This window comes from Cervus elaphus, chromosome 21, assembly GCF_910594005.1.
Source record: "Cervus elaphus chromosome 21, mCerEla1.1, whole genome shotgun sequence".
Taxonomy (NCBI): Eukaryota; Metazoa; Chordata; class Mammalia; order Artiodactyla; family Cervidae; genus Cervus; species Cervus elaphus.
This window is the reverse complement of record NC_057835.1, coordinates 47086490-47158578: the sequence shown is the minus strand read 5'-3', so window position 1 is coordinate 47158578 and position 72089 is coordinate 47086490. Positions and strand designations below refer to the sequence as shown.

General features: G+C 40.1%; 1 protein-coding gene and 1 long non-coding RNA gene across 2 annotated transcripts; one reads left to right on the top strand and one right to left on the bottom strand.

Moving 5' to 3' along the window:
* Positions 1-29609: 29609 nt before the first annotated feature.
* Positions 29610-35509, bottom strand: FABP5 (fatty acid binding protein 5). The gene is made up of 4 exons (XM_043879910.1): positions 35337-35509; positions 31531-31703; positions 31070-31171; positions 29610-30150 (listed from the first exon to the last, which is right to left on the bottom strand). Exons 1-4 carry the CDS (start codon positions 35413-35415, stop codon positions 30097-30099), a joined length of 408 nt encoding a protein of 135 aa, XP_043735845.1. The 5' UTR covers positions 35416-35509; the 3' UTR covers positions 29610-30096.
* LOC122679316 lies at positions 34690-51977 on the top strand. The gene is made up of 3 exons (XR_006336363.1): positions 34690-34901; positions 39539-39675; positions 48834-51977. It is a non-coding gene; the product is annotated as an uncharacterized LOC122679316 (long non-coding RNA).
* Positions 51978-72089: the final 20112 nt, after the last annotated feature.

Sequence of the window (72089 nt, the reverse complement as noted above, 5' to 3'; positions counted from 1 at the left end):
AACTGATATTTGCTTTAAAAAGCCTCCTTACATTGTCTACCCACACGAAACTTGTTCTTGAAACTTCCCCCATCCAACACACACTGAAGTTTTTTTATATACAGACTACTCTTTAGCCACTTCTCAAGTCTATTTTTGGAAATGTTTTTTAAATGTTGGTATTTACATTTCATTCCATTTTATTTCACAACTATATAGTTGTGAGATATAGATGTGAAATAAGATGATAGTTTTGGCTATCACTTCAGTCTTTCAGTTGTTTGTTTGCTTTTTTCTTTTTTTATTGAGGTATAGTTCATTTGGAGAAGGGCATGGCAACCCACTTTAGTATTCTTGCCCAGAAAATTCCATGGACAGAGGGCTGTAGTCCATGGGGTTTGCAAAGAGTGGGACACGACTGAGCTACTAACACTTTCACTTTCATAGTTGATTTACAATGTTTCAGGTGTATAGCAGAGTGATTCAGTTATATATCTATATCTACATATATATATATGTACTCTTTTCAGGTTCTTTTCCATTACAGGTTATTACAAGATATTGGCTATAGTTTTCTGTGCTATATAGTAGGTCCCTGTTGTTTACTTTGTATATATCGTAGTGTATATTTAGTAATCCCAAATTCTTAATTTATCCCTCCCCCAAGAGCTTTTAAATCTTAATTTCATTATTTACTATATAAGCAACTTCTCTGGATTAGCTAGGATTAGATTTGATGATGAATTACATGACACTAAGATACCATGACTTAAATGAAATAGAATTATATTACGTCTTAAGTGAACAAAGACTACAGACATACTGCTCAGGACTGGACTGGTGACTGTGAACATCAGGGATTCTGGCCCCCTGGACTGGGTTCTAGGATCCTAAACACCTCTTTCACCTCATAGTCAAAGGTGAACGCTAGAGCTTCAGCTGTCACATCCACTTTCCAGTTAATAGGAAGGAGGAAAGAACCAAGAAGTTTGTCTCCAGCCTGTTTAAGATGATCAACCCAAAGTGTCCTTCCATATAACACTTTGGTTTATAGACCTAGTTAGAATGTAGTCATGAGGCCACACCTACCTGCAAGAGAGGCTGAAAAATGAAATCTATTCTGAGCAGCTATGTTTCAGGCTAACAAGAATAATTCCATAAAGTAAGAGAGTGAGAACAGGTACTTGGGGACTACTAGTAGCTTCTCCCACACCTTCCCAGGTTTGTGCCCTTGGTAGATATGAAGGCTTTCTTTCTATGACTTTATTCACATCACTGATAAAAATCTTTAAGGGGACCCAGACATTGGCACATTCAGCAAGTGAAATCTTCTCCCTTGTCCTGCAGTGAAAAGTCCCTTAACATATCATTCATTCAATAAGAATCCCATAAATATAGCGAGACCAAGGGGGGGGCGGTATAGGACAGGATGTGGTTGGTTATGTCAAAGTTTGCACCACATCCTTCACAACGAAGGATGAAAGGACCCTAGAATATGCATGCCTTTGCTTTTATCATCTTTATTTTCTCTCTTGTACTTTGGCATATAGGTCTTACCCAATTTCTTTCTGCTAAATTAGATGATAAAAACAAAACTCTTTTTAGCTTGTTATCTTTACATTTTTAGTTCTGTATCTCAGATTTACAGACCAGGACCCCTTTAGGTACCAAATGGAATAAATATCATAGACTCCATCCACTTCAGTTTCAGTAGACCAGTGCTTTTCAAACAATAACGTACATGAATCATGTGGAAGAAATTGTTAAAATTCAGACTGATTCAGTGGATCTGGGAGGGAGCCTGAGAGTCTGCCCTTCTAACAATTTCCTTGGTGATGCCAGTGCTGCTGGTCCTTTGACAATAGTCTAGGTACTAAGGAGATTAGACCATACACTCCATGTGACCACAGACCCTGTCTGCTGTATACTGGTATACCCAAAACCTAACAGTATACATAGCACACAGAAGTAGCACCACAAATTTTTTGAATCAATGAATAAATCATATAAATATGGTCCCATAAGCTATCTATGGGAAGTAAAATTTAACTTAATTTACTTCTACTCACAATTACTCATAATTGTAATAAGCATCTACCTCATGCCCTCAACTATACTTGATACTTCAAGGACATTATTTAGTGTTTACAACAATCCTACAAGTTATGTAATATTTCCATATTGAAAATGAGAAAACTGAAGATCAGAGATATAAATTTTAGAGTCCTGAAACTAGAAAAGAAAATTTTAAAATGATAGAGCAACGTGGTTGATTTACAGTGTTGTGTTCATTTCTGCAGTACGGCAAAGTGACTCAGTTATACACACATATGCGTGCATACTCGGCCACTCAGTCATGTCCAATTCTTTTCACCCCCGTGGGCTACAGCCCACCAGGTTCCTCTGTCCATGGGATTTCCCAGGCAAGAATACTGGAGTGGGCGGCATTTCCTCCTCCAGGGACACACACACACACACATATATATATTCTTTCTTATATTCTTTTCCATGGTGGTTTATCCCAGGATATTGAATACAGCTCTCTGTGCTATACAATAGGACCTGTTGTTTATCCATTCTGTAGGTAATAGTTTGTATGTACTAACTCCAGACTTCCAGTTGGTCTCTCCCCACCCCACCTCCTTGGTAACTACAAGTCTGTTCTCTATGTCTATGAGATTGTTTCTGCTCTGGAGATAAGCTCATTTGTGCCATATTTTAGTTTCCTCATGTAAGTGATATCATATGGTATTTGTCTTTCTCTTTCTGACTTATTTCACTTAGTATGATAATCTGTGGTCGCAATGTATAGTAAATTTTTAAAAATAATTTAAAATGTAGTGGTTTTGTATGCCAGAAATAAAAGAAATTTCTTCCCAGATTGTAGATGATTTACCTTGGATCAAAAAGTTGGTTGCTTCATTTTATACCTGTCTTTTGTACTGAAAGTTTAGTATGTACATTGAATAGAGAGATAACTGAGTTGTATGTTTTATTTTGTTGAAATAATATTATACATCAACCATACTTCAATAAAAATAAGTTAAAAATAAATAAAGTTTTAACGACACACACAAATAAAATAAAATGATAGATCAGAGAGCATAACAGATCTGTGTAATCCTCAAGTGCACTGGCTCAGCTGCCTGCTTCTATCAAGGGAAAACAAACCCCTAACCCCCATAGCACGAAGCTCATTTGACAGACTAGTTCCACCTTACTGCTCAAGCTGAAGAGAAAGCCTCTCTTTACCAGCCCCAGGAGCAACGAGGAGGTGTAAGGATGCTGTGTGTGTGTATGTGTGTGTGTATTCAGCCACTAAGTTGTGTCCAACTCTTTTCGACCCCATGTACCATAGCCTGCCAGGCTCCTCTGTCCATGGGATTTTCAAGGTAAGCAAAGGGGGATGTACCAAAACTAAAGACCCTATGAAAGCCTCATCCCCGGCAGTTTCTAGCTTACTACTGGGCTCACCTACAGTCTTAACTTAGGGGCAAGGCTCCAGAGCACCAAGCATCGCCTAAACCTCTGGTTCCAGCCTACTCAGCACTTCATAAAATAATTCACTACACAAGCAGCATTTGGGAAAAGTGTCTATACTCCAAATATATTTATTTAGCTTATCTCTGAAATAATTCATTTCAATTTTAACAATGAGAATTTTACTTCAATTTGGGTCACTACTTGCAAAGAAGTCGAGCATGACTTCATGAGTGAACAACGACAATACATGAATTGTTACGTTTTAATTTCCTTACCCTACTTCTTTATTGTACTATGTTGAGATGGTGAATTACTAATTTTAAAAAGTTTATTAGGAAATTCCTCAAAATAAATAACAAATAATTCATCTATAAGAATGATTAGATAGATTAAATTTAAAATGGCCTTAAATACCTGGCAGTTCCTCTCAGCAAGAGGTGGAGCCTGTTTCCACATTCCTTGAACCTGGGCTGGCCTTGTAACTTGCTTTGACCAGTAGGACCAATGGAAGTAATGTTGTGTGGGTTGAGTATGGGTCTCAGGAAGCTATGCAGTTTCCATTCTTGCCCTCTTGGGATGTGTAGCAGTGAGATCCAGCCCAGGTCGAGCTATGGGAGAAAGATCACATGGAGCAAAAGCAAGGCATCCAAGCTGAGGCTCCCTAGACCAACTAGCTCTCAGACAAGTCACCCACAATCTGCAACCACATGAGTGACCCCAAGCAAGATTGACAGAACTACCACATTACCGCCACACAGACTTGGAAGTAAACAAAATAACTGTTGCTACAACAGACAACGGGACTTCCCAGGTGGCTCAGTGGTAAAAAAAATTGACCTGCCAGTGCAGGAGACACAGGTTCGATCCTTGGATGGGGAAGATCCCCTGGAGTAGGGAGAACCCACTCCGGTATTCTTGCCTGGGAAATTCCATAGACAGAGGAGCCTGGTGGGCTGCAGTCCATGAGGTTGCAAAGAGTCAGACATGTCTAGCAACTGAGCTCACAGACACAGCAGACAACTGTGTGTAATACTAACTCTACGTGTTGCTATAGGCATTGGAAACCATGGCTATAACACACCTAATCCAGGGCCTGACAACATTTGGTATTGTTCTCAAAGTTTCTAAAAGGAAAATATTCTGAGGTTTCTCTTAGTGACTTTTTCCTTCCACTACGCATGAGTTCTCCTTTATGTTTAGACAAGTCTCCACTAGAGTAGCTTATTATCTGAGTGTTTGCTCGGTTGACATGCAGAGCCGATTGCCACATTCCTGTTACTACTGTGCATACACCTGATGTTCTTTTTGTGTTAATTACATCAAGACTCTGGTTTTCTGAAGAAAGAACTGATAGTCTTGTAGTGAGTCCCATCTTGATAAGTCAACTGATTTCAGGAAAAAATTACTCTCACAGCAACCCTGTGATATAGGTAGATAAGATATTTTCCATCCTGTTTCTTTGGTTGCTTATTATTTTAACCTTACCCTGGTTAATCCACGAGGAGCAAGGAAACTGAATAGTTTTTCTAAATAAGAGAGGGCTATAGTACAAGTTAGAGTTGGTATTTTAACCTCCCAAAGACAACTGACTACAAATTTACTATTCAACTAATTATGATATTGAAAGCAGTGCTATTCACTTAACCTTTGGATTCAGTGGGGGCAGTATGCCCCACCAGCAAAAATTGACTCTTGGAGGAGTGAAAAATACTTTGATATTACAATGGTTTATGTCGCTCAAAGGGGCCAAGGAACATAAACAGATATATAGAATATTGGTATTATTAAAATTTCATAGGAAGTAATGGTTACTAGGAAAATAATGTGTAAAATGGCTCCATAGATAATAATAAAAAGAAGGCTAAGAAACACTGACTTATCTTTTTCTTTTTTTTTCAGTTTTATTAGATATAGTGAAAATAAAATAGGAATATATCTAAAATGGACAATGTGATGATTTGATATATATAGTACATTGTAAAGAATTCCCTTCACAGAGTGAATTCGCACATCCATCATTTCCCATATTAGCCCTCAGTTTTAGCCTGTAATATTTATGTTCTATTCTCTCCAGTTCAGTTCAGTTCAGTTCAGTCACTCGGTCGTGTCTGACTCTGCAACCCCATGAACTGCAGCACGCCAGGCCTCCCTGTCCATCACCAACTCCCAGAGCCTACAGAAACTCATGTCCATCCGAGTCAGTGATGCCATCCAACCGTCTCATCCTTTGTCGCCCCCTTATCCTCCTATCCTCAATCTTTCCCAGCATCAGGGTCTTTTCAAATGAGTCAGCTCTTCACATCAGGTGGCCAAAATATTGGAGTTTCATCTTCATCAGTCCTTCCAATGAACACTCAGGACTGATCTCCTTTAGGATGGACTGGTTGGATCTCCTTGCAGTCCAAGGAACTCTCAAGAGTCTTCTCCAACACCACAGTTCAAAAGCATCAATTCTTTGGTGCTCAGCTTTCTTTACAGTCCAACTTTCACATCCATACACGACTACTGGAAAAACCATAGCCTTGACTAGATGGACCTTTGTTGGCAAAGTAATGTCTCTGCTTTTTAATATGCTGTCTAGGTTGGTCATAACTTTCCTTCTATTCTCTTAGCAAATTTCAATTATGCAATACAATGTTACCAACTACAGTCACTATGTTAGACATTAGATCCTTAGACCTTATTCATCTTAAAGTTGTAATTTTGTACACTTTTACCTACCTTCCCCTATTTCCCCTGCCATCAGGTGCTCCATGTCAGCAATACAGCTGTTATGCTTTCTTACTTGTGTATTCACTAAAGGATCAATTTTAAGTTCCTTCAAGAACTTTTCCTTTGCATTCCCATCTCAGCTAACTGGTGTAAGAGTCTTAACCTTCATCCTATTTTGACTTTCAACATGTCTTCCTCACTCAGCTTAATACATGAGGAATAAGGAAATTGTTAATTTTTCTAAATAAGAGAACGATATAGTACAGGTTAGAGTTGCTTGTACTTTTGACTTCTACAAGTTTGACTTTTTAAATAATTCCACATATAAATGATACCATTCCTCTGTCTGACTTATTTCACTGAACACAATGTTCTCTTCAATTTCACTGAAACACAGTGTTTCATCCATATTGTCAAAAATCACAGGATTTCTCTCTTTTAAGGCCAACATATATTCGAGATAAGTTTTGTTTCCTTTATATATCAGAAATAGGGTTGCTGGATCATAGGATAGTTCTATTATTAATTTTTTTTTTTTTGAGGAACCTTCATACTGGTTTTCATAGTGGCTACAAAAATTTATATTCCCACCAATACCCAAGCATTCCCTCTTCTCCATACCCCCTGCATGTGCTACCTCTTTTTAAAAAGAGCTATTCTAGCAGGTGTCAGGTTATATCTTATTGTGATTTTCATTAGCATTCCCCTGATGATTAGCAATGTTGAGCACCTTTTCATGTATTTGTTGGTCATTTATATAGCTTCTTTGGAAAAATATTTATTCAAATTCTTGCTCCAGCCACCAGTCATTCTCTCCTCTCTGCATAACTTTTGACATCTTTATTCCCTAAGACATAATAATATTGACATTAGGCCAGTTAACAACCATACCATAGCCTCAAAGTGTTCAAGTGAAAGGAAAAGTCACATTTCTCTCACTTTAAATTAAAAGTTATAAATGATAAAGCTGAGTGAGGAAGACATGTTGGAAGTCAAGATAGGATGAAAGCTAGGACTCTTGCACCAGTTAACTGAGGTGGGACTACACAGGGAAAGTTATTGAAAGAGCTTAAAATTGATCCTCTAGTGAATACATAAATAAGAAAGTGTAACAGCCTTATTGCTGACATGGAGAAAGTTCTGGTGATCTGGATAGATCATACCAACCACAACATCCTTTTAAGCCAAAAGCCTAGTAGTAACCAAGGTCCTATTTCATGAAGGCTGAGAGAGATGTGGAAATTACAGAAGAAAAGTTTGAAGTTAGCAGAAGTTGGTTCATGAGATTTAAGGAAAGAAGCTATCTCCATAATATAAAACTGCAAGATGAAGCAGCAAGTGCTGAAGTAGAAGCTGCAGCAAGTTATCCAAGATCTAGCTAAGATGATTAATTAAGGTGGCTACAAAAAACAGCAGACTTTCAATGTATATGGTGCCACCCTATATTGGAAGACAATGCCACCTAGAACTTTCATAGCTGGAGAAGAAAAGTCAATGTCTGACTTCAAAACTTAAAACAAGTCCCTCTTGTTAGGGACTAATGCAGCTGGTGACTTTATGGTAAAAACCGATGCTCATTTACCATTCTGAAAATCCCAGGGCCCTTCAGAATTCTGCTCAGACTGCCCTGCCTGTGCTCTATAAATGGAACTACAAAGCCTAGATTTCAGGTAAAGCAGCAGAAGCTGACCTGATTCCATACTCCTTATTCACTGTATATACTGCTGCAAAGTGTTGAAGCCTTTCCTCTAATCTAGTTTCTATCCCAAGGTTGTATCCACCTTGACAATAATATTCTTTCACTTAGCCTAGGACATTTTGAAATAAAGTTGCAGTGTCCCAAGTCATGCAGGGACTGGGCCCACAAATGTCCTAAACTTTATATATATATATCTCACTTCTTAGCAGTAGTCATGGTGATTAGACCAGTGAGGGAACACATAGGCCAAACTGCCCTGAGTCTATCTGTGGAATTTTTATATAGCAAAATGGGATGGGGGAATGTGTTTTTATTTTGCTCTAGAATCATAAAACTTGGAGGCTCTAACCTGGAATTGGCTATGTTCCCATCCCCACCATGTAGATGAAATCATCTATCTGCAATAGGAGAGGACAAAATTAATAAGCACAAAAACAGAGACATAGATAGCAATGATGTCATTGTGTGTCCAAATTCATATCTGAAGTTCCCCAGTTTGCCTGATCCTTTCAGCTCTTCCTTGGCTTCTCAGAACTACCGCCTGAGTTATTCACTAAAGTAACCTTGTTGTTTAAGCTTTCTTAAGTTGAAGTATGGGCTTTCCTCATAGCTCAGTCAGTAAAGACTCTGCCTGCAATGCAGGAGACCCAGGTTCCATTCCTGGGTTGGAAAGATCCCCTGGAGAAGGAAATGGCAATCCACTCCAGTATTCTTGCCTGGAAAATCCCATGGACAGAGGAGCCTGGAAGGCTACAGTCAATGGGGTCACAAGAATCGGACATGACTTAGCGACTAAACCACTACCACAAGTTGAAGGTTGTCATTGCAAACATAAGAATATTAACTCAGGCCAAGATAGCTAACTCTTATCCCTCAGATGTACGCTTTTCCTTCATGGAGTTGTTACCAGGAACTGCTGCCCAGTCAGGGAACACACTTCTCAACTTCAGTACCTTTAGTTTGGGCCATGTGACCTGTTCTTACCAATGGCAACAAGAGGAAGTGATGTGTATTACTTCTAGATTAAGGCTGTTAAGAAGTGACTACATCTTCTTCACTCTTTTTCTTCCACTAGCTGAATACAGATAAGCATAGTGTCAGATGATGAACCTACAAGATAGTACAAGGCTAAAATCCTGAATCACTAGTTAGGGGAAAGTTTCACAGTAATATCTTTGGAAGTTTATGTGACTGAAAAGTAAATTTCTATCATACATACTTGATCATTTATATATTTTGAGTATTGTATGTGAGAGCAACTACTCTTATCCCAAGTAATGTACTATTAAAGTCTCTAACCTCAAGTTATTCATGGAAATTAAAATTTTCTTTGAGCTTAGGAATGAACATGAAAGATATCCTATAAGTGGTACCCATTCCAAATTTGGAAATATGAAAAGAATTTAATTGTGTGATAAAGCAAGGGAATAGAATAATACAGTGGAAGAGAAGCACATATGCAAAAAAAAAAAAAAACCAAACAGCAAAAAAATCATGGAATGTTTGGAGACTAGTAATCCATTTGTTATTAATATAGAAAGGAGAAGAGTAATGGGATACCAATTGAAGTAGACAGGGAGAACCAGATAATAATAGGTCTAGGACCAAAACAAATTCTATAAAATTCTGGGTTCCCATAACCACAATCATTATATCACTCCTGAGGACAGAAAGAGCAAGTATTGTTTATAGAAGTTTTTTTTTTATAGGATTCATGGTGTGTATATCAGGAGAAGAAAAAGTTGATACTCTGCACATAAATAATGGAGTTAGGGATTGGGCTGATTCTGGATTGAGCTTGAACTTGAGAGTAGTCAATGGTCTTTGTAGTACCTTGGAATAAAACTTCTTAATAAGAGTTCTTTATATGAAATGGTGACAAACTAATTTAAATGAATTCTCTCTCGAGATATAGAAATAAAAAACATTCAGAGGGAAAGCAAATCACTTAAGCTATGACTGTATCCAAAATAGTGCAAAAATATTGTTACAATTCTCTGAAGTTTATGGAATAAGCCAGTTATGGAAATATCGGGACCCAGGACCAACTTATAACAAGAAAGTGAGATAGTACCCAGGTTACTTTGTTTTATCTTGCTTTCTTGTGCTACTCCCCATTACCAGCAGTGATCTGCATATACCACTTCCATGCCACCTTAGAAACAACTGCACTAAACCTATTAAGTAACACTAATGAGTCTGTATTCTATCTTGAATGTGCAAGTTACTCCTACCATCAAGTAACAGCCATAATATCAGCTCCCAGGAAATACAACTGTATTTTTAGTCCAGGCTTATTTGTCTTCTAGTAAATAATCACTAACTCTGACATAGAACAATTTCACATTAAGTGAAAGAAAATAAATGGGCTAGAGGAAATCAACTGAAATAGCTGTTTTATAACACAGAAAAATAATAATATCTTAAAATAGTCCACCTGCTGACAGGATACTGATACTTGAAAAATTCTACAAATAAACTTAACAAGACTTTGGCCTTTGATGTTGCAGCTGTGAATCTTGTTGCCAGAAAGTAGCCATGAAGGCAAAGGGGATACTATTTAGATACTGCCAATAAATAATATAGAAATCAAATAAAAGAATTACACTTTGCAAGAAATAGTGTAGTTGATTTATCAAACGAGGATTTTGCGTCACTTTGGAAATCAAGGTTTCTCAACCTGTTTTTTACCAAATGTTATTTGGTATTTTACAATGAAAGTTTCTGACTAACAATACTTGGAAAATGTTAGCTTAGATTTGATCAAGTTTCTTAATTGCAGGATTTTTCAAAGTCTGTAATATGCTAAGCAACAATATTAATGTTTAAGAAAGGATTTTAAGCATAAACCTTATTTCCCTAACCTATTTGACCTTGCAACATTTTTTGGTAAAACATCTCAAACAGTGCTCAGAATTACCAGTTTAACTAGTTCCACGCACTTTCACTGTAACCAAAGAATTAATTTTTAATTCAGTCTTCCAAATTTTGTATAAATGAATTTAGTCAAAGCAAATGTTTAGTATCATAATTAATGGGGAAATTATTACTCAAAAGAAATTCTGCACCTGAACTTACCATGGAAATCTCAGTCAGAATAAAGAAGAGAACCACATTTACCAGAGAGTGTAGGGTCCTCTCCATGGGAACTGAGTGAACACCACAGATATGGACCCTTCGGACCTTCTGATCACACAAGGACAGTGCTGCTCGTCCCAAGAAATAAAAGTGAAAGTGTCAGTCACTCAGTCATGTCCAGCTCTTTGTGACCCCATGGACTATAGCCCACCAGGTTTCTCTGTCCAAGGAATTCTCCAGACATGAATATTGGAGTGGGTTGCCATTTCCTTCCTTATATAAATAAAATTAATTATTTTATAGTACAGCTACTCACCAGGGCTTCCCTGGTGTCTCAGATGGTAAAGAATGTGACCTTGACACTAGGAAATGTTGAAAGCAAAAGGAGAATGGTGTGGCAGAGGATGAGATGGTTAGATAGCATCACAAACACAATGGACATGAATTTGAGCAAATTCCAGGAGATAGTGGAGGACAGGGGAACCCGGCATGCTGCAGTCCATGAGGTGACTGAACAACAGCTTAAAATGCAATATTTCACTGCTTTTATAGCCAAATGTCTAAGCCTATTTTCTTTTCATCTTGGTGAGAATAACAATAGTATTCTGTTTGACTTGAAATACCAAAAGATTATCTGTTCATTAAATATGGTCATCTTTTTTAAAAAATTCATTGAAGGATATGTATGAATCTGATTGACTTGGCATACAAAGAAAAGCTAAATGGGACAGTTTTTCCATCTATCTGAAACAAATCTGCAAATTCTGTGAAATGAGAGCATTAAAATGTATTTCTTGTCATTGTTCCAATGACTAATAAACTACTTCTGTTTTTTAACAACAAATCTCCACAGAGGAAGTTTACTGAGCTAAGGTTTTTCTTACAATATTAACACAGTCTAAGGAATACTTTAGTTTACTTTTTTTTTTCAAAATTCCAAAACAAATGCATAAATCTATCTTGAGAACAGCAATAACTACACAGAAGACCTAGGATGCCTAGGAGTCAGAAGATGTATGTCCAAGGTCCAGTTCTGCTACTGTCTTTGGACAATGAGCAAACTCTTTCAGGTATCATTTCCCCAACATAAAATGAAAAGGTTTGAATTGATCATCCTAGCTTCAAAATGACTTGAAAATAATTTTTCAATGCGTCAGTCCCTTTAGTTGAAACTCAAATAAGCAGAATGAGAGTGGGTCCCAGTGTCTCATGTGTATTCCTATTGCAAAGTAATGCAGAGATTTCCCAAGGCTATCAATATGCTCTTGCGAAGCCCATTCCTAAAAGGAGGTGCCTATTAATATCATGCAATGAGTCTAAAGGCAACTCTGGAGGTCAAGTGGGGAAGGGGGTTAGGAAGCAACAAATTCTGCAGAGTTAAAAGCTATACAAATTTGCCCCTTTGACAAACCATTTGTATACCACAGGAGTTCCATTTCATTTTTCCTTAATTTTGTGACTTTCCCTGAACTTTTCATTTGGAGGTTGAATTGCATGTAAATTGGAGCTAATATGTGACCCCAGGTGACATAAGATCATATATGAGAAGTGATACATTCAGGGCCTCATTTTAATAGATAAAGTTTATGTTTACATCTTGGAGGCATTTGTGTGAATACTTATGACACCTAGTGGTCAAAAACTGGGAAATGGGATATTTAGGGAACAGAATGTCCTGAAGGAGGTAAAGTTATAAATAAAGGAAGAACTACTTTTTAGTAAAACATTTGTCTACAAAGGTTTCTGGTTCTGAGATCCCTCATATAAGAAGAATCAACTTGAAGAAAACAAAGGGTCACATAACCCTTAAAAAGTAAAAGGGTCTAAAGAAAGTGGAACTATGCCATCTTCAGTTCCAGATTCTGAACTGAGGAAGAAATTAATTCATTTGTATTCTTCCCATCTAGCAGTTTGAAAAACAACCATTCAAGAACTTCTGTAATCTACCATTGCTCAGTCCAGGTGTTCAAGGATACACACTGGTCTTTAGAAGAGTGAACTCACAGGTCAGCATCTTTTAATTTTGTATCAACATCTTTTTATTTTCGATGTGTTGATGCAGTCTTTAAAACATGTTTCCACTAAGGGAAAATTCTCAATTATTCATGGTGTCTACTTTGCAAAATCTTCAAAGAGAAGAAATGTAAAATCTGGAGTTCCTTTTCAATAAAAACAGTAGCTTACCTTCTTTCTTAAAAAAGCTAGAATCAGAAAGATAATAATAATCAGAAGGGAGGAGATTCATAGAGTTCAAATGCATTTGAAAAAAACAATTCACTGGAGGAAGGGGTAGGCAGGAATGAGCACCACTGTTTATACAAAAAGCCATGTTAATAACATTCCTGGAAATTGTTATAGCTGATCATTCCCTTTGGTTCCTCTCTAAACTTTTTGGCATTTTTAAATGAGATCCACCCTAGGACCTTTATCACAGAAGGCCCACTATCCACTTTCCTTCATATATTGAATATATTCTATTCTTTAAAGCAAACCATAACCAATTGCTTAGACTCCTCCTATCTGAAATGTATTCCCAAATATTGCTGCTGCTCTGCAGTCACTTAGTCATGTCTGACTCTTTGTAACCCCATGGACTGCGCATGCCAGGCTCCTCTGTCCTCCAGTCTCTCCCAGAGTTTGCTCAAATTCATGTCCATTGAGTAGGTGATGCCATCTAACCATCTCATCCTCTGCCAACCCCTTCTCCTTTTGCTTTCGTTCTTTCCCAGCATCAGAGTCTTTTCCAACGAGTCGGCTCTTCATATCAAGCAGCCAAAAATCGGAGCTTCAGCATCAGTCCTTCCAAAGAATATTCAGGGTTGATTTCCTTTAGAAATGACTGATTTAATCTTGCAGTTCAAGGGACTCTCAATAGTCTTCAACAGCACAATGCAAAAGCGACAGTTCTTCGCTGCTCAGCCTTTTTTATGGTTCAAATCTCACATTGGTACTTGACCACCAGAAAAACCAGTTTTGACTACACAGACCTTTGTCAGCAAAGTGATATATCTGCTTTTTAATACACTGTCTCCCAAATATTAGTTGCTCTTATAAAAGTTTGTTTTACAGGCTGTAGGGATAGTGTTGGATTTTGTCTTATAAGTCCCCTCCTTTTGAAAACAAATCCCTTAAACAGTCTGGTACTTCTTAGGCTTTGCCTAAGAAGGATGCTCCCATTAATACATCAATCTAGTTACTAATGTTCGTATTAAAGCTAGTTCGTAATTTCTCAAGAATGATTTATTAATTTGGATTACCTATCCTACTGCTCCTCTTCATTATTGTAAACAGCCAAGACCCAGAAGAGTCTGAAGTTCTTTCCAGACACTGAGAATTGTCTGAGAATTGAATCAGCTCAGTAGATACATATTTTCTATAACTTGGAAGCCAAAAGAGTATAAATTGGGGTTAACTTATCTGTGTAAAGAGAAAAAAAGTATGAAAGAGAGAGAGAAGAAGAAAGGCAGGGAGAAGAAAGGAAGGGAAAAAAAGGAAGGAAAAGAAAAAGAAAAAAGAAAGAAAGGAAGGGGAAAGAAAAAGAAAGAAAAGGAAGAAGTTCTTAGAATGCAAATGTCTAGTAAGCAAGTTTTCAGGAACAGAGGGAAACTAAAATACTCTTTATGCATTGAAGTTTCTCTTAAGATCTTTCTCACAGCCCTGTCTGGAAGTCAAGTGAATGGGACCAGCAGAGGTTCCATCATTAACCATCTGTGTATCCTTGGACAAGTCACACAAACATTCTGGATCTTCCTTTCTTCATCTTACAGTATGGAGATATTTTGCTAGGTGATATCTAACTGGGGTCCCCTCTGCTGCAGAATTATTTTTTTTAAATAGTTTATTGTATTGACTTTTTCTTATTTTATTTTCTCTGCTAATTAGGCCCCTCAACTTTCCAATTCAATGCCCTTTGAGATTTGAACCAAGAGAAGAGGAAAACAAAGATAATATCTATTTTCTCACTGCTATGAAAAACGAGAAAATAGAAAAATATATGAGAAGATTATCATGGAAAGAAAGAACTACTGTTTTAAAGAAACATAAAAAACCAGGAGTACAATTTAAGCAGTGACATATAATGATAGTTTTTTGTATTAAGTACAATAATTGCAACATTCTGAAATATTATTGGTTTGAAAGGTGGGAGTTGGTTATTAGTGTTTCAAGGTTGGGAAAGAAACACACTTAAGAAATTACAGTTTCAAAAAGTTAGAAGTTGTTTTAACAGTTCTGCACATTTCCAGAGAGATTCAAATATGTGATATGGAGTTGAATTCTCTTGTTTCCTTCCAGCCCTGAAAAGCTAAGAGTCTATATTTACTTCTCCTGGATTTTTCTACGAAATGGCCTTTCCAAGTCCCTCTGGGTTTAGAGTTATTTGATTCCATGACTCCTATTTGCTGAAGGAAAACCAGAATGTCATCCCAAAATATGCCTCTTTGACATAAAAATTATTTTGAGCTGAAGGCAATGAAGAAGCAGTAAACGCAGCTAAAGTTACCCCCCTTTCTGCCTAAACACAGGAAATAAATTCTCCTTTCACTGGAGACAGACTCTTAACCCAGTGAAGGCAGCAAAAGAGTCTGCAACACAAGCTTGTTAAACTAACCGTTATATTTTGTTACTTCTTCAGCATTTACCACCCTTAGCCCAAACCCCCTTTTCTTCTCAATTCTTCTCAAATTTATTGTTTCTCTGTCTAAAAGATACAAAAGCTTCCTGCTCCAATCACTTCTTTGGATCTTCATTCTCTTGTGCAGGCTCCATGTTCATATAAAAACTCAATATAATTTGTATGTTCTTCTCCTGTTCATCTGTGTCGTCAGTTTAATTTTCAGATCCAGCCAAGGACGCTAAGAAGGACAAGAAAAAAATTTTCCTCCCCTGTGTTGCCAACCCATGAGAACAGGAAAGTCCCTCGGTGGACTGATGAAGAAGTGAAAAGGCTTGGGAATAAATATCATTTTCACTGTTTTTACCATCTTCATCTACCTGGTGAGGAAGTGATGAAGTGTAGATAACCCAGAAAGAGTGAGAAATAAGAAACACGAGCGTAGGCAGACTAGTACTACCAGACAATGCCTGGAAAAATACCCATTTTATTTGTTTGTTTTTAGAAGAACCTGTATTTCTGACACTCTAGCCCCTCCCCAAACGAATGAGTTTGTTCCAGAAACTCATTCACATGGTGCCAAGTACTGTTTGCAAGTGGGTTGTGAGGCTTGTATATTTACAGTAGCACTTCTCAGGAAGTGCTAAAGTAAATCCTGTGGCTGAGAAGGGTCTTAGATTGTTTTGGTTCCTGCGATATTTATTTAACATAAACTAAAAGTGGAAGAGCACACATACCATGCACGCATCTCAGAGAATACCTGCTACCCTGTCCCAGCAGATGTTTGATTTAAGAGTGTTAAAAAGAAAAAGCCAAAGCTATGGGGCATAATCAGCTAATGTGCTTTTTCCAAATATTAAATTTCCCATAGGACTAGATTTTTTTTTTTTTTAATCTAGTTTTGAGGACTTCCCTGGTGGCGCCGTGGATAAGAACCTGCCTGTCATTGCAGTGGTCATGGGTTTGATCCCTGATCAGGGAAGATTCCACATGCCACGGAGCAGCTAAGCCCATGTGCCACAACTACAGAGCCCACATTCTAGAGCCTGCAGGCCACAACTAGAAAGCTCTGTGCTGCAACTCCTGAAGCCTGAGTGCCTAGAGCCTGTGCTCTGCAACAAGAGAAGCCACCACAATGAGAAGCCTGTGCGCCCCGACAAAGAGTAGCCCCCACTTGCTGAAACTAGAGAAAGCTCCTTCAAAGCAACAAAGACCCAGTGCCACCAAAAATAAATAAATACATAAAATAATTTTTAAATTGTTTTAAAATTTAGTTTTGAAAGGCAGTGAAAAGATTAATTGTGGAAAGGAAAGAACAGAGGATACAGAGCAATTAAAGAAACTGTATTTTCCTTTTTAAACTACATTCTTACTCTATTAGCTGGCTTTTGTTGAGGCTTATTTCAGGGCCTAGGTTCATGACACGACTAGCAGAGAATTGTGAAGTTCAAAGAAATCTACACCATGCATCTTATGTGTAGGTATATGTTTATGTATTTGTACTGTAATGTATGAATTCATGGAGAAGGAAATGGCAACCCACTCCAGTATCCTTGCCTGGAGAATCCCATGGACAGAGGAGCCTGGCAGGCGACAGTCCATAGGGTTGCAGAGAGCTGGACAGGACTGAGTGACTAAACTATACATACGGATTCTGTTCAAAACGATTCTGTGTTTGTTTAGGTAGCATCTTTGCTTCCATGTCAGTCTCTTATTTTGTAAACCTGCTGAGGGCAAGGGACATCTCTAATCCCACAAGTTGCTTCAAATGAATATCAGTCTATAAAAACTTCAAGCATGCCACGCCATCCTCCCATTCTCCCCACCATTCTAGCAGCCAGCAAGAACATCTCTGTTTGATGATACATTAGACTTTGTGCTCTTATCAATCTCCTGTAACCTCCAAACCCAGCATATGCCTCAACCCTGAGCAATTTGGACCCTATGTCTTCCTTCCCCGTAATGAATCTTCCTGTTACATTTTAGCATTAACAACCTTCCAGGAACCTACCAGCCTCTTTCTCTGAGGCTGCTTTTCTAGAAAGGAATGCTACTGATTTATGGGTCCTTCTACTTATCCTAGAAACAGTTTTTTTAAGGAAAAAAAAATAAAAACACTTTTATCTTTGTGGATTTGAGCAGTAGGCATTCCACTGTCATGTAATTCCTTTTAGAAAGTGCCCTGACTCCCAGGTGATATTAAGTACCAAATTCAATAAAGACTTTTTAAAATGGCCCACATTAAAAAAATTTTTTTAAATAAATGAGCAATTATTTAAAAGAACAAGGCAATTCTAGATGGAATAATAAGACCTATCCCCAAGGGAGGTTGTTAAACTAATAAAGAAAAGTACAGAGATCCATGTATAATTATGCCTGGATTTACAGAGAATACTTCTAGAAAGATAAAAGAAACAAGCTACCATGATTGCCTCTGAATGGTAGATTTGAGTGGGAGACCTGCGTGGCTGGGCACAAGGGTGTAGAAAGACTTATCATTTACTCTATTAAAACAAAGTCCCCCTAAACAGAGTTCCCCTGCTGAGTTTATCATTATGCCCTCTATCCAAAACTTTTTTCTCTTTCTTATCCCTTCTGACCTCAATCCTATGCTAACTGAACACTAATCAACCAGAGTCAGATGACTAAAATTACTGTTGTTGATAACATTTTGCTATAGTAAAACTGCTATTATAGATGTCATCACTACTATACAAACTCAGGTTGTTTCTCCAGAGCAAGATGAGCTAAGAGACCCCCAGCCATGGCCCACTTGGCCAGAGAATCAAACCAGAACATCCTGACTTCCAAAACTGTGATTAAGAGATGTCACAGAAATGTCATAAGACAATGACTAACCCCAGCTTCCTTGTTCTTCCCCTTTAAAAGGCTCCCAGCTCAAAGAGTGCATGGAAGTGGATCTGAGGCATGTCTTCCAGTCCTTTGCTTGCCACCCAATAATGAAGCCTTACTTTGCTACAAACCCACTGTCAAACTTTAGCTTTCTGCCCACAAGTCCTTGCTTAGTTACAACATTACCTTCTGAATTTTGTAGTATGTACATTGAGTTTATTTATAAAGTGATTTATTAATTTCAAAAGAGCTTCATGGGTGGCTTAGACAATAAAGAATCTGCCTACAACATGGGAAACCCAGGTTCAATCCCTGGGTCAGGAGGATGGCCTGGAGAAGAGAATGACAACACACTCCAGTATTTTGTCTGGAAAATTGCATGGACAGAGGAGTCTGATGGGCTACAGGCTATGGGGTCTCAAAGAGTTGGAACCCTTTGGTTCTTAGGTACTGAAATTAGACTTTGGCTAGTGTTCGGATACAATTGCCAAATAAAATACAGGACACCCAGTTACATTTGAAATTTAGATAAACCATGTTTAAAAATTAAATATAAGTATGCCCCAAGTATTGCATGGGACATACTTATGCTTAAAAAAAAAATGCTGTTTATGTCAAATTCAAATCTAACTGGGTACCTTGCATTTTTACCTGTTCAGTCTGACAGTCCTAGGTCCTGAACCCACCATTTATTTTGTTGGTGACCCTGGAAAACGAGTGAAGTAAGATTCCTCTGAAGCAGAAGAAAGGAGAGAATGAGACCTCAGCCTGGTTCTGCACGGTTAGTTGGAGTGCAAGTTGGGCTTCAGAGGGAGGAAACCGGATTTCTGTTCCCCACACCCGCACCTGAGCCTTGTGGGGAAGGGAGGACATCTCCAGGTCTCCTCACTTGCAAGGAAAATGCCCCCAGTAGTCCGCAGAGGACAGTCGGCCCATGAAGAGCCATGCTGTGACTGCTGAAAGTACACCAAAGCTGGGGGAGAAAAAGGAGACTGTAGAAATAGATACAAAGGAACAACAAGAAGTGGGTCACTGGGAACAATTGTGAGCAAAGTAGGCAGGTTTAGTCATTCAGTCAGTCACGTTAGACTCTCGTGACGCCATGGACTGTAGCCCACCAGGCCCCTCTGTCCATGGGATTCTCCAGGAAAGAATACTAGAGTGGGTAGCCATTCCTTGTACAGTAGATCTTCCCGATCCAGGGATCAAACCCAGATAGTCTGCACTGCGGGCAGACTCTTTACCAACTGAGCCACCAGGGAAACCACCCTTATTCCTGCTTGCAGAACCTGTATATTCCTCCTATTGGGTCACCAGTGGTATGTGATGGCCGTCACTCTGTGGTATGCAAAAAGAAAAAACCTGAAGGACGGCTTTGCTGTCCTGCAGAGGACTGTTTCATGCCCTGTCAGGCTTGAATTTTCCAAATGAGGTGGTTCATGGAAGGACCAGTGGATTCCATATCATGCACACCTTATCACACTTCATTTGCCATAAAGTGCGGCCCTTGATTCAGGTAATGCTGTTTCAGCAGATTAAACAGACGTTGCGGTCCCTGAGATAGTGGTATTAGCTGATAAACCTACAGCAAGAAGGGAAACCCTGTATCTGCGAGGTGTGTGTTTCTGCCTGATCTGGAGAGATTGACTCACAGATTCTGCTGAGGAAGAGCTAGTAAATCCTTGCTCTATACACTCACTGAAGCATTGCAGGCTGTTCTGACTCCCTATTATGCCCATCTAAGTGCCCCAAATCATGGTTCAAAGAAGAATCACTAACAACAATCATTATCTCTCTCGGGTTTCCATGGGTCAGGAATTCCCCAGGGCTCAGCAGGGCTGTTTTGAAGCAGAAGCAGCCTCTGAGGCAAGACTTTCTGAGGAATCAACTTGCTAAAGGAAGTCTGGAGAGATCTGGAAGGCGAGGGGGAGGGGAAGCAGGAGCAGGAAGAGGGGGGAACCAAGGCAGGGTGTGATGGCGGCAGTTCTGCAGAAAGCTCGCTGCACCTGATCCACTGGGCACCTCTGGAGTGTTGTCCTCCCCTGATGCAAGGGGCCTGAGCATTCTCACTCCACACCTGTCATCACTGGTCATTTCCCACCCTGAACAGCAGGGTGTAAACCCCGAGGCATGCCTGCCTATACAGATACAGATCCAGGGTCCCCTTCAGATTGCTCTTAACCTCTGTTTCTTGATCAGTAAAAAAGGAAATAATATTCATATCTACCTTATTTTTTAGGACTAAATGAAATTATGCCTACAAAGTTATTGCTTTAACAGTTGGTACATCTGTTGTTGTTTAATCACTAAATTGTGTCTGACTCTTTTGTGACTGCATGGACTGTAGCCCACCAGGCTCCTCTGTCCATGGGATTCTCCAGGCAAGAAGACTGGAGTGGGCAGCTATTCCCTCGTCCAGGGGATCTTCCCCACCCAGCGACTTTACCCAAGTCCCCTGCATTGCAGGCAGATTCTTTATCATCCTGAGCCATCAGGGACAGAAGATCATGTCATAAATTACATAGTCTTTATCCCATTTTATGTGATGATTTACATGTTCCACTGCAGATATTTTAATGTGGTTTATTACAACTGTACTGTCCCCAGGTGTCTCTGGGAGTGTTATTAATATATAATACATGGGTTAATTTATGGATATCACATATGGACTATGCTAACAAGTCAAGAAGCAACAGTTAGAACTGTTAAAAACATATTAAAAAGCAGAGACATTACTTTGCTGACAAAGGTCCATCTAATCAAAGTATGGCTTTTCCAGTAGTCATGTATGGTTGAGAGAGTTGGACCATAAAGAAGGCTGAGCCTCGAAGAATTGATGCTTTCAAGCTATGGTGTTGGAGAAGACTCTTTAAGAGTCCCTTGGACTGCAAGGTGATCAAACTAGTCAATCCTAAAGGAAATCAGTCCTGAATATTCATTGGAAGAACTGATGCTAAAGCTGAAGCTCCCATACTTTGGCCACCTGATATGAAGAATTGAATCACTGGAAAAGACCCTGATGCTGGGAAAGATTGAAGGCAGAAGGAGAAGGGGATGACAAAGGATGAGATGGTTGGATGGCATCACCAGCTCAATGGACATGAGTTTGAGCAAGCTCTAGGAACTGGTGGAGGACAGGGAAGCCTGGCGGCTGCAGTCCAAACAGTCACAAAGAGTTGGATGCAACTGAGCAACTGAACAACAACAACAACTTTTTAAAATGCAAAACAAGTTCTGAGTTCAGAAATATGCCTAACCCAAGGGACTGGGATATGAGGGTCTACTTTTTACTACGACTTTACCTCCTGCCGTTTGCACTTGCTATTCCTTCTGTAGGAAATGCTCTTCCCATTCCTTTCTTACCTGGCTCCTTTTCTTCCTTCAGGTTTTGACTTAAATTTCTCCTCCCCAGAGAGGCCTTCCCTGTTGCTATTTGTTCTTGCTGTCATTCCCCATTAGGCATGCTATTTTGTCCTTCAAAACAATTATGTCAATATATAATTATTACCTTAAAGCAAACATGCTCAGTTGTATCTGACTCTTTGCGACCCCATGGACTATAGCCTACAAGACTCCTCTGTCCATGCAATTATCCAGACAAGAATACTGGAGTTGGTTGCCATTTCCTCATCCAGGGAATCTTCCTGACCCAGGGACCGAACCCACATCTCTTGCATCTCCTGTGTTAACAGGTGGATTCTTTACCACTATGCCACCTGGGAAGCCCAATTTTCACATTAGCTTTTATTTATTGTCTATCTCTCCCTCTAGACTCTAGACTTCACTAAGTTGAGGACTCTTTACCGTTATTTGTTTTTGTATGTCCAGCTCTTAGCACAACACCTGGCACATTGTAGGGGCTCAATGTAGGGGCTCACATTTGCTGAAGTGAATGAATGAGTGAATGAATCAGACAATTAGTCTATTCAGAAATGCTGACATTGGAATGGGACTCAAAGACCTCATCTGCTAGTTAAGCAAAGCTGATGCAATAAGGAAGACCTAACATATATATGAATTTGTTCTTGTATAAAAGAAGTACTTTTCTTAGGTCCAAAAATAATGACTTCAGGTATACAAATCTGTATAGAGTAAAATAAGAGATATGATAGAAAAGATGTAATTCTCCACTCAGTGAATACTCTGATGACATTGTAGTAAAATTATCTCCTGGACATACTGCCTTCATTAACACTGTGCTGCCTCATTCTGATCTGGTGCCTTCTTATTTTGATATGTGTCTTTATGCCCTTGATATATGGACTTGAAACAACACCATTTTCGCATCAACTGCCCAAACAGAATTGAAACTGATTTAAGTCTTCTGGGATCCTAGAATTACCACCTATTTCCAGAGTAAAGAATTGAGGTTCTCATCAGAACCTTCTGACATGTTAATCATTTCAACATGAAATCAGAAGATTCTGAAATTATCTCATCTGTGTCATGATGGTTTCTCCAAGGTTTCTGGGTGTGGTTCGCATCTCGTAAGATGATGAGTCATACAGGTCAACCTCCAGAACTGGCCATTTTCCAAAAGTCTGCTTGTTCCAGAAAGAGTCGCAATTTTTTTTTCCTTCATGTGCTCCTGCTCTGTGCAGCAAAGAGAGGAAGCTGAATTTGGTGGTTTGGGCAAGTGCCTGAGTCAGCAACCTTCATTTCTATATTTGGTTATGCAATTTGCTGAAAATCATTGTCAAACCAATTCTGTTTCATTTATGAAAGAAGTCTTTATTCTCTTATATGTAACTTTTCTGAACTTCTGTGTGAGCACTATCTTCATTGCTACTGTTCTGAAATTGAACCATATCCTGGGATTTTTCTCTTTTATATTTCTTTTAGTAATGATCTGGTTGGAGAATCAATAAACCAACAAAGCAACCAAGCAAGAAACAAACTAAACCAGACACCTATGCCTTGGCGGCATACCGCATAGCTTTCACACAACAACAGAGCAAGACCTACCACACAGAAGAGAAGAAGAACGGAGGCCCTCGGAATTGTGCCCAAGCAAACGTCAGGGTCTTGTGTAAAGCCCAGCAAATGAGAAAGAATAAAACCACACATCATTAATAACCTTAAATTGTCAATGAGGTTGACTTTAGAATTAACATCTCCCTTACTCTAAATCTTTAACTGCATAAAGGAAAAGATGTGTTCTTTGCTAAAATATCAATAGTTAAATTGCATCTTGGCAGCAAAATATTTTGTAGGGTAGAAGTTTCCTTTAATCACATGCTACAACTCTAGAACTTTGTGAGGTCAGTTTTGTTTGCAGCCTGGCAATTCTTAACCTATGTTATAAGGACAGCTGTGTGTTATGGCCAATGGCTAACAGTCGCTCAGACGAGTCCAAGTCTTTGCAACCCCATGGATGGTAACCCATCAGTCTCCTCTGTCCATGGAATTTTCCAGGCAAGAATACTGGAGTGGGTAGCCATTCCCTTCTCCACCGATCTTCCCAACCCAGGGATTGAACCCAGGTCTCCAGGATTGCAAGGGGACCCTTTCCCATCTGAGCCACCAGGAAAGCCCAAGTGCTATGGGGACTATCTAAAGGGTAAATATTCCCGGGGGTATTTATTTTCTTCTTTGTACTTTTCTAGAGTATTTCTAACATGCTATTTATCATTAAATATATAGATCAATTTGCATTAGATGTTTGCATTTTTTATTACAGATATATAAGTAAATAAGAAATTAAGCACCCCAACCCCCAGAGATAACCACTGTTAACATTTTTCTGCATTTTCCTACACATATGCACATATTGTTACACAAATGGGACAACAAGTACATAATTTTTTTTAACTTTTACTTTATAATAGACCATAGTTGATTTACAAAATTGTGTTCATTTCAGGTGTATAGCAAAGTGATTTCAGTTTTTCACATACATATATCTATTCTTTTTCAAATTCTTTCCCACTTAGTTTATTACACAGTATCTAGCAGGTTACATGGTAGGTCCTTGTTGGTTTTCTATTTTAAATATAGTAGTGTGTATATGCCAATCCCAAACTCCCATAATATTTTATAGTCAGGATATTTCTTCACCTTGGAGTGCATTGTGAGGCTTCTTCCAAGCTCTTCTTGGTCTTATTCTTTTTAATGCTTGTTAGTGTGTTATAATATGGACATATCATGATTATTTAACCAATCCCCCATTTCTAGAAAATTACGTGCTTTCCAATTCTCTGCTAATATAAACAGCACTTTGACGAACATCCTTGTTACTAAATTTTCAATCATTAGGAATCTCTTTTTTCTAAGACAACAGAAGATGAAGTCAGCTCATCTACCATCAGACAAAGGTCAATTGTTCCCTTTGTTACCAAAACTACAGCTCAGAGTCTCAGACACTTCTAGATTCACAAAAAAAATGCTTCCCGGCAAAACCAGTCCTATTAACTGAACTTATTATGTCTTTATGTTCCTGAGTACTTTCTCAGTATTTTATCAGCTCTTTGTCATGTTAAAGAAACTTAAACATATGTATATTTTGTCAAGTATTTCCAGCTGTTTTTAGTAAGAAGAATTTACAAATATCAAGTTTTCCATTACCAAGGGTAAAACTACGGCATTTTTTATGTGCTCTGGCATTTCCTACTTGAGACCCTCCAGGGTTTCCCTTGACACAGACAAACCCAAATCCCTCACTAGAGCTACCAGGTCCTACAGACTCTGTGTTCTCCTCAGATCTCAGACTGCATCTTTGCTTCCGATGTCCCTCATTACTTCTCTGTCCATCAGCATCTGTCATTCTGTCTTTTTGTCTCTACAAAGGGCTTTAAGAATTGCTCACACCTGCCCAAAACACTACACCCTCAGATGTTACTTGATTGCCTTCGGCTCATGAGTCAGATCTGGGTTCAAACAATACCTCCTTTGAGAGGTTTTCCTGGCCATCCCAGATAGAGTGTTTACTACTTGATTTCATTTTTTTTTTCTTGTTGCATCTATCACTCCATGCCATTTGGTTTTATCATGGGTATTCCATTTTTCCTCACTAGAATGTCATCCCATGAAAAGGACCCTGGCCCTGCTCTATCTCATTCCCCTATCATGTATCACCAGCACTTTTAAAAACTGCTCTGTAAAAAGTATTATTATTTCCTGTTCATACATTTTCAAAGTGTGCGGTTTGGGAGGAGGAGATGGACTTGTTCCTAAATAAATGTTCATGTATAATCTGATGACAGAGCGTGACAGACTAGATGTCATAAGACTTGAGTTATTTTCCAGTTACTGCGGGACCAGTGACTCGTCATTCCATCCTGCCTTCACAGTATTTCACAACATGTCTCACTCAACTTTTTAAACCAGTTCACCATCTTCATTAGTTCTTCCCACTAACCCACATCACATGCGACCCACCAAACAGCAGTGGATTCTAAGAGGGCAGCAAGAAAAGAGAGAATAGTGAGTACATGAAACCCAGGGAAAAGCTAGAATTATTCTCATAAATTTGTAAGCAATTTTAAATACAACGTCAATAATCATTAATCAATAAGCACTGAAAGTTGAGCTAATAGCCTCAAGTGAGCTGGCAACACTGAAATCTAGGTGCTAAAAATATGGTTCTCAGCCTCTTTATGGTCCGGCACAATTTCAAATACCAGAATTTTGAGAAAACAGTTGAAAAGATTAAGACTCAAGAAACTGCTAAGTCAGCAGTAAATGCAAAATCATTATACTAGCATAAAGCAGAGCTACATATTGTCTACAAAGACCTCACAGGCATGATGTGTCATAACTCCACTTCCCTGTGCTGTTCTTAATCATTCAATCATGTCCAACTCTTTGTGACCCCATGGACTGTAGTCTGCCAGGCTCTTCTGTCCATGGGGATTTTCCAGGCAAGAATACTGGAGTGGGTCGCCATGCCCTCCAGGAGATCTTCCCTACCCAGGGATCGAACCCAGGTCTCCCACACTGCAGGTGGATTCTTTACCAGCTGAGCTACCAGGGAAGCCCTTCCGCAGCCTTAGGCATTTATATTCTGCTTGAAGAGAACAGTCAGTGCCCTTGCAGTACTCAGGGACATAATCCAAAAGTTAAGTCATCTCTTGGTTGTACATTTTCCCTTAGTGAGAGTTTGATTTATGTTAAACCATCTCACCTGTAATAAACTGTACCTAGTTTGCACTGCATTCCACAAACAACTCAGGTCACGTTCTGTTTGACAGACATTGCCTGTTGGCAGAATGCTCAGCTCTAGTAAAATAAATTTTAAATGTTGAGTAAAAGACCTGATTAAGTGTAAAGATTTGTACAAAGGTAAGAAATATGGTTTTTAAAAAAATAACGCAAATGGAAGTAAAATCATAAAGGGTCATAAATATTAAAATGTTAAATAGTCACAGAAGAGCCACTGATTTACTAATGAATTTATTCATTTAACAGATATTTATTAAGCATCTTCTATGTGCTGGGTTGTTTCCTAAGTGAGTGATAGAGAATATGATAAAAAACAAAGCCCACTTCTTCACAGAGCTTACTTTTCAGTGAGAGCAACAGATAGCAACCAAAAAAAAAACTTTATTTAAAGTCAAAACCCAAGTAAACATATACTTACTCAGGGTAGTGATAAGGGCAAAGGCAGCATAGGAGAATAGAGTATGGGGGAAGAGTGGCAACAAATATACACAGTGTGGTCTAGGGATGACTCACTGCTAGGGTGACATTTGTTAAGAGGCTTAAAGGAAGTTACGAAAGTTGAGAAAGCCTGGGCTGCAGATACCAAAGGGTAGATTGTAACAGGCAGTGGCAACCACGGGTGCAGAGGCCCTGAGGCAGGAATACACTTGTGACAAGGATGACCTACTGGAAGGGAATATTTGCAAGGAGGATTGGTAGGAAAAGAAAGTAAGAGGAGCGGAGATGCTGGGAACTTGGGAGACATGGGCAAGATCAAATAAGACCTCTGCAAATACTCTGGCTTCTCTTCTGAATGAAATGAGTAGTCAGTGGAGGGTTCTCACCAGAGTGACATAGTTAAATATGCATTTTAAAATGATAGCTCTGGAAGAATTAAAAATGCAAACAAGGAGATCAGGGGAGAGATAACAGTGGAGTTTGAATCAGAGTGCTGTGGAAGAGGTGAGAAGTACTTGAATTCTACATATAATATGAAAGTAAAGCTGAAATAATTTGCTAATGGATCAGGTATGATGTGGGAGAGAAAGATAGGAATTTAAGATGACTCTAAAACATTTAGCCAAAGAATTGGATTGAGATGGAGGATACAAGAGTAGGTTTGTAATCAAAATAAGACATTTGATTTTGGAAAACATGAGGTTAGCATTCTGTGCTGTCTGAATCAGCAGTTACTGGCCAAATGTTGGTATAAACATTTACATATTAATTAATGAAAGTTACAATTTACAATTCAATTCCTCAGTTGCATTTGCCACATTTTAAGTGCTCAGTATGGAGAAGGAAATGGCAACCCAGTCCAGTTTTCTTGCCTGGGAAATCCCATGGACAGAGGAACCTGGCGCTCTCTAGTCCACGGGGTTGCAAAGAGTCAGACACAACTGAGCAACTAAACAACAACGTAGCAGAAAGGGCTTGATTGACACCAGATAATAGGAAGTTGAACTATATTTGTTCTTGTTCCACCCAGTGGTTCTCAACTAGGTATGGTAGGATACCCTTAGAAGACATCTGAAAATGTATAGGGTGTTTGGGATAGACTGATGGGTGTCATGGGCATTTTGTGGCAATGATCTTAGGACAGTGACTTGTCACAGTCCAGCACAATGAAGACAAGTTCTCTCATTCAAAATGTCAACAGCTTCTCCAGGGAAAAAGAGTGAGTCTGCCCTCCTTCCAGCAATACTCCACAGTCCATAAAGTGAAGCAATATAGACATTAGAACATGGTGCTGGTCTCAGATAAACTTGTGTACAATCTGTTCTGACTTGAACTTGCTGTATGGCTTGGGATCATTTCCTAGATCCTGAACTTCGTTTTCTCGTCTAAATAATGCAGAAAACAATTATTAATATACATCATCTAGGGTGGTTCTCAGAATTATGGAACTCTTTATAGTACCTGGCTCAGTGTTTGGCTCAGGAAGTCATATAAATGTACACTATTACTAGAAGTGGAAAAAGAGGATGAAAGAGGAAGTCCAATATAGAGACTTAAATAAGCAAGATGTAAATTCAAGCAGAAAAGGAAGTCTAGAGCAGCACTGTCCATCCAAAAATACGGATCAAAAAAAAAAAACTGCAATTTTTTTTCAGCACATCCAACATTTAAATGTTCCCCAGCCACATTAAAAAAAAGCAAGAAACAGGTAAAATTAATTTTATTAATATCCAATATTTAAGTAACCAACTATATCCAAAAATTTTATTTCAATATATAATCAATATAAAAATCAGAGGCATTTTCAATTTTTTGGTATCACTTTCTTTCAATTTTATGTGTATTTTACTTACCCAGTGCTCAGCAGCCACATGGGGCACAAGACTACAGTATAAATGAATCCAACTCTTTCATTGACTGCTAACATTCAGTAATTAAAAGATTCTTACAAGTTAACATTTCAATGTGTAGAGGGTGGTTTCATAAAAGTCTCAAGTATTACATTTAGGAAATTTAACTCAGGATCTTCATATAAGCTGAGGCATGCCAGAGTTGTAGAATGTTTGATCTCAGTCATGAGTGGGCTCAATGAGTTGTAGGTTCCCATTCCAACTCTACAACTTCCTGTGTCCTTGAACAAGTTAGCTAGTCAAAAACCTGTGTTCTTACTTGCGAAAGAAATAATGGTACCAGCTTCCCTAAGGATTGCTATGAGGATCACGTACATAGTATTAGCCCAGTGCCTACAGAAATTTTCCAAATGTGAACTGTTGATATTTGCTATGTGGGTTGAGAAATAGGACAGAAGTCACAAGAATTCCAGTTATTCTTTACATATACACACAAGTATTTCAGAGTTGAATTACTTTTTTAATTACTTTTGTTAATAAAACAAGAGAACATTGTATGCTCTCAGAGCTGAGCGTTTGTCACCGTGAGTGCAATGATTTGTCCCTGTGGTCAGATATAACTCAACCTCTGGAAGACAGTCTGGCACCTGGTAGGTCCTCAGAAAGTTTATTAAAAGGATTTTGAGCTACAGAATTCCCGAGCAGTAGTTATAAACACACTATTGAAAGTATGATTACTAGCCAATGATGGTGATTTAATCTTTATTATTACATTTAAATTATAAGGTTTATGTAGCTGTTTTTCAATGAGAACAGTCTCTGCCACAAATTTAAGATCCTTGAGTTGATACAAAGTTCAAAAACACAAGGCAAGATTAATGATTGGTAGCTTATTAGCCACAGAAGTAGTTCTATATATAAATTACTAAAATATAATCTCAATATGGTATCCTCAAGGCTATCCCACTTATTCCATTTGTTAATGTTAAAACTCATCGCTAAATTCCTATAAAGTTTAAAAAAGCATGCAACACTGGTGTAGCACAAACAGATTTATTTACTAACCAAAGAGATGACCCTAATTTGAAACACTTTGAAATAGTTTAATTGTTTGTGATAAAGATAATTGAACGCAATAATGAAAAAAAAAACCAGCAGTATGGAGATTTGCTCATTGAACTGAGCTCGTTCATCCTCGCAACTAATTTCTGTGCAAAATGATGATGGAGTTTTTATTCTACTTTTTCATAGACCCGAGTACAGGTAACATTGTTCATGACGCATACCTAGGAGAAAGAATGTCATTAAAAAGAGGCAAGTTAGTCTTATATCACAGAGTAATGGTGGTAGTTGAATGCTAGGATCACAATCCTACAAAACATTGAAAATCTACTTCACAGATGGAGAAAATGCACTTGAGGATTCCTGGGTTTGAAAAGCTAGAACCTGTTATTTTATTTATGATGTGTATACGCTTTACTGAAAACTACCGATTTGCAATATCTAAACTATTTAGTTTTAGCAAATACTATTCCTCATTTTAAAGAAACAGAAAAATGTATGCTCAAGATTATATAGTCATTTTTTACAAACTGAAGGTTTGTGGCAACCCTGCATTGAATAAGTCTATGGAGCCCTTTTTCTAACAGCATTTGCTCACTTTCTGTCTCTGTGTCACATTTTGTTAACTTTCACAATATTTCGAAATTTTTCATTATTATTATTATGTTGGTTGTGGTGATTAGTGATCTGTGATATTACTCTTATAATCTGGAGGCTGTTTTCAGCAAAAAGTATTTTTAAAATTAAAGCAGGTATATTGTTTTTTCAGACAGAAAGCTATTGCATACTTAATACAATAGTGTAAATATAACTTTTATATGCACTGAGAAACCAGAAAATTTATGTGACTCACTTTATTGCAATGTTCCATTTATTGTAGTGGTCTGGAAGCGAACCTACAGTATCTCTGAGGTGTGCCTGCACTGTAGACGGAGCAGCAGAACACGGACTAGACCCAGCTCCTGCTGTATCACCTTCTCTAGCTCCACAAAGGGCTTTCTTTCGTTATTAAGTATTCTTGTATTTATGTTGTTACTTGGCACTTTTTTTTCCTTCAACCTAGTTCTCCTGTTCATGATCAGTGATCTAGAACACTTATGTGAACTATGAATTCATATAAGACATAAGATGTCAGACACTTACCACCACTAATTTCCCATCTTCCAGTTTTCTTGTTATTGTGCTTTCCTTTCCATCCCATTCCTGATGTTGAACCAATGCGCCATCTGTAAAGTTGCAGACAGTCTGCCAAAATAAAGTATCCTTTTTAATCTTCCAGAGCACAATGAAAAAGAGTTTCTGTGACTTATAACCTCCTTAATCAACATTTTTTTATCTTTTCCCTTCTGAGTCTACTTCACCTCATTAACCCATACTAATTTCATTCATAATGTAGTTTGTGCTTTTCAATCTAGATGTCCCTTAAAACTATTTTTACAAAACAGATTAAGTTGTGAAATCAGTATTTTCACTAATTTGTCAAAACTCAATTCATAAAACAACTTGAGACTTTTTCATTAAGTTCTGGCCTGGAAGTAGTAAGAATGTTATTAATAGAGTTAATCATTCTGCAAGCTTCTGTGATATTACAAATTATAATTAACCTGAGTCTTTCTGCCATCAGCTGTGGTCTCTTCGAACTTCTCTCCCAGTTTACAGGAAAACTGTGTTGTTTTCAAAGTGCTCTCAGTTTTTATGCTGAGGTTTTTGCCATCAGAAGTGATGATACAGTCTGGTTTGGCCATCGCACCCACTTTTCGAAGAGCCATCCCCACTCCTGTAGAAAGTTATACCATATTAGACACCTGGAAGACCAAAGTTCTCGTTTACATAATAAAAGCAGTAATTCAATTGCAATCACCACGATATGCATATTTTCAACTATTTAGTCATCAATGGGGAAGGCAATGGCACCCCACTCCAGTGCTCTTGCCTGGAAAATCCCATGGACGGAGGAGCCTGGTGGGCTCACTGGGAGTCGGACACGACTGAGTGACTTCACTTTCACTTTTCACTTTCATGCATTGGAGAAGGAAATGGCAACCGACTCCAGTGTTCTTGCCTGGAGAATCCCAGGGACGGGGGAGCCTGGTGGGCTGCCGTCTATGGGGTCACACAGAGTCGGACACAACTGAAGCAACTTAGCAGCAGCAGCAGCAGCTGTCATCAGTAACAACTGTGAACATACACATATCCAGCGCTTACCAAGCACTAGTACCTGACGTATACTGTTCATGGAAGCCGGGCAAGGGCCTTGTGAGAGGTAGATAGTCTCCATCTGACAGATGAGTAAGTGAGGCATTGATGTAACTTACTCAAGCCCATCCAGCTAAGAAGGGAGGTGCTGAGAACCAACAACGCAGGCAGTCTAGCTCTAAATCTCAGCTTTAAGACACCATGCCATGTTGGCCCTCAGAAACTTAAGGAAGGTATCCTGACTTCTATAATTTCCTCAGTTCTGCCAACCACTGTATTATATGACTCCAGCACATAGTCTAGCACATAAGTCCCTGATAAATATTTGATTAGTAGACTACACAAAATCGGTATCAATCCTGAGATATTCAAATTGCAGTTTTGAGAGTTAACCGCACAATCATAATGCTAACAAACAGGAAAAACCTTACCCTCACAAATAGTATTTCAGAACTCTGTAACTCAGATTACTCTATTAATACATTTATTTTATAATCTATGTATTTCCCCCTAATATTAACATTTAGTAGGAAACTTGGTTCTAGGCCAAATCTGTTTCATGGATGAGGCGACCACGGCCTAAGCACAGTAACTGACTTGATGGTGAACACGCAGCCCGGCTTGACATGTCCCCGCGGAGCCTTCTCTTTTCCAGCTAGGCTCTGGTGCTTTGTTTCATTAGCTGAGTCATTATTTTCTCACTTTCGACAAATAAAGGGCTCTGCTCTTTCCACACTTTGATTGCTCTCTAATGAATTGTACCTTGACAACCTTCCTGACTCCAGAACTCTGGAAACAAGCCATCTGATAAACACGTTCGGTTTCAGTGGGCAGAGAAACTGCCTTCTGTGGTCCTCACTCAGGTGAACACACACATAAGTATTTCTCCTTTGTGAGTGCAGTTAGTTGCTTTTCGTCCAGAGTCACATTGATCAAGCCATAGAGCGGAGGGGAAAAAAAAAATACTGCCTTGTTTTATTCACAGGATCATAACACACTCAAGATTCACCAGAGCCAGACTTAACCAGCCATCAGCTAGAAGGTGTGTTTCTGAAGTACTTCAGGGTACTTTGGGGTCTAGGTCTTTGTAATGACTTCTTCACTCATTTAACATTTGGTAATAGAAAGTTACTATTTGCGGGAGGCTAGCTTCTAAAACGGAGAAGGCAATGGCACCCCACTCCAGTATTCTTGCCTGGAAAATCCCATGGATGGAGGAGCCTGGTAGGCTACAGTCCATGGGGTGGGGAAGAGTCGGACACGACTGACTGACTTCACTTTCACTTTTCACTTTCATGCACTGGAGAAGGAAATGGCGGCCAACTCCAGTGTTCTTGCCTGGAGAATCCCAGGGATGGGAGCCTGGTGGGCTGCCGTCTATGGGGTCACACAGAGTTGGACACGACTGAAGTGACTTAGCAGCAGCAGCTTCTAAAACAGCCCTACAGCCCCAGCAGTTGTGTCAGACAGAATCTTTGCTATGCTTCACTTCCTAGGGGCCTGTGACAAAAGTTCACCTTTGCCAATCTACCCAATGTCGCAATCAGCACTCTATCATTGTCACCGGCTTATGAAACAGACAACAGAAAATCCAACACCATTTTGAGCGAGAGAACTTGAATCTTCCTACAGAGACACATCCTCCCTTGGAAGGCTTTTAAGAAGTCAAGTGCCTCCCTCTGTAGAACAGGCTCTAGTTTCATCTAGGTCACTAGAACTGACTCAAATTTGTTCTTTTTTCTGGCTGAGTAGTAGTCCACTGTATATATGTACCACATCTTCTTTATCCATATTCATCTGTGGATGGACATCTAGATTGCCTCCATGTCCTGGCTATTCTAAAGAGTGATGGTATGAACATTGGGGTACACGTGTCTTTTACAATTTTGGTTTGCTCAGGGCATATACCCAGTAGTGGAGTTGCCAGGTATTAAGGCATATAAATGGAATCTAGAAAAATGATACTGATGAACCTACCTGCAGGGAAGGAATAGAACTGCAGATATAGAGAATGGACTTAATGACACAGTGAGGGAGGAGAGAGTGGGAGGAATGCAGAAGGGAGCATCAACACGCACACACTATCAGCTGCAAGATGGATGAGTGGCGAGAAGTTGTGTAGCACTGGGAGGCCAGTCAGGTGCTCTGTGATGACCTGGAGGGATGGGATAGGGGGAAGGGAGGGAGGCTTGGAAGGGAGCGGATATATGCATAATCATGGCTAGTTCCCCTTGCTGTACGGCAGAAATCAACACTGTAAAAATTTTAAAAATAATAATAGTTTTAAAAAAAAATCAAGTGTCTTGGGCAAGGCCACGCCCATCTTGGACGCAGTTGGAAAGCAGCTGAAGGACCGGCAGTTTCTGACTGCGGTTCCCGGCGAAGCCTCTCTGCGCTCCACCCTCTAGACGTAGAAGGCTGCAGGGCACCGCTACCCCGGGTACACTCGACCTCACCGCGCTCCTCCCACACGCCACCCGGCCACCGCAGCGCCCAGTCGAGCAGTGCCAACAGGTCACTGTCGCCAGCGCCACGCCTCTGAGCCCCGCTCCCGGGCGTGGAGAGAAGATGCCCTGATGCTCCACCGGGGGAGCCCGGCCAACCCAAAATGGCCCGCCGCACGCGGCGAAGGCGGGCGGGGGCTCTGAGGGTGGGGGAGATGCAGCCAAGAGCGCAATGGAAGCTGAAGCGGTAGCCCGGATTTCAGCGGGAAACCGAGTCCCGGTGTAGAAGAGGGAGGGGACCCTGCGCGCCACCTGGGAACAAAAGATGCGGCAAGGTGGGCCAGGGCAAGTGGGTGCGGCCACGACCGGGCGAGTGCGAGGGAGGACGATGGCAGAAGAGCGGACTAGTGGTGGGAGAAGAAAATTCGGGAAAGTTAAGAGGGCCGCCTGGAAGGGGCGAAAGAAAAGAAGCTTGGAGTGGGAGAGGAGTGAGCGCGCTAAAGGGCAGGGAAGCAGTGGTCGCGTGGGCCCGGGGAAAGCGGCAGAGAGCGGGGCAGATCAAGAGGCCGACGGTCCCGGGAATCCGGAGCGGGCGGGAGGCGCTCTCTCCGCTGCTAAACTGCGATGAGGGTGGGAGGTGGAGGATAATGGGGTCGGGGGTAGGCGGCCGCGCACGCCCAGCCTTTCAGCCTAGCACGCCGAAGGGGGCCTACGGCCAGACAGCCACACACACGTGCCACGTTGCCGCGCCGTATGGCGGGGAACCTCACCTACTTCCTTCATGTATTCGTCAAAGCCTTTGCTCTCCACTAAGCGCCATCTTCCTACCAGCTGCTGAACGGTGGCCATGGTGGGTCCGAGCGGACAGGCGTGACAGGCAAGCGGAGCAGGGTCGAGCGCCGGGAATCAGGCGTGCGGTTGCCGGGCCACGCGCGCGGCTTTATAAAGGCAGAGCGCGCGCGCGGGCGGCGCCCGGCGACCAATGAGAAGCGCGCCTCGTCCTCCTGACCCGCCCTCCGCGCCCCCTGGCCTGGTTCCTGGGGTCCAAAAGAGCTGAATTGCTCCACCTGCCGCAGCGGCTGGGGCTCCGCGGGCTCCTCCTGCAAGCTGGGACTAGTCCTAGTCCGACGCGCCCCACGCCGCCACGGACGCCAGCCCCTGGCCGCCCGCGCCTCCGCACGCCCAGGAAGCCAGAGGGGCTACGGGCGGACCCGGCCCGGCTCTCCCGGGCCAGTTGATCCCATGCCAAGCTGCCGCCCTCCTCCCGTTCGTAACACCCCCGAAGAATCGATTAGCCTTCGTTCGGTTCCCACTGCAGGAATTGATCAGTGGCTTAATTGACTGATCGGTAAACTTCTTCGCCTCTTTAATCACTGCTGGGGCGAGAGGTTGAGGGACAAACCCGCATCCCACACCCTCCTGAAATAACCTGTTCCCACCCTCACGCCACTCCCGGCCCAGCTGGGGTCTCGGAGGGTATCTAACCTGAGTTGAGTTAGGCTATCTTAATCAGAAGGTCTTGGGTGCGGGGAGATGTCCCAGGCAGTTCGGTTTCCAAACTCTGACTCTGTAGAAGGTTATCAGTTTAAGTGACTGCCATTGCTATTAAATGTTCTCATTCAAGTATGTTTTATTATTTACATTTTCAGCCGAGCGGAGCCCTGAACAATTTCTCCTCAGGCTCCCAAGTCTTTAGACTCCAGTGGTTCTCCTCTTCTCCTTTAATCTTAATACTACCCTGTATTTATTTGTAAGTAGAACGTTCTACTTTTCAAAGTGTGCCTGTCACAGGATCTTTGTGCTCCTGGGTTGCTGTGGGAGTGAGTTGGAGTGAGATGTGGAAATTGCCACACACAGAGGGTAGCCACCTTGGTGGAGATGGAATGCCTCCTTGCTACATGCTGTACTTCCTGGCCCCTTTATATCTGTTAATGCTGATGCCCACAGGATTTTTACTCAAGGGTGTTATCCCAATTTTCTGAAAGAGAAATGAGGCAGGGAAAGTTTGCAGAGTGGAAGAACCAGAATTCCTGTCCAGGTTCCTCTCATCTAGACTTTGTGAAATAGGACCACACCTGGCTGCCTCAAGCTCACCCTCCTCTTCATGGGATTAAGAGTAGAGGCTACATACAGTCCCCCGAATTGTTCCAAGACACTAGTTCTTCTTGCACCTTCCCCAACAAACTGAAATCTGAGCTTGTCATTTCCCGGAATACCTCAGGACATTTACTCACCTGCAGTGTATTCTTGCCCTAATCCTAGGGTTACCTCAGTTTCCCTACTGGCAGCGTTTTAATGCTGAGAGACTCAGGTCACATAGTTGTGTCACTAAGGACTGGCATGTCCCGTACTTGAGGCTCAACTGCTCCCAGAAAATGTTCCTGTTCTGAGGGCAGCTGAGCACATCATTTGTCCAGCAGAGCAAGTGCTGTCTTCCAGACACTTAGCGTGGTCACTGCCCCTGCCTCCCAGAGAAGCAGCTCCTGTGTGCTTGGACTTGCCTTCTTCATGTGCTAGGTCAACATGTTTGCCCATTTTTGTATAGAATATGGTAATAATAGCCAGGACTTGGTACTGGAATACTAGTTTTTAGATTATCATAATCAACCATGCAATAGAAATATCAAAAGGAAAATGACACCTTGATACTAAATACTTAAGTACTCAAGAAATCATTTTTATACCAGAGGCATTATCCAAAATTTAACTTTTAAACACATTCTTTGATGTGATGAGTGTGTGGGTGAAAAAATGTGGCCTGCCAAGTCAGTAAACAAAGGATGTTGCAGGCCTCAGCCTAAACACCGCCCTGACTCTGCACCCTGAGGGGATTCAGGGTCAGAGAAAAGCAGAATCCTGGCCCTAGATAGGTAAGGTTCATATCAAAGGAGTGATCTCCATGAGCCCAGATTCTTGCAACTTTCCTGGTGGCTCAGTGGTAAAGAATCCGCATGCCAGTGAAGGAGTTGTGGGTGCAGTCCTTAGTCGGGAAGATCCCCCGGAGGAGGGATGGCAGCCCACTCCAATATTCTTGCCTGGCAGGCTACAGTCCCTGGGGTCACAAAGGTCAGACTGAGAAACTACACAAGTATGTGCAGATTCTTGCCTCTTCCCATACAGAAGAAAGCGAAACACTGAAATCAAGTGCAGATACCTGGTTTTCTTTAACAGTAGTCTTTTGATGTTCTGACTATCTGGTTTTAGTTGCAAAAACTCCTATATATCCTGGCTCTTCCCTTACCTCTTGCAACAGTTCCTCAGAGCTATCAGAGAGGTCATCTTCCAGGCTTAAGTCCTCAGGAATCCACCGAATAAAACATACTTCTCAATTTTGCCTATAGTCTATGGGATCTCAAAGAGTCGGACACGACTGAGCCATTGAGCACACACACATTCAACCTTTAGCTTGTGCATTTTTTTCGGTCAACAAATGGGAATAATCCTTCTGTGGTTAAAACACATCGACAAAACAAAGATACAGGTCAAAATACCTGTTAGTGTCTCCCATGGGACAGAGCCAAAGGGCATGTTGATGGCTCTGCGACTCAGAGCAATGCACTTAATCCCTTGTTCTCTGATGCCTCTCAACTGTATTACAGACATGCAGAGAGATTGAAGCCAGGTTATTTCTAAGGTCCCTCAAGCCCTAAATTCAGATTCCCTTCCTTTCTTAAGAGTTATAGTAATGGACTGTGTGCCTTGTGCTCAGATGCTTTAGTTGTGTCTGACCCTTTGCAACCCCATGGACCATAGCCCTCCAGACTCTTCTGTCTATGAGATTTTCCCAGCAAGAATACTGGGGTGGGTTGCCATTTCCTCCTCCAGGGGATCTTCCTGACCCAGGGACTGAACCTGGATCTCCTGCATTGCAGACGAACTCTTTACTGCTGAGTCACCAAGGAAGCCCAGTAATGGATTACAAATTCTGAAAAACATTAAGTATTTCCTTAACCTTCAAACTAAATTCTGTTCTAGGCTACTTAACTTGAACCCAATATAAATGTAAAAATGAAAAATGCTATGAAAACAAATCTGATTAAAGTCTAGTATGACTTTATGGAACTGTGGACAGAGACCATCACCTGCCATTTCAGTAAACAAAGCATGTTGCTGTGGCCAGCAACATGATATAGCAGTGGTCCTGATGTGCGCCCTGAAGGGATTCAGGATGGAGGAAAAACAGCATCCTGGCCCTAGGTAGTTAAGATGCATATCAAAAAATAATTTCAATGAGCCCAGACTCTTGCGTCTTCCCACACAAGGAAAAACACTAAAATCATTGTCGTGAGATGTCCATTTTTGTGTTTAGCAGTTATCTTTTGATATTTGACTACTTAGGGTTTTTTGTTTGTTTTGTTGTTGTTTTCAGCAAAAGCTATATATCCTTTCTTCCTTATTTCTGCAGAGCAGTCCTCAGAGCTGAGAGGCTGAACCCCTGGCTTAAGTTCTTAGAAAGTTCACCAAATAAAATATAGTTCTCAACTTTTGGTTTGCGCATTTTTTTTTCAGCCCACAGAATGGTTGAGTATCTCTTCATTGAACAAAGGGAAGAGAATTATCACTTGGTTGAGATTAATTACATTAGGATACAGGGCTTCCCAGGTGGCACTAGTGGTAAAGAACCCACCTGCCAATGCAGGAGACATAAGAGACATGGGTTCAATCCCTGGGTCAGGAAGATTTCCTGGAAGAGGGCATGACAACCCATTCTAGTATTCTCACCTGGAGAATCCCATAAACAGAGTTTCCTGGTGGGCTCCAGTCCGTAGCGTCACACAGAGTACGACAGGACTGAAACGACTTAGCACACACAGGGAAGAAGTGCCAATAACTTTGCTGCAGCCTGTCTTTAAAAGCAGAAGGAGCCCTGCTGGTCATCAGTTTTAGGGGCAGCACAGAGACCATCAATACAGGTGTCACATCATGTGTTCCATCATGCTAGAGGATAATAAAATAGTATTTATTCTTGTAGGTGAAAATGGCTGAAGAATCCTGAATTACTCTAGCATCTCTTCACCCAGTGGCTCTACAAGACAACCAATTATAAGACAGATGAAGTTTTCTTTAATATCTTTGAACCTCAGTTCTCTCATCTATGGAATTAAGGAGGTAAGGATTAGACTAATTGATTTCTTAGATCTCTTTCAGTTTATGAAGTAGTCTTGCAGTAGATAGCCCTGAAGAAAATACTCAAAATTACTCTATTTCCACCTAGTGGTAAAATGAAGTATTTCTTGCAGCTTTTCTTGGGTAATAACTTGTCAACTTCCACAATCACATGATACCTTTGATGCATATCATATAATTTTGCTTAAAGACAAGTTCCCAGTTTCAGTTTGTATAGATGAATGTGCCTCCCACAGAGTTAGTTATAATGTGTAAACATCTCCTAAGACAGCAAGCATTGGTGACCTAGAAGCGCACAGCTGGTTGAAAAAGAGAGCACCACATTAAATGAATCACTACAGATTACAGAAAGCAATCCATGTTCAAACCATTGAGTCTTCTCGAAGTGTATTCCCAGATTAATCCAAAAAGGAGGAGAAAAAGCCAAATGATCTCTACCAAATGTTACTTTTCAAATTTTAGTGTGCAGATCACTCAGGGATCTTCTTACAGTACAGATTCTGATATAGCAGTTCCAGAATAGGACATAAGACCACACATTTCAAAAAAAAAAAACACCACACATTTCTAAGAAACTCCTAGGTGATGCCAATACTGGAGTCTAGGGACCTTGCCTTGAGTAGCAAGGCTGTAAAGTGAGCACAAATTTGCCTAAGGCTTTGCCACACGTGGCTGACTTTCACTTCAGTGCATGTGTATTTTCTGACCATATCCCCATAAAAATATATAGGAAAAATGGGAAATCAAACAAACTCACTCCCAAAGTTATCCCACTCAACATTTTGACTTTTTTCTTATTCTGTTGTTGTCCAGTCACCAAGTCATGTCCAGCTCTTTGCAACCCCATGGACTGCAACATGCCATGCTTCCCTGTCCTATACTGTCTCCCAGAGTTTTCTCAGACTCATGTCCATTGAGTTGATGATGCCATCCAACCATCTCATCCTCTGTTGTCCCCTTCTCCTCCTGCCTTCAATCTTTCCCAGCATTAGGGTCTTTTCAAATGAGTCAGTTCTTAACATCAGGTGGCCAAAGTATTGGAGTCTCAGCTTCATCATCAGTCCTTCCAGTTCAGGGCTGATTTGCTTTAGGATTGACTGGTTTGTTCTCCTTGCATTCCAAGGGACTCTCTAGAGTCTTCTCCAGTGGTGATAGCCGCAGGCTTAATCGCTCAGTCATGTCTGACTCTTTGCAACCCCATGGACTGCAGCCTGCCAGGCTCCTCTGTTCATGGGGATTCTCCAGGCAAGAATACTGGAGTGGGTTGCCATGCCCTCCTCCAGGGGATCTTCCCAACCCTGGGACTGAACCCAAGTCTCCTACTTTGCAGGCTAATTCTTTACCATCTGAGCCACCACAGCACCACAATTCAAAAGCATCAATTCTTTGACATTCAGCCTTCTTTATGTTCCAACTCTCACATCCGTACATGACTACTGGAAAAACCATAGTTTCAACTATATGGACTTTTATCAGCAAAGTGATGTCTCTGCTTTTTAATAGAGTGCTGTCTAGTTTCATCATAGCTTTTCTTCCAAGAAGCAAGCGTCTTTTAATTTCATGACTGCAGTCACTGTCCACAGTGATTTTAGAACCCAAGAAAGTAAAATGTGCCACTGTTTCCACTTTTTCCCCTTCTATTTGCCGTTAAGTGATGGGACCAGATGCCAAGCTATATTTCTCTCTGTTCACTGGAAAGCATGATAGGAAGCTTCACATGGGGAAGGGAGATGAATAATAGTTTTAATCTCTTCGTTAAATCTTATAGCCAGTTTTCTGACCCTGACCCTTTCTGGCATGTCTTGCTCTAGATGTGCTTTGAATACTCAGCTTAAAACCAGATATTCCATAAGAAATCCCATTCGAAATCAGTTCCAAAAGTATATGCTAATAGTAGATAGAGCATGGAGCTGCGTCTTGTCTGAGGGCTGTAGCAGCAGAATTTTCCAGATGAGAAAAAGTCAGGGAGCCACAGTACTTAAGGCACACTTAAGGTTCTTAATCCTTCAGTGGATCCAGCTGCAACAAGGAACTGGCAATGACCAGCATCCTTCAATGGAAGGTTGTTCTATTTTGTTTTAGATGATAAGATTATTTCTTATTAAAGTACTTCTAAGAATGGAGTGATTTTATGAACTTTGTCTTTTTACTTAAAGCAATTTGATTCTTACACAATGTGACTGCTGTAACTAACCATTACAACTGTCCAGTTGCTAAATAATTCATGGTAACTCTGTGCTTGCTAAATTAACTGGACTAGAGGATAGCTAGAGGGAAAACGAGACATTGCAAGTGTCACAATAATAAAAGATTATTAGTTTCAAAACAAGGCAGAGGTCATAGTGGCTCATCTCAGTGTGAGACAAATCCATTTCCCTTACTTACAGAGGTCTTCCTGCTCTCCAGAATTATGTGTTATTGGGCATTGATTTCATTATTAGCTCACAGCAACAGATTGTAGAAATATGTAGTTTGGCTAACCCTCTCATGCCTCATGTGGGCAGCATTCGAGGTGTCTAAAGGCATAACACTCAAAGGGGCATCTTGAAGTGGGGCAACAGAATGCTTGCAGAGCTTCCCAATAAACACAAAATTATCAGAAAAACACTAACTTCACCAGGCAATACAACCTCAAGACAACTATCCTGGCAACCCCACCTCTAAGCATATTGCCACTTCTAACATACATTATATTATGCACAAAGGCCAGATCTGGCCGGCCACATACACACAGACAAATTTATAAAAGACAGTTTTGCCCTCTTATACTTGCAAAGAACAAAAACCTCCAAATAATATTTTTCCACTGTGCTATGTGCTGTGCTTAGTTGCTCAGTCATGTCTGACTCTTTGTGACCCCATGGATTGTGGCCTGCCAGGCTCCTCTGTCCATGGGGATTCTCCAGTCAAGAATACTAGAGTGGGTTGCCATGCCCTCCTCCAGAGGATCTTCCCAACCCAGGGATCAAACCCAGATCTCCTGCATTGCAGGTGGATTCTTAACCATCTGAGTCACCAGGGAAGCTCCAGAATACTGGAGTGGGTAGCATATCCCTTCTCCAGAAGATCTTCCCAACCCATGAATCAAACCGGGGTCTCCTGCATTGCAGGCGGATTCTTTACCAGCTGAACTACCAGGGAAGTGGCCAAATTCTTTTCTGGCAGATTATCACTATCCCGTTTTTCAGTCCCACCTTCCATATGCTATTCTACGATTGAGTGTTTTTCTCTCCAGATTTTAACACCATTTGACCATTTCTCTTTATTGATACTTTTTACTGGAATTAATGATTTTTCAAATCCAACATACAAAATAACTTGCCCTGAGCTTTTTACCCTGATGGGTCAGACCCATTGCTTCCTTTTGCCTGAATTATCTTGTAAGAAGAGCCATCAGAATTTAATAACCTACATAATCCAACTGAAGGTGCTTCCTGGATTCTCTCTGAGCCCCTGAACTTGGTGGTGGGAGACCTACCCCATCATCCCTTAGAGGCATGCCCAGCACTGCAAAAACAACATCGCGGGATTCTGTGCCCTACCTTAAGGAGCCAAGAGGCAGGATAAGTACTTCCCTTCATCTACCTGTGAACACCGCAGACATTTTTTGTTCACCTGCCCACTTCAGCACTGACTAAAGATATAAATTCAGCAGCATGTACTGAAATGTTTGTTTTATTCCTCTAAGTGTTATCCCCATGTTGTCTTGCCTCTTTTGTTCCTGAATGCCTTCTTTTACAACAATGAATGACTGTTAATAATGAGAAGCCAGTTTGCATTTCCAATGAACCACATCCTGTTTTGTGGGTTGGCTAGATGCTGTGATTTCCTACAAGAACTGGGAGCTGAGTGGATGTTACCCATTGAGGTCAACCATGATCTCGGTTTGGATCTATTTTAGAAGGTGGATAAAGAATATTTGTGCCACAAATCTCAGATCTTGTCATCATCTTGTAGATTCAAAATACTTTATTAAACCCTCAGTACAAAGTTGAGGCTCCTAATGGCTCTTCTGCCCTGGTAGATTAGCAGAACTAAACACTGTTTTTGACAGTGCAAGATGTATTGCCTATATGTCTCAGATAGCCGTAGGACAAGTCTGAGCGATGGCTGTTGTCCTGTTGTAATTATAAACAGTACTGTCACTCAAGGTAGCTCAAATTGAATGATATTGGATGAAGAGTTGTAAAATGCAATTCTTGCCTACCAGGCAGCTCTAAAGACTAAATTTCAAGTATGACATTACCATGGGACTCTAATAACCATCTAATGTAAAACCTGAAGATTTTTTTACGGCAGAGGAGAAAGGCTGTGAGGCATAGTCAGTCTTTCCCTACTCACATGACCTTACACAAATACGTCATGTGTGCACTGCTCTGCTTGCCCACAAATGAAAGACAAACACAGCTATCCACACGTGACAGACTCCTTTGATTCAAGTCAGCTTGCATTTTTATACTGCCTAACAATTATGTGGAATAGGATGCAGTCCTTGTTTTCAAGGAGTTTGTCATCTAAGTTTATATCAACCAAGGAACTTGCATTTATGCAATTTTTTCATTTTATCAACATTTATTAAAACATTTCTCTCTTAGCTCTGAAACTTCTCAAGTTTTAAATGCCTCTGAAAACATCACATAGATTCATTTTATCTTTGTGACATTAATTGAACTTTTCAAGAAGATACCACAGTCTTCTGGGTGGGGGGTTATGGGGGTGGGGCGGGGTGGTGACTGCATATATTGTCCTAATTACTTTTGACTCTAGATTTTTGATTGTTTGTTTGAACATGTCATCTCTTTGACAGGAATGAGGTGAGTGTACTGAATGATATATCCTGTTGAAAACTAATGTGCCAAATGCCACAGAACCACCTGAGGTAACATTCACTAAGATCAGAAAGATCTTGACTACAAAATCCTGGGTTAGAGAGCATGAAGCAACCCACATCATGACTCCAATCACCCTGTGTTTCAAAGTTAGTTCATCGCCATGAACCTGGGAATAAACTGACATTTGGCTGTCCCTAACATTGTGAGATACTCAACTTTCATAATAAAATCTGCCAGTGTGCAAGTCACAACAGGGATTCTCCACCACCCCAGTCAGGCTGGGTAAGGACCAGAAAATCCTGCTGTGTTCCCCTTACTGTGTCAATGACATCCTCTTTGGAAAGAAGAAACTCAGAAGCAAAGCTTAATAATTTTCCCACACACCTCTGATACCTTTGTCTTTCAGTAGAAATTATAACTGGTTCCTGGAAGAAGAATATGACTCTGTTATGACAAGTTTGATTGTATTTATCATACAATACAAAATATTATTACTTCTGCAGCTATATTATCAGTATATCATACAAAGTAATAAAAACTCTAGTCAGTCGAGGAAAACACATAAAACTATCATAACAAATCCTCTGAGAAGTCACAGACCCAAACCAGTCTTGCAACAGACAGGCTCCTTAAACTAAAATAGATCCTAACTTCCTTTCTTGTCTGCTCTTCTAGAGTAGGACCAGCTTCTGGAAACAGAAATGAATGTCACTTACTGGCGTCCCTTTGAATGTTACTTACTACATGAAAGTTATTTTATGCCACTTACTATATGAAAAAAACAGGGTTCCCCCCCCATTATATTGTATATCTTTCCATTTTATTTTATTTTTGCATTATACTTGACATAATCATTTCTGAGATATATTTACAGAAACAGAAGTTGGGCTCCATTAGGAACAGAAAATCGTAACTTTCTAATATCTCATTTTGAAAGCAAGTAGGGATGTAAATTGGGCTTCTTAGGTGGCTCAGCGGTAAAGAATCCGCCTGCCGACACAAGAGATGCAGGAGATACAAGTTCAGTTGCTGGGTTGGGAAGATCCCCTGGAGGAGGAAATGGCTACCCACTCCAGTATTCTGGCCTGGAGAATCCCATGGACAGAGGAGCCTGGCAGGCCAGTCCATGTAGTCACAAAGAGCTGGACACGACAGAGCAACTGAGCTCCCACACACAGGTATATGAGTCATAACTGGAAACAAGATAAAAATCGCTTCATAAATCATAAAAAAACCTTCAGTAAACCTTTTATTTATCACTTGCCAGTATACACGAACCTTGTGAAGAATGTAGCAACAGGTTCCCATTCACTTTCATCTTTCCGAGCTAGTGGCAGCGGCCCCACATTTTGTAGAGCAGGGCTCCATTTCTTTCACACACTGACTTTCTCAACCCCAACCCTGAAGGGCTCTACCCTGAGGAAATTGAAGTCATTTTTGCATATTCAGAAGTTAAACTTGATCGCTGGTTCCCACACCCAAGTCACTGAATTTTTATTTGCACATTTTGGCAGTAATTTCTAGTCAAACCTGATCGCAGTCCCATTAGCTGTCAGTTAGGCCAACATGTTATTAGTAAATCCCTGAAAGTCAGATAGTCTCATTTCTGAATGGGAGTGTATGATTTGAAATCAGAACTAAAGGAGGATCTTAAAATTTTAGAGTTGGGACGAATTATAGATGTCTTCTACTTCAATGTAAGCCCATTTAGATTTCTCTTAGTACAAATAAATTCAACCTCTCACTTAAATCCTTTTAGGGACGGAGACATTGCTTCCCCACCAATAAGTCCTTTGTGCATTTAACTGGGAGCAAGCCAATGTCACTATGTACTGAAATATTCTTTCAGTGATTTCTAGCTGTTGGTCTTAGTTTGACCCTTTGGAATAACAGAATGCTCACTGATTTTCTCATGGTAGGCCTATAAGGTCTGTATGTATTTGATGATGATACTTAACACAAACAGTTGCTTAGAAATCCAAATACATTGTATATAAGGTACTTTGGATAAAGAGAGAACTATAGATAAAATTGTATAAAATATACATTATGTGTATGTGTATATAAATGTGTGTGTACATATATGTATATGTGGGTGCATGTATATATATATACTCTATCTTTATATATATACATGGAGAGAGAGAAGTATTAATTACAGAAAAAGGAATAGTGAAAAAAATAGTAATTCTAATTACATTTTAAATTTAGAATAAGCAAGAGGCTAGGAAGGGCTTCCCAGGTGGTGCTAGCGGTAAAGAACCCTCCTGCCAATGCAGGAGACATAAGAGATGTGGGTACAATCCCTGGGTCTGGAAGATCCCCTGGAGGAGGGCATGGCAACCCACTTCAGCGTTCATGCCTGGAGAATCCCATGGACAGAGGAGCCTGGTGGGCTACAGTCCATGGGGTTGCAAAGAGTCAGACATGCCTAAAGCGACTTAGCATGCAAGCAGAGGCTAAACAGGATCACATAATAATAACTAAAATCTTGTTTAACGTGGCTATTACAAAATATTCAGAAAAAGAATCATTTCCACTCTACTCAACATAATCAGAGTATTTCATAATCCAATTGCAACTATTGCTTCAGAATGCAGTTTTTCCAGAGTAAGTAAGCAATAACAGAATCCCAAATTACAGGTTTATGAAGAATATCGGATATATTCAGAGATTATTTAAGTATTAGAAACACTTTATAGGGAGAAATATTAAAGTGAAAAATGAGAAGAGGATTAGCCTAAATTATTTCTATCAATTCATATTTGGCCTATGATAATAATAGTTAATAATTGATGATTAGAGCAATACTCACGTGTGGATTTTAAATAGCTTTGGGAAACAGCACTAAAATTAATTATGCAGTTGTTTAGCCTTCACCCTTATTCCTTAGGAGAGCCATGTATCGAAATGACAATATGCATCACATAAACACACACACACACACACACATGATTTGCTCACTATTTAAACCATAACAAGGCCTTTATGGTTTCTTAGAGAAACGTTTTTTAAAATGTCGTAATTACTGTGGTCTCATTTCTCTTTTACCTTCCCTCAATTGGATAAGCTTATCTTAAAAGGACTGTTTAAGAATTGAGTTAGAGCAACTTTCATCTCCTTCTTAACTCTATGCAGCAATATCTTAAGATATGACAGGCACAGGAATAGACATCACTCATAAAACAATACTTTTATTAATTATCCACCCTAATGGCATAATGGTACAGTTGAAAGAACAGTGTCCTAAAAATGTAGGAAACCCTAGTTCTAAACTCTTTTGTCCTGCTACAGAATAACTGTGTAAACTTAGATTTCTATTTCCTCATCCGAAAAATGAGAACAGCGTAAATCAAATTTTCAAGGATATACATATTAATTTCACAAAGCATTTCTTTGACAACCTAAAAGGAAATCTACATTGACAAAAAAGAACAAAAAAACTCCGAGTTGTGTCCTTTAATCATTTATCATCTGTTTATAAGGGTTAAACACAATGGTTGAAAATTAAAATACATGCCATTAGCTGTTCTCAGATCCCACCACCTGGGCAAATCCTTATTATTGTTGTTCAACCTGTCTACCCTGCAAGAGAGCTTGCTGAAGGGGACATTCCAAGCAGAAATGGAAGAGTTCTCTGAGTCAAGAAAACTGCAAGTAAGAAATTCTCAGTGATAAGAGGTGGAGATGGATTCTCCAAAGAATCCACAGTTGCATCTTATGGGGGAAAAAAAACAGTAGGCAGCTTTAAATACTCACCAAGAGCAATTTGTTGTTCGTTCACCAAGTTGCGTCCAACTCTTTGTGACCCCATGGATGGCAGCACACCAGGCTTTCCTGTCCTTCACCATCTGCCAGAGTTTGCCCAAACTCATGTCCATTGAATCAGTGATGCCATCCAACCATCTCATCCTCTGTTGCCCCCTTTTCCTCCTGCCCTCAGTCTTTCCCAGGGTCTTTTCCAATGAGTCAGCTTTAAACATCAGGTGGCCAAAGTATTGGAGCTTCAGCTTCAGCGTCAGTCCTTCCAATGACAGTCCTTCCAACCCCTTCAGGGTTGATTTCCCTTAAGATTAACTGGTTTGATTTCCTTGCTGTCCAATGGACTCTCCAGAGTCTTTTCCAACACCATAGTTTGAAAGCATCAATTTTTCAGCACTCAGCCTTCTTTATGTTCTAACTCTCACTAAGAGCAAACAAATGCCAAATATATTTTACCATTCGAATGTAAATAAGTTTCACCTCAAACTATTCCAGTCAAATAAGATTTTTTTTTACTCTATTTTTTTTTTTTCTTCTTTTCCGCAGCAAAAGAGCAGCCAGAGGTAGCCTCAAGGAGGCAGGATGATAATTGAGGAGAGGTCTCCATATTCCCGCATAGAAGTTTTCCAGGCTGTGCAGAGGCTATGAGGGGGCAGGAAACTGCTTTCTTCTTGCACAGTGAGACGATCCACTCTTTAAACCTTTCAGTTACATGTGTATTCACTTAACGCCTGTGAAATGTGCAAGAGTTACTCCCATTCCTCCTCCTTATTAACCCCACTCTCTCTTTTGTCCCCGTGTACTAGGAGATTCCATCTATGGGGTCGCAAAGAGTCGGACAGGACTGAAACGACTTAGCAGCAGCAGCAGCAGCAGGAGATTTCTACCATTTCTTGAAATAATTGCCAGGGTTATGCCAGATATATAGATCAATTAAGTCAAATGATGCCTCTGAAAACAAATGGTAAGAAGATAGTGTCAGCAGATTTGAGCATGAAAGCCTCACTTTTAGGTTGCTGGGGGATTTTTTTGTGGTTTTTTTTTTTACCATCACCAGACACTTGATGATGACAATACCATCCTTCATATGACTCCATGTGCCAAAAAATGTAGTTAAGAATGTGCATGCATGCATGTTAAGTCTCTTCAGTCTTGTCTGACTCTTTGTGACCCTATGGACCGGAGCCCACCAGGCTCCTCTGTCCATGGGATTTTCCAGGCAAAAATACCAAAGTGGGTTGCCATGCCCTCCTCCAGGGCATCTTCCCCAGCCAGGGATCAAACCCGCATCTCTTACCACTGGCGCCACTTGGAAAGTCCAATTAAGAATGTTGGTGCTCTGCTAGAAAATGGCAAATTATAATTGACCATTCATGTAATTAGAAAAGGCAACCAAGAGGTTGAGAATAGATTTTGTGATCAAAGAAACTTTGGGTGCTGAAAATACCATGGAGATTAAGCCTCTGTTTACCTTCTGTTTATTAAGGATTATGTTACCTTCTCTTCTTTACCATTTAAGACATGGGAAGCTGGGAGGGGACATTCTCTTTCAGGCTACATGTTTAACTTGCTTGTTCAGTTCCTCCTTAACATTAGCAGGATGAGAAATTGTGTATACACATAAAACCTCGCAAAAAGAACATCATTCTCTTTTCTTTCTCATACCATCTCCACTCTCACCAAACTTTTCTGAGATGAGCTAAAGTGATTAATGTATTTCATTTTGTAAATGTACTTCTGGAATTGTCCCTGGCACCCAGGATTATCCAAGGTAAATAAGCATCTCTTACAGCTTTTCTCTTAATAAAGTGAAAAGTAAGTATAGTTTAGAAGAATTTCTGAAATAAGATTATTGGGATTTATAAGGAACTTTCATAAAAGAATTTGACCTACTTAAAAGAAGTGGGACAGAAGTTTTCGGCACCTTTGTTGGTTCAATTAACACTAGCTTCTAGAATGGTGCATTACAGAAGCCCTGGCACCTTTAGAATGTCGATCCAAACGCTGTGATAACCACAGAAACATTAGGAAGACCTCAGCATTCATTTGTATTGTGACTACAACACGGTGTCCAGGCTTAATGAACTTCTACCTTCTGAATGGCTTAATCTGATGTTGCTGTTTTCAGACCACTGAATCAACAACAATACAAAGGTGATTTTACACTGGTTACTCACACCTAAGGTCATCACACTGGTGCCCTAGATAGGTTATTAATTGTTTCCATTTACAGCATACTCCAGAAAACAGTTCCAGATAGAGGGCCAACACTTGCAGCCAGGGAGTAGGTCACAGTGACTAGAGTCCAGGAAAACAGTTGAGTCACTGTGGGTGGAAGAGATAAAACCTGCACTAGGACAGGAGTTATGCTTCCCATGAGCACCCAACCTTATAACAAATATCAAAACTAAGGACAAAAAGTTAGGGTAGGAACCCTCAGAAGGCTGACAAGGTTGTACGTTCATACAACCACTTCAAGAATCTATTTGGAATTATCTGCTATACCTGAAATTTTACACCAAGAGGCATACAAAAATGCTTATGGTGGTGTTATTTGTAACACCTCCCCCAAATGGAAAGAACTCAAAGGTTCACAACAGAAGAATGAGTTTTTTTAGTGTGACATACAGTGTCTCCTACATCCGAACCTTCAAGTTGCAAACTTGCAAAGAGGCGAACATTCATTTGCATGTCCAGTCATGTAAGTTAGTTCACGCATCTGGTGTCCATTGTCACATGTGTGCCTCCTCTACAAGAGATTCTGCTTTTGTGTACTTTACTGTACAGTACTGTACAGCACATTGGAGTACTGGATCTTTATTTCAAGCCCAGGATGTCTGGAAGCAAGAAGGTAGATAGAACTAAATCCAGCAAGGAACCAGATACTGCGCCATCGATGTCAGTCATGAGTAAAATTACAGCTTGCCCTCCATCTCCTATTGCTGACAGTCCTTCAGCTCTACCATTTCCCACCCCTCCTCCGGTCAGTTACTCTTCTTGCCTGTTCACTTGATGCCAGCCCCTATATGCCGGCTGTCGTACTCTACTACTGTACTTATCAAGATACTGTCAGATTTAAAATGTTGTCTTTATTTTTTGTGTTTGTTTTTTATGTATTACTTGTGTGAAAGCATTATAAACATATTATAGTATAGTACTGCATAGCCGATTGTGTTACTTGGGTACCTAGGCTAACTGTGGACTTTAGAACAAATTGGACTTACATTTTTACATAGGGGACTTGCTGTATTCATCCAGTGGAATGGTATTCAGCAGTGAAAATGAAAGAACTATGGCTACTTGCAACCACTTGGATGAATCGCATAAAGTGGCTAAGACTCTGCACTGCCACTGCTGAGCGACTAGGTTCAGTCTCTGGTCAGGGAACTAAGATCCCACAAGCCACCTGGCATAGCCAAAAAAAATTCAAAAATAGGTAAAACTCACCTAAGGAGGAGCTATTGGGAAGGGAATAAGGGGGCTTCAGAGCACTGGGAAAGCTTTCTGTCTGAATGATTACATGAGAGATTTCATGTTGGTGATATTTCACCAAGCTGTACACATAGAGTCTGTGTATTCTTCTCTCTTTAATGTTAGGCTTTAGTTGGGAATGTTTCTTAGTGAAAGAACTATGAAATATCTTGTCTCCAGAAAAAAAATTGTGAGTGGGTCAATAAAATTCTACATGTATTACTAATCCTAGCTTATAAAAGAATCCTCTTATTGTTTTAATTGTTTTTGTTGTTCAGTCGTTAAGTCGTGTCCAACTGTTTGCGACCCCATGGACTGCAGCACACCAGGCTTCTCTGTCCTTCACCATCTCCGCGGAGTTTACTCAAACTCATGTCCATTGAGTTGGTGGTGCCATCCAACTATCTCATCCTCTGTTGCCGCCTTCTCCTCCAAAGAGTCAATTCTTCACATCAGGTGGCCAAAGTATTGGAGTTTCAGCTATAGCCTCAGTCCTTCCAATGAATATTCAGGGTTGATTTCCTTTAGGATTAACTGATTTGATCTCCTTGTTGTCCACGGGACTCTCAAGTCTTCTCCAGCACCACAATTCGAAAGCACCAATTCTTTGGCACTCAGCCTTCTTTAGTTAGGGGCTATCTAATTTTTACTTTAAAAATTTTAACCTGTCAGTTGAGTACAGCTAGAGTTGGTTAAATTCAGCAATTAAGGAAGTGTGTTTTGAGGGGGACTACACAGTACTTGGGCTTCCTTGATAGTTCAGTTGGTAAAGAATCCACCTGCAATGCACAAGACCCTGGTTCAATTCCTGGGTCAGGAAGATCCGCTGGAGAATGGTTAGGCTACCCACTCCAGTGTTCTTGGGCTTCCCTTGTGGCTCAGCTGGTAAAGAACCCACCTGCAATGCGGGAGACCTGGGTTTGACCCCTGGGTTGGGGAGATCCCCTGAAGAAGGAAAAGGCTGCCCACTCCAGTATTCTGACCTGGAGAATCCCATGGACTGTATAGTCCTTGGGGTCGCAAAGAGGACACAACTGAGCAGCTTTCAGTTTCACACAGTATCTTGATTTTCCGTTTTACAAGATTACACTGACAACCACGGGGGTGACATATGACTAAGAAGTACCTGAGGACACCTTTTGGACACTGCATGATAGAGTGGAAAAAAAAGTTGGAATTTGGAGCAAGAGGGAACAGAGTCTGAATTGTAACTCTGCTAGATACTAGCTTTGTGATCTTGAGCAAGTCACATGCTTTCTCTGTTTCCTCATCTTTAAAGAAGATTAGTGATATCCGTTTCAGTTAGGGCTATATTACATGTGTGCATGCATGCTCAGGTGCTTCAGCTGTGTCCAGCTCTTTGTGACCTCATGGACTATAGCCCTCTGGGCTCCTCTGTTCATGGGATTTTCTGGCAAGAATACAAGAGTGGCTTGTCATTTCCTCCTCCAGGGGATCTTCCTGGCCCAGGGTTCAAACCTGCTTCTCTTAAAACTCCTGCATTGGCACACAAGTTCTTTACCACTAGCGCTACCTGGGAATCCCTTTCATGTGTATATTATATGTGTGAATATAGTGCATGTTATCCAGTTCATGGGAACTACCATTACGAATAGAATTACCTAACCTATTTGTCAACAAAGTAAATAAATGGAACCAACATAAAATGTAAATTTTATTTTGTTCTCAAGGTTTTTACCACAAGATGTTCCTTTAAAAGCGTGGTCTTGGGCCCCAGGAAACAACTAGTCTATCTCAGAAGTCTGAAGCTGGTAGTATCTGTGGTCTCAAATGCTTTCTTCAGGAATCTAAGTAACCAACATGTCCCTGAGCCTTGCTTGGCACAACAGTATAACTAATGTCTCCCAGATGAGGGCTTCAGAGCACTGCAGTGATTTGCACTTGAACTTTTATCACAGGATGCTTCCAGGAAAAGGGGAAAATGGAGAAGAGGGCAGAACATGAGCAGCAAAGGGGCAAAAAGATCATTACCATTAACATAAGGGGGGACTGGAAAGAAAATATGTGTAATTCCACCATTTTGATCTAATCCATGGAAAGAAATGTGTAATATAGGATTTAGTGTGTGGTATTTAATTCCTCAGTGGCTCAGGGGTAAAGAATCTGCCTGCAATGCAGGAGAAGCGGGTTTAACCCCTTGGTTGGGAAGGTCCCCTGGAGAAGAAAATGGCTACACAGTCCTATATTCTTCCCTGGGAAATCCCATGGACAGAGGAGCCTGACGGGCTACAGTCCATGGGGTTGCAAAGAGTAGGAGACTACTCAGTGACTAAACAACCGCAACATGTTATAGGTAAGCTTGAGTATCGGCTGTTCAACCAACAATGCACAGCCTAAGCATTGATATCTAAAAGTTTTAGTCTGGTATATACAAAACGGATATAATTAGAGCTTTACAATTTTTCCTTGGCAAAAAGAAATGGTTTAATTCTTTAACTGTTAAACAGTTATGTTAGTCTTTTATTGCCTGTTTTTTACATTTTCAAAAATATACATAGGTCCTTAGAAAGAGAGGAGCTTTGTGCAATTAATACAGATGACTTCCCTTCCCATGAGCCCCAAGAATACTGGAAATGATGTCATTTGTCTTAGGGGCCTTGAATTCCATTGAAAGCAGGCCTTATCATGACCACAGATTTTACAGATAAAAGAAACTTTAAGAGCTTATTCTGGTCCAGTAGCCAGAAAGACAAGGAATTGCGCTTTCCATCTTATCTATCTCTAAAACTTCCTCCTAAAATTTTGTTGACCTAAAAGTATTGGTTCTGACATAATTTAATTAAGCGTGTGTGAAACTGCAGTGTTCCAGAGTCTGAAATTGATATAATTAAAGTGAAATGCAAAGTTTGGACCCTCTGATGCCATTTTATAATGTCACACTCCATCACTTCTGTTTAATATCAAATCACAAGAGATATTTTTCATCTGTTAATTGCATTTTATATGCCTTTCACATCATTGGCCTCAAAGCAATTAAATTTGAGGGAAAAAATTATTAAAGCAATGAGTAAGGTCCAAAATAATCAAGTTCAGTAAAGTTGCCTTCTCTGAGTGATGTCTCTAGCAGATGAATTACCATAGTTTCATTCTACTATAGCTATTTCATTCTCAAAAATACATAGATTAAAAACTGAGGGATCTAGAGAAGGTTTTTTTCCCCCGAGTATTTGGAAATCTAGCAAAAAGAATGAAACCTGCTGATTTATAATACTCTATTATAAAATGATTATTCCTTACATAAAGTGTAAACTATCAGCAAACACCAAAAATGAAATTAATACTTGGTCAGTTTTCATTATACTTTATCCATGAGTCACATGAACCACAAAGTGTTCTTGGCAGTTTTATGCTTCAGATATTCTCTCCTAGACTATTCTCTCCTAGATGTGCATTCATGGTAAGTCACTTCAGTCCTGTCCAACTCTTTGAAGCCCTTGGACTGCGGCCTCCCAGACTCCACTGTCCATGGGATTCTTCAGGCAAGAATACTGAAACGGTTTACCACCAGGCACCACCTGGGAATAGTTGACACAAAAGACTTGAAGATCTGACTTCTAGTCAGTAGGAAACCTAATATATGATGTTTTGGGATATTGGCTTAAATCAAATTAAATTACCATGTTTGTAAATCAAAAGCAGTCACATTCAGGAAATTTTTATATGATAACAACCAAAGAGCTGATAAGTGTTGAATACAAGCATCTTGGTGTCCCTGGAAACATCATAGCATTCATTCTTCATTAAACTGATACAAACATATATTTTGAAACTATTATCTTATAAAGGGTTCTTCTGCTTACTCTTCTCTATCTTTTCCCATACCCACTTCCTCCTTCATCCTTTGAGTGGTTACCTTCTAATCTATCAATCCCATAGAAACTCCTCTCTCCAAAATCAATGGTGATCATTCAGGAAATTGTCAAATACAAACACTTCTACAAAGTTCATGTAATCTATTTTACAAATGTTAAATTATTTGATTCTTATAACAACCTTATGATGCATACTACTACTGTCCTTATTTTTATGTAAATGAGGAAATTGAGACCCAGGGAGGTTAAATGATTTGACCAATGTCACACAGCTAGTAAGTGGCAGAGGAAAAGAAAATTGTTCAGTCATGTCCAACTCTTTGCAACCCCATGGACTGCAGCCCTCCAGGCTCCTCCATCCATGGGATTCTTCAGACAAGAATACTGGAGTGGGTTGCTATGCCCTCCTCCAAGGGATCTTCCCAACCCAGGAATCTAACTCAGGTCTCCTGCATTGCAGGAAGATTCTTTACCCCTGAGCTACCAGGGAAGGCCAGTGAGTGACAAAGTCAGGATTCAAATCCAGAGTCTGGGTCCAAAGTCATTGCTGTTGACCCCCTCCACAGTGAGCTGGATTTGTTTATCTCTTCACTCTCTGTCTGGAACACCATCACCCCACTTCCGGTAGGTCCTTCTCTATTGGATCTTTCTTAATCCCTCACTATTTTAATGAACTCAACTTCTCTCTCTTTTGAAACTCCCCTGCAATAAATATAAACAGACTTACACTTATTTCCATCTGCATTTCCCTTTCATATAACCTCCTTGACACCCCCTATTTTACTATTTGCTATGGTTTTCTCTGACTCTAAATGCTGGATGGTCCAAGGTTAAAGCCTTTGAGCTTTTCCTCTATACTTAGCGCTCATCTTCTCAGTGATTCCATTCACTTCAAGCTGCAAACACCAACTGTACAGGACAACTCCCACATCTATAGCTCCGGCTTAGAATTCTGTCCTGAACTCCAGTCCCCTACATATAGAACAGACTTCACTTGGTCATCTAGCGGGATCTCACGGTTAACATGTGCAAACAAGGCTCCTAACACTTGCTCCCTCCCATAAACTTCATCTCAGTTTCCAACCAACCAGTGATAACACCATGCTTCCCATTGCTCAGGGCCAAAAAGGTTGGCATCAGTTTTTATATCCCCTTCTCTCTCAGGCTCTACAGTCAATAAGTCACCAAGTCTGATTGGCCCTACTTTCAAAATATATCCAGAATGCAACCATTGGTCTCCACTGCTATTCAAGACCAAAAATTTGCCTTGAACCATAATCATTTCTCACCTGAATTAGGCTCCTAACAGCTTCTGTTCTTTCTCCTGTAGTTATTTTTTCCCAATGGAAGCCTAAGGGACACTATAAGAATATAAGTCAGATCATATCAGTCCTCCACTAAAATCTTTCCAGCAGGTTCTTTTCTCACTTTTAGTGAATGTCAAAGTCACTTTCACTGGCCCCTGTTCCCTCCTTGACCTCACTTCCTCCTACTCTAACTCTGCCTGAAACACTGGCCTTCTTGCCATTCTTCCAGTCCTCTAGGAATGTTTCCACTCCAGGGTCTTCGCAATAGTGTTCCTGCTGCTACTTCCTGGACCTTTTGTTTCCCACATATAGTTGCTCCTTAACCTGCATCTGGTCTTTGTACGAATGTTACTTTCTCAGTGAGGCCTTTCCTGGTCACACTATTTGAAATTGATAGTCCCTAATTCTAACATTCTCTATCTTGCTTTCTAGCCTTTCTTTTCTCCATATCACTACCTAACAGGATATATTTTACTTATTAATTTATTTTCTATCTCTCCCCACCAGGATCTAAGTTTCATCAAAATTCACTATTCCAATCTCAGTGCCAGGCAGTGCCTATCATATAATAAATACTATAAAAGTGTTGGCAGGTGGTGCTAGTGTTGTTAAGAACCTGCCTGCCAATGCAGGAGACATAAGAGACACAGGTTCAACTCCTGGGTTGGGAAGATCCCCTGGAGGAGGAAACGGCAACCCACTCCAGTATTCTTGCCTAGAGAATCCCATGGACAGAGGAACCTGGCAGGCGACGGTCCATAGGGTCTCATAGAGTTGGACACGACTGAATCAACTTAGCATGCATGCATACAATCTACTCAGCCTGTAGCTCAGAGTAGAGAATACATCTGTCTTTGATAAATGCTATTGAAGGAATCTGTTCATTTGTGATTGAATATATTTTCTTTTTATTATATATCTAAGCTATCCTAAGATCACTCTAAAGGTAACTCCAATCCCCAGTTTTATTTCAACTCTCTATTTTCAAATTTCCAAACCTGAAAATTGCAGTGCCAGTAGCCTATTGTTTATATCATCCTAGATGGTATAGATCCTCCAAATTCAGTCTAAAGTTAAACACATCTCTAAACACTCACTGCCCAAGCTCAATTAGCTTTCTACTATTTTTATCAGTGCTTAAGACATTATCATCCCTCAGTCAACAGTCATTTTTGTATCTACTGAATTCTATATCCCTGTATCCAAATAATTATCAAACCCTGAGAGTCTAGCTGTATATACAATGCTTCTCTACTTTGTCTCTTTCCTTCATTCATTCATTTCATAACACCTTCATCAGACTTCGACTGTTTCTTTATCTCATCAATTCAATCAGTTATTCAGTCCTTCATCCATCTCTTCATACATCAGCATTTATTGAATCCCCACTGCACTAAGTATTTGGCCTATACTGAACAAAATGTACTATCAAATGGTGTCCTTGATCAGAAAAAGTGTCACCTGGTAGGACAAATTGATGCAGTACTGTTGGCTTCAATCCTTTAACTGTATTATTTACCTGATAAACAAAGCCAAGCCCTGAACCTGTGCCAGTCATGGGTTTTAAATTTTCCTGGAGGTAAAAGCAAGGGACCAGTATTATCCACTTGCCATCTGTGTGCTGGTCCCTCACCCATGGGGATACCCTCTCTGGCATTGTGTAAACATTCTCTTTCTTGCTAACAAACTGAATAGTTAGATTAACACTTCCTACTTCCTCTAGTGCTGTGGTAAAAAAAAAAAAAATCATTCAGTTCAGTGCTACATGCCTCAGTTCCTCCTGTGACCACTCATATCATCTACCCAAAAAGCCACTTCTAGGAAATGCACCAAAACATCTACTTGTTGCATCTATCTCAGGTCCTCTCTGATCTTGGTAAGGGATCGTATTCTATATAATTAGATTTATTTACTTGCTTCTGTTACACCTGCTTTCCCCAGAATCATATATTTACTGAGAACAGGGTCTGCATTTTAGGAGTCTCTTGTACCATCAACATTGTTTAAATAGATTAGGGGGTCTGTGAAAGTTAGAAGTATTGAATAGAATTGTTTACAGGTTACACTCAGTTCAAATATATCATACTGCTGTCCTGGCATTAGAAAGAGATGTATATAACATGGACAGCAGAATCTATACATCCAAACAATAATATTTTATTATACTCAGGGATGATTTAAAAGGTTGTTCTTTGATTCAGCCAACGGGAAAGAAATTCTCCTATTTAAGGATTAGGATTATAACACCGGCTCCCTCTGTTGGTCATTTTAGAAATGACATGGAATTTGAAATTATTTTGAGCAACCACAAAAATAGACTCCCCAACAGTAAAATATTAAACTGGAATAATCCAATAAACATACAGTTGAGATTTTATTTATCCAAGACTGCTATTCTGAATATATAGAAAAGAAATAAACAATACCATAGTAAGTGGCAATTTCATCCCGTGTCTCCTTTCCAGTTGATTATTATGATCAACATATACTGTGTTCAGGAGATCAGTGATAAAGGAGTCAAACATATGATTTCAGGCTCTTTGAAGATAGTGGTTATCAAGTTTTAATCTGCATAAGGAAAATCTGGATGAGTGGTTCAAAAGTTTTGATGTGCTTCAGAAATCACCTGGAGGGCTTGATACAACATGAGTTGTGGGGTCCAGCCCACAGCATTTATGATTCTATATGTCTGCCTTGGAACTGAGAATTTGCATTTATCATACACCCAGAACCACTTCTCTGGGTCAGGCTACTAACTGTGATCTGCAAGGCAGCAGCATCAGCATCACCTGGGAGATGTGAGAGACAAAGGATTTCAGGTCCACCCCAGACCTTCTTTCCCAAAGAATCCCTGAGTGATTTGTATGCACATTTGAATTTGAGAAGCAATGGCTTAGAGCAGGGGTGGCAAACCTTTTCAGTAAAGGGCTGGATAGTAAACATTTTAAGCTGTCTGGGCTGTAGAGTTTCTGGCACAGCTACTCAGCTCTGCTCCTTAGCACAAAAGCAGTCACAGACTATGAATGGCTTTGTGTCAATAAAACTTCACTTCCAAAAACAGGCAGTGGGCTGAATTTAGTTCAATGGTTGTAGTTCACTGACCTCTAGCTAGTACGTGTGTGTTGTTATGGGGTTTTTGTTTTTAAGTAGTTTTATCTCTCACGGTCTCTGATTCTGTGGTTCTAGGGTTGGACCTGCTATTTGTATTTTTAACAAGCACCTGGGGAAATTTTGATTTATTGTTGTTAGCACCCCACACTTTGAAAAAAGTGTGCTGCCATCATTTTCTCTTATTTATTAGATATATATTGTTTTCTTGTAAATAGCTCACGACAAGAAAAATTTAAAGTTCTGATCCATTATTCCTTTCAGCAACACCTTCTACATTCTTCCAAATGCTTCCCACACGGAGTTGGACTTGTTTGTTTAGTTGTATCCAACTCATTTGCCACCCCATGGACTATAGCCTGCCAGGATCCCCTGTCCATGAGATTCCCCAGGTAAGAATACTGGAGTGGGTTGCCGTTCTCTTCTCCAGGGGATCTTCCTGACCCAGGGATCGAACCCACATCTCCTGCATTGCAGGCAGATTCTTTACTGCTGAGCCAGCGGGGAAGCCCCTGGACTGGCATTAACCATGTGCATTTTTCCCCAACAGAGCAAACTGAACTCCTGGAAGAATTACTACTGCACATATTTGTCCATCAGGAGGGAGGACAAACTGCATGCACATTTAAGCAGAAAACTCATTACAGAAGGAAATTAGAAGCCACGAGAAGGGAGCATTCTTCTCCTTTATTGCTTCTCTAAATTTTTCAAACCAAAACTCAACTGCTCTGGCTAAACTCTTCAGGGAATAGTTTTATGATTAAAGCCAAAAAGAGAGAGAGAACAACAAAGAAATGGAGGGAAAACAGAGCCAGCTGTGAAATGGACTTTGTGCTTATTCTCTAAATGGCTAGCTATTTCTTTCATAAAAGTAGACTTGAATTTACTTTTTCATCCCAGTTATCCCATCCCTTCTCATCAACTCTCCTTTCTCCCAAAGACACTAACTCTAAACTCTGATCTTTTCTGCTGCCATTCTTATTTTGCTTAAGAGTTCTAGGAAGCAATACATGAAAAAAGCTTAATTGCTAATGAACAGAGATGCACATTATAAATTTTATGTTTTTAACATTTTCTTCAAAGATGTGTTTTTCTCAAAGTGTATAAAAAGATGTTTAGAATTTTCTCAGCCATTTTTTTTCCAGTTGTCTTAAAGTATAGCTTTAAATTTTCAGGCTCTTGGGGGCTATTTTCAGTTCAGTTGCTCAGTTGTGTCCAACTCTTTGAGACCCTAAGGACTGCAGCATGCCACATTTCCCTGTCCATCACCAACTCCCAGAGCTTGCTCAAACTCATGTCCGTTGAATCAGTGATGCCATCCAACCATCTCATCCTCTGTCGTCCCCTTCACCTCCTGCCTTTAGTCTTTCCCAGGGTCTTTTCCAATGAGTCAGTACTTCACATCAGGTGGCCAAAGTATTGGAGCTTCAGCATCAGTCCTTCCAATGAATATTCAGGGTTGACTTCCTTTAGGATTGACTGGTTTGATCTCCTTGCTGTCCAAGGGGCTCTCAAGAGCCTTCTTCAACACCACAGTTCAAAAGCTATTTTATGTAATTTTTTTCCTAATGATTAAAGCAATACTGTTCAATGTTAAAAATTTTTTAAATACAGATAAGTGATGAAATAAATCACCCATATGGGACTTCCCTGGTGGTCCAGTGGTTAAGACTCCGCACTCCCAAAGCAAGGGGCCTGGGCTGGACCCCTGGTCAGGGAACTAGATTCCATATGCCTAAGAGAAGATCACACAGGCAGCAATGAAGATCCCCTGTGATGTACTGGCACAGCCAAAAAAATAAATTAAAAAGAAGAAATCATGCACAACACCTCTACTTAAAGATTGTCTCTACTAACTTTAAAAAAATTATTTGAGATAAAATTCACATAACATAAAACTAAATATTGTTTGAAAATTGTATTGAAATTTGATGTACTATATGTTACAGGTGTACACAACAGTGATTCACAATTTTTAAAAGTTATACTCCAATTATAATTGCTATAAAATTATCCCCATTCCCCATCTGTACCCCCCAATAACCACCAATCTATATTCTATCTCTATGGGTTTATCTATTCAGGATGCTTCATACAAATGGAATCATATATATGTGACCCGGTGTGTTTGGCTTCTTCCACTTAGTATATTTTTAAAATTCATATACCTCACAGCCTGTATTACTAATTAATTCCTTTTTCTGACTGAATAATATTCCATAGTAGGGATATACCACATCTATTCACCCATTCATCCACAGATTGGATGTTTCCATCTCTGGTACTGTGAAATAATGCTGCAATGAATATTGTGTACACAAACTTGTTTGAGTAACTGTTTTCAGTTCTTTTGGATGTATATTGAACAGTGAATTTGCTATGTCATGTGGTAATTCCATGTTCGACGTTTTAAGGCACCACCAACTGTATTCTTGCCAGGGAAATCCCATGGACGGAGGAGCCTGGTAGGCTACAGTCCATGGGGTCTCAAAGCCTGTTTAGTATAGTTCTCCATGGTTTTATAAATGAGGAAGCTGTAGCTCAGTCTGGTGATAGAGGTTAACAGAAGTCACGGTGAGTCAGGGGCAGATCCCAGATACCACCGTACTTCTAATAGGCTAATGTTGTGGTTTGTATAGCAACGGCAACACTGAATAAGCTTCAAGACTATGTACTCCCTCTATAGGTCTCAGAGGCTAAAAATGTGTGCCACAGTCCAATCATTAGAACAAGTAATGGGGAAAATTATGGACCATTTCAGCTTCGCTGAATGGTTTTTCTTGCCACACATAGCCCCAAGTGAAAGCTATGCAGAAAGTTCAGGTCTTTCAGGACAAACACTTCTTCTAAATATTTTTTCCACTTATATTAACACAGGAAGTAGAGAAAGCAGTGTGTTGTAGTAAAGAGCTTAATCCTAGGTTCAGAGATTCTGAGCCTGACTGACTCAGTCTTTTGCTAGCTACATACACTTTAAAGCAATTGTTTCACCTGTAAAATGGAGATAATACTAGTCATTATATCCACAACTAATAGGATAGTTATGCAAATTTTTTAAAGTAATGCCCATAAAATGCTTAATTGGCAATTAGCATATGATGATAGTGAAGACAAATGACTAAAAGGGCTTTTTAAAATATTTTAAAAATTGCAGAATGTATGCAGTATACAGTTCATTCACCTAATCTTATTGGTAGGGGAAAATTGACTGTTTCCAATTTGGCAACACATTTTTATTTTGTTTAGACTCCTTGTAGATGGAGCATTTTAAAGACACATGTGACTTGGGTTTTTTCTTCAACATAATGTCGGTTTCTTTAGCAACTCTGGATATGGAATAATATTCTCATTATAAAGTTACTCAAGACATGACATGGGAACAAAAATATTTTAAGAATCTACAGTGCATGTTTGAAGATGGAAAAAACCTTTTGATAATAACTTTATTAAATAGTTGTTAAAGTTTATATATGCCATTTTAATTGTACTTTGGAAAGACATTTTAATAAAATGATAAGAAATTACAGACTCCAGAATTAGAGAATTATGAAAAAATTATCTTTACATTTACTTATTAATATAGAAAAATGTCAGACAAGAATAATGGAATATGAAACAAAGGTAATAAAGAGAAATTATTCTGACATCTGAAGCTAATTATAATTTTTTAAACTTTCAGATCATACCAAAATCCTTAGTTAATTAAAATGAAGAGTTTTTTTTTAAAGAAGTGATAAATAAGCTTTTGAAATTTTTGATAGTGAAATTAGGTAAGAAGAGTAAATTAAATCAACATATTTTAAAAGATATAAAATTCTTGCTAATGATTGGAAATACTAACATTGATTAAGATGATACAAAATGCATAATATGCTACTACAAAGAGGGTGTTTAGTGCTGTCAATGTAAGAATATTTGAAATTGGTCACTGCTTGGGTAAAATGGAAATGCCAAGAAATCTTACCATTTGTTATAAAAAGAAGTAACCAAAAGGTATGCAGCTAAAAATGGCAGAACTGCATTGTTACAGAGTTGTATGAGACAGCTAATTAATTTGAAAAATTATATTGTTCTTGTAGATTTTGTGATGTTTGGAGTGTATCTCAGATTTTTTTAATGTGTAATTTGTTGTTTTTCTCCTCAATTGAAATACATATTCATTTTCATAGCTTATTCAATATTTGTAGTTTTTATTATCTTTCATAAAGAAGAATGTCTGAATTGTGTAAGTTTCAAGCCCACAAAAGCCAGATCTGTCCCTAGGTAGAGGAGATGTGAAGGTTTAAGGAAGAAAACTGAGGGGCCTGGATTCTGGAGGGAGGCTCAGATAACAGCTGAGTCTTCACAGTTGCTGATGCAACTTCCTTGGCTGTTAGGTCAGTGAAGTGCTGTGTGCTTTTCACAAGCTCCCCACTTTTCCTTCCATATTTGCTACAACAGTTACTGCTGTTACCTCGATAACTGTTTGCTAGACAATCGTGTACTAAGTCACCCCAACCACGTCTGACGCTTTGCAACCCCATGGTAGCTCTCCAGTCTCCTCTGTCCATGGAGTTTCCCAGGCAAGAATACTGGAGTGGGTTGCCATTTCCTACTCCAGGAGATCTTCCCCACCCAGGGATCAAATCCGCATCTCTTACATCTCCTGCATTGGCAGCAGGTTCTTTACCACTAGCGCCACCTGGGAAGACAAATTGTGTGGGGGGGGTGGAATAAGAGTACCTTTGGCTACAGGTAAAAGGTAAGTGTAAAGATCAGTGCCAAAAAGAGTGTTTAGTGGAATGTAAGAGGACTTTGCCTCTTGAATGTTTGAAAGAGTATGGGTCAGGCAGAAGGGACAATATGAAATAGGCAGTGATAGATGGAATATTTCCTACCCTATCAGTAAACAAAGATGTGATAGTCATCAGCAACTGCGGCCACAGCCTACAGTGAACTGGTGAGCCCTGAGAGAACTTAGGAAGGAAAGAAGACCTACCATCTAGCAACCATTACTTCATGGCAAATAAGTGGGGAAACAATGGAAACCATTACAGACTTTATTTTCTTGGGCTCCAAAATCACTGTGGACAGTGACTACAGCCATGAAATTAAAAGATGCTTGCTCCTTGAAAGAAAAGCTGTGACAAACCTAGACAGCGTATTAAAAAGCAGAGACATTACTTTACCGCCAAAGGTCCATGTAGTCAAAGCTATGGTTTTTCCAGTAGTCATGTACCGATGTGAGATTTGGACCATAAAGAAGGCTAGGCACCAAAGAATCGACGCTTTTGAACTGTGGTGTTAGAGAAGACTCTTGAGAGTCTCTTCGACTGCAAGGAGAGTCTCTTCAACTGCAAGGAGATCAAACCAGTCAATCCTAAAGAAAATCAACCCCAAATATTCATTGGAAGGACTGATGCTGAAGCTGAAGCTCCAATATTTTGGCCACCTGATGTGAAGAGCTGATTCACTCGAAAAAACCCTGATGCTGGGAAAGATAGAAGGCAGAAGAAGGGGACGATAGAGGACAAGATGGTTGGATGGCATCAGTGACCTGAGTTTGAGCAAACTCCAGGAGATGGTGAAGGACAGGGAAGCCTGGTGTGCTGCAGTCCGTGGGATCGAAAAGAGTTGGACATGACTGAGCGACTGAACAGCAGCAAACAGGTATCAGACTGAAGTCTCTCCCAATGCTGAGCCTTGAAGAAACTCAGGATATGAAAACACAGGATACTGGCCCCAGATAGCTGATGCGCATGTCAGAGAAATGATATCAGTGAGCCCAGACTCTTGTATCTTCCCATGCATAAAAAATGCTAAAATCCTTAACATATGTGGTTTTCTTTCTTTCTTTTTTTAATTTATTTGGCTGTGCCAGGTCTTTAGCTGTAGCATGTGAACTCTTAGTTGTGCCATTGGGATCTAGTTCCCGACCAGGGATGGAACCTGAACTCCCTGCATTGGGAGCAGGGAGTCTCAGCCACTGGACCACCAGGGCACTCCCTGACTGTCTTTAACTAACAATAGTCTCTCGGAGTTCAGATTGCCTGCCCTTTGTTGCAAAACTCCTATACAGCCTGGCTCTCATCCTTGCCTCCCTGAGCAGTTTTCTGAGGGTTACTTGAGAAGGGGCCTCTCAGCCTTGAGGTCCCCTAAATTTCCACCAAATAAAACAGAACTCTCAACTTTTAGGCTGTGAATATTTTTTTAGTCAACTGCAGTAATGGATCTAAAATTGACCAGTGAAGACTACTGAATATCTATACAGCTTGGTTATCCTGGAAAAGTGAAGATAGGAGACATGTAAACTCAGTTTGCAAAGCTAGATCTATCTTTGATTTAAACAGTTACGTTGTTGGGAATAGCTTTCAGCCCGGAGGCAGCTGGCGAAAACTCTGTGGGGTAAGGGGAGGGGTAAAGGACCTCCTTGCCCATGTCATCCCAGGGAGCCTGCCCTGACCTCTGGCTGCAAAATACTAGCTATATGTCATATTTGCTGCTGAAATTACTTTCTTGTTTTGTTTTGTTAACCCTTTAAAATAGGCCACCAAAAATGTAAGACCTCTAAAATGTGTATGAACACAAAAGTTTGAGAACCACAAAATAATAAAGAAATTATTTTGCCTTCAAATGTAAGATTTCAGTTTCTTCGGAGCAATTAACTACAGAGATGCCTTCAGTTCATGCAAAGTTCTCTGTTCCTTAGTAAATGATGGACTTTACAAAATAATTCAACACAAATTCATTTGTTATACACTTAGTGGACCCAGACATTGTGCCTGCAACTGAGCGTACAAAGAACAAGATGCAGTTAATTGAGCTTTTTTTATCCGACCTCATTAAGCAGGACCCAAATAAGTAATAATGTGGCAATAAACATTCAGAGCTTTAGGAAACACAAGGCTAACAGGAATGTTACTGTGTTGAGTCTGTTCTGGAAAACGACTGGAAGAAAAAGGGCTTTTGTTTTTTATGGAAGCAGAATTACTGCCTAAGAGAAAAGGAACAGGAAGGAAATTATTCCATGGTGAGAATGAAGGTTAATTGCTTATTTCTTCCTCTGGGAAGTCTTTGTAAAGCAAGTAATTTTTTTATCTTCAGCGGCCTGACATATTTTAATTAATTTATACTAATGTCCTAGTGTTTTAATGTATTTTTCTTCTGCTAGAAAAAAAATACGCTTTATAAATGGCTTGAGGCCATAGAGGAAAAAAAAAACTGAGGGGGGGCCTCAAGAACGTTGGGCTAGTAGAAAACTAACTTGCCTCACCTCATGATTTTGATGAAAATCAGCTAAGATTGCATCTTCTTACTTCTAGTCCATTAAAAAAATTTTCTGTTCCATTAATTTTTAAAAAATAAACCACCTTATACTTTTATTGATTTAGACAAAATCCTCCAAAGTTATTTTTGAAACCTGATTAAGGTTTAATTTAAGCTCCTACTTTTAAGAGACCAGCATTTTTTTTTTTTTTTTTTTTGCTGAGTTTCAACGAGAGTTTAGCGGTCTCCTTGATATTTGTAAATCTCATCAAGATTATCACAGTAGGAGACGAACCATGTCTTGGTTTGCATATCATTTTCTCTGCAGCTAATAACCGGCACAGTGAAGAACTAATCATCTCGGCAGGGCTGTACCTGCTGTTCTAAGCTTGGGAAGAAGATAATTGCAGCTTAAAGTATCAGAGGAAAGAAGGAAAGAAATGTCATATTATTCCCTTTGTAGCGAACAGAGACAGTGGCAGGAAAGAATTAGAGAACTGTGGTTTCTGAATGATTTATCTGGTGTCACAAATGTCACAGGACTTTGTAGTGAAGTTTTTGGTCATTACTTAACAGGAGGGTTTAAGATGCACAATCTCAAGACTCGCCTAATAAAATTCAAGCCATTAACTTCCCTTTTAAGAATGGAACATAAAGAGATTGCCGCTGCACACGTCGCATGGCTTGGAAAGTACAGCCAAGCAAAGAACACACAGAAGAAAACAGCCGGCATTTCCACAGAAGCGGGGGCTCAGCTCCATATGGCTTGGCGTGGTGCAGAACAGATGGCCTGGGCAGCGTGCTGGAAGAGATGACGGGGCCAGCAGGCAGCTCACGAAGCCTGCCATATGAAAAGGGTTTCAATCAGTTAAGGCAAGGAAAAGTGACGATTTTTATGTTTATGATCCTTCGCTTTATGCTTCTCTAGGAGTGAAACAAAATGGCAGGAGGACAGATGTGAGGATAAGGTAGGATAATCTCCTGATAGGTGGACTGGTGCCAGACGCCCAGGAAAACAGCTCTGAGTGCTAAGCCAGGATCTTAAATGTCTCCCGAATAACAGCTCACTTTTGTGTGGTGCCTTTTTATGCCAGGCTTTTAAAATGTCACAACCTTACTAGGTAGGTTTGAATTTTGTTCCTCATTTAAATTGAGGAAATGGGGCCCTCAAAGAGATAAACTGATAATTTATCCTCAGTGAATCGTGGAGCTGTTTCTGACTTCAGGCTCCTTCCCTGATGCAAAGAGCCAAATAATTGGAAAAGACTGTGTTCCTGGGAAAACTGAAAACAAAAGGAGAAGAGGCCGAGGATGAGACGGTTGGATGGCATCACCTTCTCAATGGACATGAATTTGAGCAAACTGCAAGAGATAAGGGGGAGAGAGGAGCCTGGGGTGCTGCAGTCCACAGGGCCGCAAAGAGTCGGGCACGACTGAGCAACTGAACAACAACCTGGAAGGTGTGTACTTGGTTAAAAGCAGGTCTCCTCTATCATACACATAGAGGGAAGGACAGACATCATTCATTCATTCATTCATTCAACAAATGCTTACATCTGCAATGCACCAGGTGCCATCAACACTGTGGATATTGGAGGTGTGAGGACTCACATGCATTTATAATCCAGTGATTCTCCATAAAAAGTTTTCCTTCATATAGAGAGTTTACTCTCACGGTCCTTCTAAAGAGTGCCCATCACTTTGCCCTGCTCTGTAACTTGCAATGACTGACTTTGCCATTCTGAGGCCTTGCTCTCTGCTGGCATGCCCAACAGTCCAACATTTGCCTTCTTAACTTTCTACCTGGAATTCCTCACCTCTCACTCACCTCAAAATCCTTCTTGTCCAACTTCAACGTAAATTTCCTCTAACAAGTGTCTCTGGGCTTCGCCCACGGGCTACAACCAGAAGCATTGTCCCCTCCCTAGGAACTCCCAGGATGTCTTGACCACACCTCTGGGGTCACTGCATCAGCACTGTGGTTATTTTGTACTGATCTTACCAACATTTCTTGATTGAGAGCTTTTGAATAAAAGGGTTTTAGTCCGTCCAAGTTTGTAGACCCCAGGATATAGCAATGTTGTGAATAGATGCCCTGGACACAATTGTCCTTGAACACAATTATCTGTATGTTAAAGGTGATCCTATGATTAAAAACTAAATTATGCCATCATATACTGTAACAACTCTAGATACTGATCCCCCCCCCCTCCACAAACACACACATTTCAAGGTTTTTCTTGTTATTGCTGTTGTTTCTGCTTGCTTATTCATTTGCTTTATGAATTCACTAGGACATTTTGGTGTATTTCTTTGCTGAAGTTTTCAATTTTTGTTTTTGTTACAATCATACTCAGAATGGAAACATATCTATCATTGCTGCTTTAAAATCTCATCACATAATTCTAACATTGTCTTCCTGGTATTTTTAAAAATAAATGATGAGACTATGGAAAAATATCTATAAAATGATTTAAATCCCCCCCCAAACAAAACTAACTTATGCCAGATTTTGAGAATGAATATCATTATCCAAGACCAATCAGAGATGGATAACTTTCTTCTAGAACATTATAAGAGTCCTTGAAAGGCAGTACCACAAATGGGGAAATTTTCAGTCTTTTTGGTGAAATTTATCTTTTTCCAGAATTGCAGTGATTTTCTTTTTATCTAAGCCTTCTCCCTGAGGCTATTACTTTTATAGCCATTATCCCCTCCGAGTTCTGACCTCATCACCTCAGTCCTGTATTCTTGCAACATCTTCACAAATGGACCCTCTGATTTGGGACTCTCTCTCTACTATAAATCACCTATGTTCAGAATTCAAAGTGATCTTTCTAAAATATTACTCTAAAGGTGCAACAGACCACAGTGGTCAAGAGGCTGTCCTCTGCAGCCAAGGATACTCAGCTCTGTATCTCTGGCCACTTAAGAGCTTTGTGACTTTGGACAAATTACTTATCTTATCCAAGTGTCATTTTGTCCTGTTCCATATTATTCAAGAAAACAACTATACTGTCTGATAGCACTGATGTGAATACTTCTCTTATAAAAATACTCAAGCAGCGTGCCTGGCATAAAGTCTCAGTTACTGAATGCTGTAACTTTCATGTCATTTGTCTACTTCAGGAGGAAGAGAAGAAGGAGGAGGAGGAGGAAGAGGAAGGGCAGGAGGAAGAGAGAGGGAGGTGAGAGGGGAGGAGCAGGGAGAAAGAGGGGCTGGGGAAGAAGGATAGGAAGAAAGAGAAGAAAACTTTAAATGGTTCCTAATAGATTACAATATAAAATGCGCACTTCTTGGCTTGGAATTCTAAAATATGAAACACTTCATAATCTAACTCATTCTATCTCTACAGTATGATTTTTTTACTCCTTCTTTGCATGGAAACTCTCTCTTTGGTCACAAAGAGACCTGCACGCATGCCATTCTTTCTCACACCCATGAGTATGTTGGTCTGCCTGGCTGGAACTCCTCTGAAGCCCACCTGTTAAACTTCTACATCATTCAAAACTCAAGTATAAGCTCCTTGGTGAAGTCTCCTTATTACCCCAGATAGAACTAATTCCCCATTTTTGCTCCCAAAGCCATGCTATTCTTACTTCTGTAAGGTAAGTTTCATGTGGCATGAAAGTGAAAGTCGTTCAGTCATATCTGACTCTTTGCAACCCAGTGGACTTAGTCCATGGAATTCTCCAGGCCAGAATACTGGAGTGGCGTAGCCTGTCCCTTCTCCAGGGGCTCTTCCCAACCCAGGGATCGAATCCAGGTCTCCCACATTGCAGGTGGATTCTTTACGAGCTGAGCCATAAGGGAAGCCCAAGAATACTGAAGTGAGTAGCCTATCCCTTCTCCAGCGGATCTTCCCAAACCAGGAATCGAACTGGGGTCTCCTACATTGCAGGCGGATTCTTTACCAGCTGAGCTATGAGTGAAGCCTCATACGGCATACTCATAGTCTATTTGTCTTTTTCTCGTTAAGCTATAATAATCCTTTCAAGAAATGTCTCATTAATGTCTGGTTAGACAACACCTGACAGAAGTGCCTGGCATCGAGTAGATGTCCATCAATATTTTTAAAAGAATAATAAATGTACAAATGGATAAATTTAGGAACCAATGGAATCATTCTTTGTGGAACAAAGATGTGAATTTGGCTAACACATATTATTGTTTAGTTGCTCAGCCGTGTCCAACTCTTTGAGACCCCATGAACTGTAACCCAGCAGGTTCCTCTCCATGGGTTTTCCCAGGCAAGAATACTGGCTTGTATTTCTTCTCCAAGGGATCTTCCCAACCCAGGGATCGAATCCAGGTCTCCTACATTGACAGGAGGATTCTTTACTGCTGAGCCAGCGGGGAAGCCTAACACATATTGGGCCTGAGTATTTCACTTATAAAATGAAACAACAAAATACACACACACAAGTGTGCAAAGAAACAATGAACAACTATACATAAAATACATAAGCAGCAAGGAAGTATATTTAATATCTTTAAACTATAATGGAAAATATTCTGAAAAAAATGTTTATATATAACTGAATCACTTTGTTGTACATCTAAAATTAACACAATATCGTAGATCAACTATACTTCAATACAAAATTAAAAATAAAAGACACAATTTCATATCAGGGAATGGTTTTAGAAAATAGTATGCTTTTGTGCTGGCTCAGCCTAATCTCATAAAGCCTTTCTTCACATCTTCAATAAGTTCTGAGAGGTCAAAGTTCATAATGGGAACCAGGAGCCATAAGTCTAAGCCCATTTCCTGGTTATCTTTCTATTAACAAGACATTCCGTTTATTATAAGATTCCAATTCTTGGTCTATCGGGG

Coding starts and splice junctions, on each gene's coding strand:
- FABP5 (XM_043879910.1), bottom strand. CDS start 35,415: ATGGCCACCGTTCAGCAGCTGGTAGGAAGATGGCGCTTAGTGGAGAGC. Junction 31,704..35,336: donor CGAATACATGAAGGAAGTAG/GTGAGGTTCCCC, acceptor AACTTTCTACAG/GAGTGGGGATGGCTCTTCGA. Junction 30,151..31,069: donor AAGATGGGAAATTAGTGGTG/GTAAGTGTCTGA, acceptor TCTTTCTCCTAG/GTATGCGTCATGAACAATGT.